The sequence below is a fragment of the Salvelinus sp. IW2-2015 genome, linkage group LG10 (genome assembly GCF_002910315.2).
Source record: "Salvelinus sp. IW2-2015 linkage group LG10, ASM291031v2, whole genome shotgun sequence".
Lineage (NCBI taxonomy): Eukaryota > Metazoa > Chordata > Actinopteri > Salmoniformes > Salmonidae > Salvelinus > Salvelinus sp. IW2-2015.
Genome location: NC_036850.1, coordinates 11,675,200 through 11,736,147, shown reverse-complemented (window position 1 = coordinate 11,736,147; position 60,948 = coordinate 11,675,200). Strand labels below are relative to the sequence as shown.

The 60,948-nt window shown below is 43.4% G+C and overlaps 2 protein-coding genes across 4 annotated transcripts; both read right to left on the bottom strand.

The window, feature by feature from the left end:
* Positions 1-252: 252 nt before the first annotated feature.
* On the bottom strand, positions 253-11,066 carry LOC111969277 (receptor-interacting serine/threonine-protein kinase 2-like). Of its 3 annotated transcripts, none has more exons than XM_023995308.1 (11): positions 10,905-11,066; positions 6,040-6,193; positions 4,771-4,920; positions 4,318-4,460; positions 4,122-4,171; positions 3,823-3,972; positions 3,303-3,388; positions 3,015-3,083; positions 2,778-2,919; positions 2,439-2,624; positions 253-1,778 (listed from the first exon to the last, which is right to left on the bottom strand). In XM_023995308.1, the coding sequence occupies exons 2-11, from the start codon at positions 6,175-6,177 to the stop codon at positions 1,465-1,467; spliced, it is 1,428 nt and encodes a 475-aa protein (XP_023851076.1). In that variant the 5' UTR covers positions 6,178-6,193; positions 10,905-11,066; the 3' UTR covers positions 253-1,464. The 3 variants fall into 3 exon arrangements, with proteins under 3 accessions (XP_023851076.1, XP_023851074.1, XP_023851075.1); XM_023995306.2 differs by lacking the exon at positions 10,905-11,066 and adding an exon at positions 9,589-10,422; XM_023995307.2 differs by lacking the exon at positions 10,905-11,066 and adding an exon at positions 9,589-10,422 and having other exon boundaries at positions 253-1,775.
* A 2,412-nt stretch (positions 11,067-13,478) lies between these two features.
* On the bottom strand, positions 13,479-35,963 carry LOC111969276 (adhesion G-protein coupled receptor G5). Its single transcript, XM_023995305.2, has 14 exons — positions 35,525-35,963; positions 24,273-24,367; positions 23,697-24,143; positions 23,494-23,545; positions 19,322-19,436; positions 19,114-19,236; positions 18,721-18,849; positions 18,024-18,066; positions 17,479-17,585; positions 17,239-17,354; positions 16,708-16,967; positions 16,486-16,585; positions 16,085-16,365; positions 13,479-14,010 (listed from the first exon to the last, which is right to left on the bottom strand). Exons 2-14 carry the CDS (start codon positions 24,337-24,339, stop codon positions 13,892-13,894), a joined length of 1,959 nt encoding a protein of 652 aa, XP_023851073.1. The 5' UTR covers positions 24,340-24,367; positions 35,525-35,963; the 3' UTR covers positions 13,479-13,891.
* Positions 35,964-60,948: the final 24,985 nt, after the last annotated feature.

The following is a 60,948-nucleotide window of genomic DNA, read 5'->3' as shown; positions in this document are numbered from 1 at the left end:
CGTCTATTCCACATTGGTTCAACGTAATTTCATTGAAATGACMAGGAAACATTGATAKAACAAGTGTGTGCRCAGTGGGCAATATATTTGAGCGCAACAGTAATAGGCAACAATTATAGAAGTAGACGTACTTTACGCCACTGGATGAAAATTACATCCTCMATTAAACATCTTCCTTTGTTTCTGAGTGCATGAACTCAAAAACCAACAAGAAGAGCTGCTTGAGTGTCAAGGACGAGTCTTGATCTAATGTTGTCGTTATAGATTKATTTACTTTATTATACAACTCCAAATATTCCAATCATTAGGCTATTCACACAGACAGTGCTTGGGGAAATTACTGTCTTCTGTTCTCAGCATGACATTAAACAGACCAACAACAACAAAAATATGTACACTATAGCCAATACTTCACTGGGCCTCTCATTTGACAAGACCCCTTTTTACCCTTTTAGTACATAAACGTCTTTAGACTCTACTTGTGTGACAATTGGTACTGTGTGAAGCCGGTGGTACAGTGTGAAGACCAGACATGCAATTAGACATGTACTGTTAAAAGGAGTGTTGCGTGAGATGGGCAACCAAATCAAAGGGTACCCTGAGGGGAATGTGACAATGACSTATAGGTTCAAGGATTTAACAGGTTTACAAACACAAATAACCAACAAAAGTGGCATAAAATTAGACTCAAGTTCAGTTATTTTATCTGATAAAATAATCATCTTGTTACAAGATACCAAGTCAGACACTGCTGAACAGGACAATCCWAACTATTTTGAACATCTGGTTTTGTACAATATGTACTTTACAAACAGTCTGTCAAAAGACGAGCAACATTGTGGCACCACACAATAACCCACAGAGCAGAGAGAGGGTCACAAGTCATGACACAACACAGAAAATGTAGCATCTAATATAGAACAAACTGTTTTTTGTGTGCTAGTTCAGTAGTCCCTCAACACATAGTTAACACTCATTATCGCTAGTGATGGGTCATAAACATGATCAAAGCAGATTAATCATCCACACAGCTATTCACTTTCATTGGTTTCTCTCCAACACGATTGTTTCTATCATTTGACTGTCACAGAAGCTTACTCTAATCAAACATTTGATTGACATCAACTTCAGAGGTAGCACCACTGATTGAATACTCAAGACTTATCAAAGGCATGGACAGGTGTGTCCCCAACACCGATCTCTGTGGATATAGATGAGTCATTGCAGCTGTTCTGATGAAATCAGGTTCTCCAATTGATATTCACTCTGAGTGACTGTGGTCTGTATTAGACCTGAGTGAGTATAGAATAGATTTGGTTAGGGTTCCTCAGCTCTTCATTRCAAGGCTCCAGTCTCAATTGACACTCTCTGAGACACAGTATGACATGATAAACCGTGAACAGATACATTTGGTTAGGGGCCCTTCACTACACAACCCCCACTCTAATAACCATCCATCCACCTTCAGTGAGACATCTGTGGAGGGCCACGATTGGTGGCAATGGACATCAGACCGAGGGTGGTAGCTACCAGGGAAGCTGCATGTTCCCCCTGACAGGCACAGGTGTCCAGTAGGGAGCGTGTGCGAGCGGTCAGTGTCAGAGAGGCAGAGATGACCTCACAGGCCTCCGGGGGAAGGGCTCGCCGTGAGATGAGCACATCCAGCAGGTTGTTGAGTCGTCCCTCCGTCATGCCTCGAATGATGCCCTCACGTCTCTCGCGCAGGATACGACAATAGCTCACCGCCATCGGAGTCGTAGAAACACACCGTGCAGCTGCTGACAAAGAAGGGAGGGTGAAGTTTCAGGGATGACACAAGAACTATAATATCACATRTCTCTCAAACACTCATAAAACACAAATCATGTAAAGAGGACTTTGAGAAAAATACTGAGACAACTCCGAGAAAGAGGACAAGAGACAAGTAGTAGCTATCTGATATGAAAGACAGTAATACGCACAGTAGATTATTTCACTGAAGACTGAAATTCATAGCCCTACTAGACAAGTTACCCTCTTATTCAACACACTGGTCACAATCATACATGTTTAGTAGCCATGTATTGTTTTTAAAAAAGAACATGTTTTTGACTCAGAGCATTTACTGGGACAACAGACAACTTATAGAGAGAAACAAAGATCCTCAAGGGAGGAAACGCATTGGATACTGATAAGACTGTGAAAGGATGGCCATGCAGGAAACCAGCAATCCCCAAAACTGCTTACTGTGCACATACAAACACACAGAGGGAGGCACTGTTTGTAACATCTACTAATTTTCATATTGCTTTACTTTGTCTTCACCTTTTTCAGCAACATTTTAGACACGCTAGAGAAAGATAAGTCAATTCTAGATAGCTACAGTCTGGCACTGTACATAAGTTTGCAGACAAAACTGGGTAATAGGTGGGAGGTCTAAGCTTAAACACATTTTCTACCATGGGAGCTGGCAGTGGGCTGGTTGAGAGGGCTCTGTCTGAGTGCTTTGGAGGGGCTGGAGGAGAGTGGGGGTGGTGGGCTCTGTCTCTGGGAGACGCCTCCTGTCCCTCTGGAATGCTCAGGACCCGGTCCACTGCTGGGACATCTGGGACTGGTGGAAGACACCACAGAGCCAGTCACACAGTCTGGGGAGAGAAACGTTGRTGTTAGACTGTTCAAGAATACATATCAATTAATTATTATTTAATAAAGAAGATAAACAACAGGGTAGTTTCACTGACAACAAACTGAGCATATTCACAAACTGCTCTAATTATCAATCAGTTTGAAGTTCTTACCCTGACAGTGCTTCCTCTGGGGTGCTTCCCCTGTATATATGGCTGTAGTGGGACTAGGGAGTGTTTCACTAGGGCAGGAAGTCTGTGGAAAGAGCAGTGTCTTGTTGCCCACATATTTAGTGTCTCCGGAACCAGCGCAGGCCTAGMAATGAGATATGTAAATATTGTTTTCAATGTAAGACATCACAAGCATTAAGTACAATCAMAATATCACAAAAAAATGTGAACCAAGCTCACTTCTAGGTTGTTTATCTCAATGGGAATGTCCTTCACYGGATGTATTTTAGAGTCATGTAGCGCCCTCTCCTGGTAAAGGGACAGAAAACACATACACATGTTTTCTCATGATTAGTGACTGGTCTATTTACCGTTTTCAGTAATAACTGTTGAGAGATTAAAAGCACACGAAACATATCCTGATTTCCTCAGTCAAAACAAACCGATAGCAGATCAGGGTTGTGGAAATAGAGAATATCGGACTTCGGAGTGTAATATTAGAACTTATTAAATGAGGATGATCCGTACCTTGCTTTCCCTCATCCTGAGGGTAGCCCTTGTCATGGCATCGGGATCATAGGTTGCTATGGCGCTCCTCAGTTCCAGTGCACAGTCTATGGACAGAGAGCCAGAGAAAGAAGAAGACATGAGAAAGATGTATGCCAAGTAAACATCACATTGACCATAATGCACCAAAAGTTACCGTTTTTTTTTATACCCACATGGCAGTCATAGGCAAGGAAATACATGGATATGAACTAACACCAGAAAATAAACAATTGAACACAATTTAGATGAGAAGACTCAAAGAGTCTTATTGATTAAGTGGCAGAAGTAGGGTATGGAATTGTATCTCTCAGTCATGGCGTGTGGAACAGATAGGAGGTGGGTGCTGCAAGTGGTTCTGCCTGTCACTTGTCCTCACCAGGCAGGTAGGTAAGCAGTCAAGGACGGGGGTCTTGTAGGGAGAGATCACAAAGACCAGGCACAGCTGCTCTCTTCACCATTGTCTATCTATACTCTGATTCACCCTCACAGACAGACTTACCCTCTGCTGTTGGACGGCTGTGTGGGTTAGTGCTCCAGCAGTTGGTCATCAGCTGAGAGAGGGTATGGCAGTGGGGTACGTGCTTGGGTAGCATCTCATCCTTCAGGCCTGAACCAATCCCATCATCACCTGAAAGCAGCTGGAGCAAATCTGCTTGGGCATAAACAATGACAACGATGTGTTACAAATGACAAATGTAATAAAATATTGAGACTGTATGATATACGGCCAGGTATAATCTAGTCTCTGCTGATAGAAACAGAGTTGTGCTTTGAATAGACAGAAATAAATAGAAACACCTTCACATGGTTTTCTTCTGTTCAACGTCTCCCACAGCAGCACACCAAAGCTAAAGAGAGAAGATGTTAATTGGGTAGCTGCATGTTCATTAGTAAAGGCATCTGTAGAAGTGGTAAACCCCTCCTTCCCCACCTGGTACATTTAATTGGTGAGTATGACTGTTTGAAGTGGCAGGATCATGAAAGGTGACCTCACCTGTACATGTCTGCCTCCACAGAGGGTGTGGTGCCAGTCAGGGCCTCAGGAGACAGGTACACCAAGTCCCTGAAGCAGGGCCCTCCTCCAGCAGAGAGAGAGGAGCCAACCCTCCACTTTCTGGGCAGGCCCCAGTCACTCACCTGGAGGTAGGAACATGAACACCCACACACATGAACATAAACGACAACACACACAAACATAAACACCCCCACAGATTAACATAAACACCCACACACAAACCGACAAAAAACACCTGCTCTAACACAGACTCAAACCCACATACGTACACTGTAAAGCTTACACCTGTAACTGTTCACAATACACCATATCCCATGGAAAATATACCATCAATCAAAGGGAGTTCTTTCTCACATTAGTTTCACCACTCAGAGAGAGGACTTTTGTCTCTGTAGTACAGGACTGGGTCAGTTATCAGTCACTGTTCTCTACCTTGGCCCGGTACTGCTGGTCCAGGAGAACATTGGTGGGTTTCAGGGCCTGGTGGGGGAGTGGTATGCAGTGGAGGTGGCACAACCCCTCTGCCACATCTAATAGGATGCCTAGCCTGAAACTCATGGGTAGACCTGGATACAGCTGGGTCTGACAGGGATAACAAGGATTACAATCATTCAAAAGATGCAGTATCAAATCTATTCACTTCATTATAATGGATAATAAATAAAAGGGAACTGAAAGAAAAGCACATGACAACACAAAGTTGAAATTGTGAACTGAAAATACTAAAGAATTCAACATGACCACAACACAACTTACTGTATGTAAATACAGTTTAACCACAGATAGACTAAATCATGTGCAGTGTCARGTCTACTGTCTGAACTTTCTCCTGAAACAGGAAGAGCTCTTTGTGTAAATAAGGCAGTGACAGTGCTGATGACAGATAGATCTCTTTTTGCATCAGCCAGGGGCTTTCCAGATACAGCATGTGGGCGACAAGCACAGCATTGTTCTCCATGAAGAATTGGAATTGTAAATAAAGCAATCAAAAGAAGGACATTATTTGACTAACTTTGTGTCTATCGACCACCAGTTTGTCCACCAGTTTGTTGATACACTGAGTGTCCAAAAACTTTAGGAACACCTGCTCTTTCCATGAGTTAGACTGACCAGGTGAATCCAGGTGAAAGACWTGATCCCTTATTGATGTCACTTGTTAAATCCACTTCAATCAGTGTAGATGAGGAAACAGGTTAAAGAAGGATTTTTAAGCCTTGATGCAATTTATACATGGATTGTGTGTGTGCCATTCAGAGGGTGAATTGGCAAGAGAAAATATTTCAGTGCCTTTGAACGGGGTATGGTAGTAGGTGCCAGGCGCATCGGTTTGTGTCAAGAACTGTAACGCTGCTAGGTTTTTCATGCTCAACAGTTTCCCGTGTTCATCAAGAATGGTCCACCACCCAAAGGACATCCAGCCAACTTGACACAACTGTGAGAAGCATTGAAGTCAACATGAGCCAGCATCCCTGTGGAACATTTGTAGAGTCCATGCCCTGACAAATTGAGGCTGTTCTGAGGGCAAAGAGCGACTCAATATTAGGAAGGTGTTTTTAATGTTTGGTGTACTCTGTGTCTACTGTATGCTGCAACCAAGGGAAGTTGCAGAACCAACTTAGATTAATCAATTAGCCTACTGCCACACACTATACATGCATATTCATATTTGAGTTAGACTGAGTGCGCATATATAACACTGACCTGGTATAGTAGAGAATGTAGAGAGCCCTCTGGCATCCAGTCATACAGCAGGCCCATCAGACACCAGGCCTTGTACACACCCAGAGGAACCAAAACCCGCTCTGAATGGACTTGTCTGACCACAGCCACATCTCTCATCCACTCAGTCCACTCACTGGGGAAGAAGAGAACACACAGTAAACACACCACATAGAAACATATGCAGTAAACACATAAAAACACACAAACCCTCAAACAGACACGCACCTGCTGAAGTGGTCTTGGTTCACAAGGCTTTTGTTTACACTAAACAAGTAACCGCAATAATGTGTCAGATTTTTATTTTATTTTGGAAAGTGGTGTGTGTATGTGTGTGTGAGAGAGAGAGAGAAAGAGGGAGAGCGCAGCACCCGACCTCACCCTCCTAGAATCTGAAGTAAAATGTTAACTGTTTGCTCATGATCTGGTGCTTCTGTTCCCAACAAGGGCCTACAGCAGCACCTATAATACAAATAATGGGGTTTCAAAAAAGGTTCAATTGCCAGGACCACAAATACAAATTCCATCTAGACACCGTTGACCTAGAGCACACAAAACAACACACCTACCTCGGCCTAAACATCAGCACCACAGGTAACTTCCACAAAGCGGTGAATGATCTGAGAGACAAAGTAAGGGCATTCTAAGCCATCAAAATTAACATAAAATTCAACATCCCAATTAGGATCTGGCTAAAAGAGCCTTTATATTCTACAACCACCTAAAAGGAAGTGATTCCCAAACCTTCCATAACAAAGCCATCACCTACAGAGAGATTAACCTAGAGAAGTGTCCCCTCAGCAAGCTGGTCCTGGGGCTATGATTCACAAATACACGACAGAGCCCCAGGACAGCAGCACAATTAGACCCAACCAAATCATGAGAAAACAAACAGATAATTACTTGACACATTGGAAAGAACTAACAAAAAAACGAAACAAACGGGAATGCTCTTTGGCCTTAATGATATTTGGCCTTCTCCCTGCAGGCAGTCACTGAGTCCGAGGTGCTAAAGGAGCTCCTTAAACTTGACCCTTTCTTCTTTAAGGTTGCTGACCCTATCATCGCCAAGCCTATATCGAACCTTTGTAACCTGTCTCTCCTTTATGGTGAGGTTTCCATTGCTTGGAAGCGAGCCATGGTTCGTCCTTTATTTAAAGGGGGAGATCAAGCTGATCCTAACTGTTATAGACCTATTTCTATTTTGCCCTGTTTATCAAAAGTGTTGGAAAAACTTGTCAATAATCAACTGACAGGCTTTCTTGATGTCTATAGTATTCTCTTGGGTATGCAATAAGGTTTCCGCTCAGGTTATGGATGTCTCACTGCAACCTTAAAAGTCCTCAATGATGTCGCCATTGCCCTTGATTCTAAGCAATATTGTGCTGCTATTTTTATTGACTTGGCCAAAGATTTTAATACAGTAGACCATTCCATTCTTGTGGGCCGGCTAAGGYGTATTGGTGTCTCTGAGGGGTCTTTGGGCTGGTTTGCTAACTACCTCTCTCAAAGAGTGCAGTGWWTAAAGTCAGAAAATCTGCTGTCTCAGCCACTGCCTGTCACCAAGGGAGTACCCCAAGGCTCGATCCTAGGCCCCACGCTCTTCTCAATTTACATCAACAACATAGCTCAGGCAGTAGGAAGCTCTCTCATCCATTTATATGCAGKTGATACAGTCTTATACTCAGCTGGCCCCTCCCCGGATTTTATGTTAAATGCTCTACAACAAAGCTTTCTTAATGTCCAACAAGCTTTCTCTACCCTTAACCTTGTTCTGAACACCTACAAAAGAAAGGTAATGTGGTAATCATTTGGTAAGAAGAATGCCCCTCCTCTCACAGGTGTCATTACTACCTCTGAGGGTTTAGAGCTTGAAGTAGTCACCTCATACAAGTACTTGGGAGTATGGCTAGACGGTGCACTGTCCTTCTCTCAGCACATATCAAAGCTGCAGGCTAAAGTTAAATCTAGACTTAGTTTCCTCTATCGTAATCGCTCCTCTTTCACCCCAGCTGCCAAACTAACCCTGATTCAAATGACCATCCTACCCATGCTAGATTACGGAGACATAATTTGTAGATCGGCAGGTAAGGGTGCTCTCGAGCGGCTAGATGTTCTTTACCATTCGGCCATCAGATTTGCCACCAATGCTCCTTGTAGGACACATCACTGCACTCTATACTCCTCTGTAAACTGGTCATCTCTGTATAACCGTCGCAAGACCCACTGGTTGATGTTTATTTATAAAACCCTCTTAGGCTTCACTCCCCCCTATCTGAGATATCTACTGCAGCCCTCATCCTCCACATACAACACCCGTTCTGCCAGTCACATTCTGTTAAAGGTTTCTGGGTCGCTCCTCTTTTCAGTTCGRTGCAGCTAGCGACTGGAATGAGCTGCAACAATACTCAAACTGGACAGTTTTATCTCAATCCCTTCATTCAAAGACTCAATCATGGACACTCTTACTGACAGTTGTGGCTGCTTTGTGTGATGTATTGTTGTCTCTATCTTCTTGCCCTTTGTGCTGTTGTCTGTGCCCAATAATGTTTGTACCATGTTTTGTGTTGCTCTCATGTTGTTGTTATGTTGTGTTGCTACCATGCTCTGTTGTCATGTGTTGCTGCCTTGCTATGTTATTGTCTTAGGTCTCTCTTTGTGTAGTGTTGTGTTGTCTCTCTTGTTGTGATGTGTGTTTTGTCCTATATTTATATTGTATTATTTTTTAAATGTTAAATCCCAGGCCCCCGTCCCCYCGGGAGGCCTTTTGCTTTTTGGTAGGCCATCATTGTAAATAAGAATTTGTTCTTAACTGACTTGCCTAGTTAAATAAAAGGTTAAATAAAATAAAATAAATAAAATGAAACAGAGAGTAGTACACAGTGGCAGAATACCTGACCACTGTGACTGACCCAAAATTAAGGAACACTTTGACTATGTACAGACTCAGTGAGCATAGCTCTTGTTATTGAGAGAGGCCGCCATAGGCAGACCTGGCTCTCGAGAGAAAATGAGGTGGAAACTGAGATGCACTTCCTAACCTCCTGCCAAATGTATGACCATATTAGACACATATTTCTCTCAGATTACACAGACCCACAAAGAATTTGAAAACAAATCACATTTTAAACTCCCATATCTATTATGTGAAATACCAGTGTGCCATCACAGCAGCAAGATTTGTGACCTGTTGCCACAAGAAAAGAGCAACCAGTGAAGCACAAACACCATTGTAAATACATACTATATTCATCTGTCTACTTATTTTCCCTTTCGTAGCCTACTTCAACTACTTGCATATTGTTGCAACACTGTACATGGCTAGTAATACAACTTTTAAAATMGCTCTATTATTTAGAAACTTTTGAGAGTGTAATGTTACTGTTAATTTCTGATTGTTTATTTCACTTTGTTTATTATCTACTACACTTGCTTTGACAATGTCAACATGTTTCCCATGCCTATAAAGCCATTTGACTTGTAGAGATAGATTTTGTCATTGCATTTGAGCTTGAGATTTGCCATCTTTACCTTCCACCTGCAGTGRGAGACGAGAGGACCTTGATTGAAACCTGTAGCTCTGTTCTCCGGTAAGTACCCCGAAGACACCCGCCTGCGCTGGTTCCGCACAATATCACATTTAGCACGTCCTCTTGATGAACAGTTTCCACCGCCATCTGATAGTAGGAACAGAAACCAGTCGACTCTATAATAATAACACTTTTTTTTATTTTATCTTGCTTGTTGCTTTGCCATGGATTAATGTATTTGTCTTTCACTGCACTGACAAATTGAACAGCAAGCATCGAGTTGCCGCGTGTGCTATGAAGACAGTGTATGTATATCGACACGATTGGCTGCTTTGTTCACGGAAATCTCCTGGCTAGCTACAGAAGGCTATAAAATGAGGGATGAAGTAATTTTTTTGGCAATGACGTAACAACAGATAAAGGCAGCGGCATAACTTGGCTTGAACAACTCCTGATCCAACTACCACTGGTCAAAAACAGGTTGAACCAACGTAGTTTCCACGTGATTTCAACCCGCAAAATCTACATGACAATGTTTAATCAACGTGGAAAACTGAGSGCATTTCGTCTTTTTTCACCCAACGTTTAACCTAAATGACAATGACATAGTGAATGTTTCAACCAAAAGTGAAAGGGCTGAAGAGGATTTCCCCATGCCTCCTGTAGAGAGGGCTGTTAGGGGACAGAGTTGGGAAATTAATTTWAAAAAAGTTTACATAATGTACTTCCAAGCAGAAGGGCTGCAACCAACTGACTTTAAATACCATCTGTGTCAGGAAGCCTGCACTAGTGAAATATACTGTAGCGACCCGCACAGACAGCTGTGTGTTATGTGTCAGGCTAGGAGGTGGTTGTGTTGTACTGACCAGTACCCGGTGTTCGCGGGGTCCGACATGTCAATCAACCTGCTATCTGCCAATCACGGGAATGCCTAGAATGTCTGATGCCGGGCATCCTGGCGGTTGGCGGAGTGGCGTGGAGGGGGTTGGGCAGGGGGATGGAGCATTGGAGGTTAAGACCCGGTTTGGCCTTTGTTCTCTCTCTTTTTACGTCTGGGCTTCACAAGAGAAGGTCACGATTGGCTTGTGGGTTATCTGTCATTTATTTGGCGTGGGCTACGGCCAAACAGTAGCCTGTGTAAAGTTGGTTTAATAAACCGTCGATTCGCAAACTCAAWCCTATGTCTGGACAATTGTTCATTTATGATCTAGTCAGGTCATTACATTGGTGTCAGAAGCAAATTCACAAAATGTGACTAGCTGCTGAAGATTTTCATAGAACAAAACGTATAAGATCTCCTAAACTTGTCAACCTCACCTTATTTTCGGCGTACATCACAAAATCCTACAAAAACGGCATCAATTTCCACTTAGACTTTGTCCAATGAACCATGGCGGAGTTAGTGCCTACAAAAAGACGCCATTGCTATTTCTCTCTGGATTGGCTCATTCTCAAACCCGCGATCAGTGGCACGCGAGCTGCCGCCTAGCCAATCTCCTTCTTCTTCCATGAGGTTTAACGGTAGTTTGTATCCAATACATGTTGTGTTACCGCCACCTACTAGACTGGAGTACAACTCCCTTATACTTTGCTTGAATTTTTTTTTTWAATAAAATAAACAAATAGCATACCATCTAACACAACACTCACAAAAAAATGATCTAATAACCCAACACACCTCCATGCTTTGTAAGGGCTATATGACCAAGAACGAGAGTGATGGAGTGCTGCATCAGATGACATGGCCTCCACAATCACCTGACCTCAACCCAATTGAGATGGTTTGGGATGAGTTGGACTGCAGAGTGAAGGAAAAGCAACCAACAAGTGCTCAGCATATGTGGGAACTCCTTCAAGATTGTTGAAAAAGCATTCCAGGTGAAGTTGGTTCAGAGTTCATCAAGGCAAAGGGTGGCTACTTTGAAGGAGGTTAAATATAAAATGTATTTTTATTTGTTTAACACTTTTTTTGGTTACTACATGATTCCATACGTGTTATTTCATAGTTTTGATATCTTCACTATTATTCTACAATGTAGAAAATAGTAAAAATGAAGAAAAACCCTTGAATGAGTAGGTGTGTCAACTTTTGACTGGTACTGTATCTGACCTGGATCATCATTTTGTCCATGTGATGATTTTATGACTGGCCTTGATGACTCAGACAGAGGAAGTGATATTTGTTGAGACTGATGAGGTAGACACAGGTGATGGAGGTATAAAACAGAAATAGAGAAGAGCATGGCCTATGTGTCTATCTTTATTCCTGTTTCCATTTACTTTAAGATGTGGTTAGAGCGTTACGCTATTTAACAATAGGCTACAATGTATGAGTGCATAATGAGTAGGTTGAATTGTTTGTGGGTATGAAAAGACTGTGTCTTATTAAACACTATGTTTTACTCACACCTGCCTTTGGGCATTAAAAGCTCAGGGAGATAGTGTGGACGCAATCGGTTTGCTGTATCTAAGTCTGGTAACAGTAAATTCTAATGTATGCTAAATATAGTCAATCCTCTTCTTAAGAATGGACATCTCATTGACAGCCTAAAAGAGACATAAGTATCAGTTTGATGGTTTACTTCCTCATTCTCCCCCACTCTTTTCCATCATGTGTTTTTACAGTGCATTTACCCTGCTCCCTGTCACTCTGAAGTAACCCAGTGTGTGGGCCACGTAAAAACCCTGTTGTGCAAGTTTACACACAGTCACTGTAATCATCCTGCAATCATGAAACACTCTGTTTTCCTTTCGAACCTCTGCAATTTACTGTAAACCAGAGCTACAGCGTCATACACTGAGTGTACCAAATATTAGAACACCTTCCTAATATTGAGTTGCACCCCCTTTGGCCCTCAGAACAGCCTCAATTTGTCGGGGCACGGGCTACAAGGCGTCGAAAATGTTCCACAGGGATGTTGGCCCATGTTGACTCCAATGCTTCCCCCCGTTGTGTCAAGTTGGCTGGATGTTCTGTGGGTGGTGGACCATCATTGATACACACAGGAAACTGTTGAGTGCGAAAAACCCAGCAGCATTGCAGTACTTAACACACTCAAACCGGTGCGCTTGGCACCTACTACCATACCATGTTCAAAGGCACTTAAGTCTTTTGTCTTGCCCATTCACAATCCATGTCTCAAAGCTTAAAAATCCTTCTTTAACCTGTCTCCTCCCCTTCATCTACATTGATTTGAAGTGGATTTAATGAGGGATAAGGGATCATAGCTTTCACCTGGCTTCAACTGGTCAGTCTATGTCATGGAAAGAGCAGGTGTTTAATGTTTTGTACACACATTGTAGTTGTATACAGTGCAGGTATTTCGCTTATGAATTGTTAAGATCAATTATTACATATTTTTGGAGTTGTGCATTCAAGCTAAGGTCCTGGTGTTCTTTTCTTATACAGTAAACTTTTATTGAAGCAATATACATTTACAGCCACACAAATACAATATTACAATACGTTTTCAAAAGTTGCAAAATATATACACACAATAATGGCAGTGGCACAACCAGTCATGTTTTCTAAAAAATAAATCTTTGTCCAATAAAGTGCAAAACATAGTCCAGTAACTATGATCTGAAAATACAGTGTTTGTCACAGAATAGAGCAAGTTGKCAAKTTCAGCCAAATGTCATTGTACAATGCCTGCTGTCTTTCAGATGATGGCCTGAGTGACACTTCTATGAGTCCTTTTCTGAGTAAAGTAACTACCATTCTCTGGAAAACTATGTATGAAAGTTTTCTACATATGTGATTCTACAACATGATGAATGGGTAAATGACAAGACTAAGAKGCTAAAGTGCTACTTCAAAAGTTTGAAATGAGCGATGACAGATATCTATGAAATGATAAGTTTACACAGAATAAAACAAGCTTATCAAGGTTCGCCCTGGGCTTAAAGCTGAAATCTGTAGGGGTGAAACTGCCACATCCGTTTGCAATATTACAACAAAGACGTTACTTCAAATAACGAACACACATTTTTTTCATTGCACATGCGATAGATGAGCAGAGTACTATGATATTTTTTTTACCAGGATGCATCTCTGCCCCATAATAAAAGAATAACAAATGTGCCTGGAGTGACCAGTGGCGCTGTTTCACCTTATGTGAATTATAGCTTTAAGCTTTCATTTTGACAGTATTTTTTTTACAGTCACTCAGATATGTGTATGGAAATGGCTTGTATAGTGCAATATTCTGAATCTCAACCCCAGAGTTGGAATGTTCTGAGTGACAGAGGTACATTGCTCCTCCTTTAGCCTACAAAAAAAATGGTATCCCATGTACCCCAGCTCAGCTCTTCTCCTGCAGCATGTGTTGCCTGGTGGAAGATGCTGTGCTACCATCCAAACTAGACCTCGATTGTTTCCGAATCCGATCAAGAATGTAGAATCGGAGCATCAGGAAGAAACCTATGGGACAGACCACACAATGTTTCAGATTAGTTCTGTGATGGACCAATAATACATTACAGAAGCTAGAATCTATGCTCCAGAATTAGATTCCAGATTCTGAATTCAAAACAGCCTATAATCAACATCATTCTAAGCTATCTGTAACAGCTAAATGCTTAATGAATGTCACTTATTATCAACAGTAGTGAAACAAATGACATGGGAAGAAATCCATATACACTACCGGTCAAAAGTATTCTCATTCAAGTTTTTTTTATTTTTTTTATTTTTTTATTTTTTACATTGTATAATAGTGAAGACATCAAAACTATGAAATAACACATATGGAATCATATAGTAACCAAAAACATGTTCAACAAATCCAAATATATTTGAGATTCTTCAAATAGCCACCCTTTGCCTTGATGACAGCTTTGCACACTCTTGGCATTCTCTCAACCAGCTTCATGAGGTAGTCACCTGGAATGCATTTCAATTAACAGGTGTGCCTTCTTAAAAGTTAATTTGTGTAATTTCTTTCCTTGTTAATGRGTTTGAGCCAATCAATTGTGTTGTGACCCAGTAGGGGGGGTGTACAGATGATAGCCCTATTTGGTAAAAGACCAAGTCCATATTATGGCAAGAACAGCTCAAATAAGCAAAGAGAAACGACAGTCCATCATTACTTTAAGACATGAAGGTCAGTCAATAAGGAACATTTCAAGAACTTTGAATGTCTGAAGTGCAGAACTTTGAAGTGCAGTCGCATAAACCATCAAGCGATATGATGAAACTGGCACTCATGAGGAATGGAAGACCCAGAGTTACCTCTGCTGCAGAGGATAAGTTCATTAGAGTTACTAGCCTCAGAAATTGCAGCCCAAATAAATGCTTCACAAAGTTCAAGTAACAGACACATCTCAACATCAGCTGTTCAGAGGAGACTGCCTGAATCAGGCCTTCATGCTCAAATTGCTGCAAAGAAACCACTACTAAAGGAKACCAATAAGAAGAGGAGACTTGCTTGGGCCAAGAAACACGAGCAATGGACATTAGACCAGTGGGAATTTGTCCTTTGGGTCGGAGTCCAAATTGGAGATTTTTGGTTCCAACCGCCATGTCTTTGTGAGACGCGGTGTGGGTGAACGGATGATCTCCGCATGTGTATTTCCCACCGTAAAGCATGGAGGAGGAGGTGTTATGGTGTGAGGGTGCTTTGTTGGTGACACTGTCTGTGATTTATTTAGAATTAAAAGCATACTTAACCAGCATGGCTACCACAGCATTCTGCAGCGATACGCCATCCCTACTGGTTTTGGCTTAGTGGGACTATCATTTGTTTTTCAATAGGACAATGACCCAACACACCTCCAGGCTGTGTAAAGGCTATTTGACCAAGAAGGAGAGTGATGGCGTGCGGCATCAGATGACCTGGRCTCCACAATCCCGACCTCAACCAAATTGAGATGGTTTGGGATGAGTTGGACTGCAAAGTGAAGGAAAAGCAGCCGACAAGTGCTCAGCACATGTGGGAACTCCTTCAAGACTGTTGGAAAAGCATTCTAGGTGAAGTTGGTTGAGAGAATGCGAAGAGTGTACAAAGCTGTCAAGGCAAAGGGTGGCTYTTTGAAGAATCTAATATAAAATATATTTTGATTTGTTTAACATTTCTTTTGGTTACTACATGATTCCATATGTGTTACTTCATAGTTTTGATGTCTTCACTATTATTCTACAATGTAGAAAATAGTCAAAATAAAGAAAAACCTTTGAATGAGTGGGTGTTATAAAACCTTTGACTGGTGGTGTAGGTATTTTAAAAAGGTCACACCAGCAATAAAGAGCAGCTTTTTTTGTGAACTTCTAGCAGACAGAGCTATACACTAGCTTCTAATCTAAGCATGTAGCTAATAGCTAGTGAATACAACCGGAAATCGGTTGCAGGGAGGTTTATTCCCTGATATGCGGTTGAACCAGAACACTTTTACAGGGCATTGTTTCAAAGCAACACAATAGACGGTTGGCTCTGACAYCCTCCTCTAGTCATGTGACCATATTAACCTTTTGATAGACTCAACAGAGGTGGACCTACCCTGTAGGGAGTTGAGGATGCAGAAAAGGAAGAGGATGAACTCAGAGAGCTGTCCAAAGTCCAAGAATCCCAGGCCCCACGTGGTCCCGAACAGGCAGCTGAGACCCCAGATACTGAGGAACGCCACCTTGTTCTTCCGCCACTCGTCTCGGTTCTGGATATTTCTCAGGACCAGGAAGAGCATGATCAGACCAGAGAGGACCACTACAGCCAGGAAGGTCAGGTTGATGAAGTAATGGGCTAGTAGGCCTACAGAGCGTGGAGACACATCCATCCAGCACCTAGAAGACCATYGTGAAAAAGCATGAATCACTGGGCTAACTTACTCATCACCTCAGTCAAATGTCAAAACTTMAACTACTGTTCATCTTACAGGTACAGTAGATCCAAAGTGCACTCACATCAAGTAGGGGTTGTTGACATCTTCACTGGACACAACCTCTATCACACCATAGACTTTTCCAATGGCAAGCAGTACAATGACCGGAACAGCTGGGAGACCTGGACAGAGGATSAAAATGATGGTAACAGTCAATGGTTTAAAGGTGTATTCAAGTCCATTGTATTCATCTACCAATTGGCAGTGGAATATAAACCAATTKTTTGTGTATGTTTCCACTCACCAAAGCCAACCAGGTGCCAAACATAAGGATTGGGGGAGGGGCTGAACACCATGTAGACCAACCAAAAAGTGTGAAACACTTCAATAAACATCCAGGAGAAGGAACTGAGCAGAGCATAGTGGAGAGCCGCTCCAAAAACCCAGCATGCCTTGTTACCTCCCACGTTGGCCACAGTTCCTGTCAGGAAGAAGAGGAGGCTAAGAAGGAACAGTGCCATGGCCAGACCCCGATGGACCGCATTGGACTGGTCCTTCGCTCTCCTGCCACAGTGCAAGAAGAGGAGAGAAAGTTAGTGAGAGAGATGGAGGGAGGGAGGGAGGAAGGGGAGGGGGGATGGAGGGAGGGAGAGAGAGTGGGTAACTGCTATGAAACGAATATCACTCATATTTTTCAAGCATTTAGGATTTCCCATGATCTCAGATATTTGCACAACATGATTAGGAAGTATTGTCACATGTTGAGGCCTGGTAGTAGATATTATGCATAGGACAGGCTGCAGGGAGACAGATCATTGCATGTGAGGAGAAGTACCTCTGTGTGTTAAGGAAGTAGATGAGGACAACACAGCTCAACGTAGAGGCAGCACAGCCCATTGATGTAATGACAGTTAGYGCCACCAGATGGCGGACTGGTCCTGGTTCCAATTGCTGAGGTGAATAGAYGACAAAACCAAGMTTAGGCCTACTATTACCAATCTACTTGAGATGAGTTCTTATTTATTTATTCAAATGATTGCCCATGTAAATATTCTAGATAGAGGTTATAGCTCACCACTAGGATGGCAAAGTATGTGAGATGATTACAGTGGCACTCTGTGTCTTCCACACCTTTCTGTATGGTCTCACAACCTTCCTTTTTCCATGTGACCTCTGCTGGATCTGCAACAATTAAACCAATACCAATAGCCGTAGCAAGACCTGGAAATGCTAACACTGCATAATTAAGCGTTAAGGCCCAAGGTGGTGTGGTATATGGCCAATATACCACATGTAAGGGCTGTTCTTACACACGACGCAARGAGAAGTGCCTAGATACAGTCCTTAGCCGTGTTATATTGGCCATATACCACAAACCCCTGAGGTGCCTTATTGCTATTATAAACTGGTTACCAACATAATTAGAACAGTAAACATGTAATTTTGCGTCARACCTGTGGTATATTATCTGATATACCACGGCTTTCAGCCAATCAGCATCCAGGGCTCAAAAGACCCGGTTTATAATCATGAATAAACATCCTCTATATTCAATACAAATAATAATATAAATAAGTACGCTATTATTGCAACCAAGTTTAAACAGGCTTCTTTACAAACCTTTCTTTGTGTCCCAAGAAACACATGTTCTTGAGTGACTTGTCTGAAAAAGATAAGTTACAAAAGGGAGATAAGAGGCAAGTAGGGACWAACATATTRAATTCACCACTAGATGGCGACCTGGATACTGAACAACAACACATACCAAATAATGTATATCTGTCTGGCATGCAAGATTAGCTTCAATCATATTTTACAAGTGCTACTGTTGACCAACACACTGAGTCAGACCAGAAAGGATCAAGTGTGCAATTATGTGAACACAACATTTTCAATTTAATTGATACACCAGAATCAATCAAAAATATCTAAAAGTGATAACAATAAGACCATGCTGAGATAAAGTACAGAAACACTAAACACTACAACCAKACAACAGAAAGTTAACTTTACTCTAACTGTACAACTGTTTAAGGATACAAATCTACTGTACTCAGGGGCAACACCCCTGTGATGTACAGTATTGAATAAAAAGCTACTTGCTACAGTACAATTGTTAGAGTGACTATTTCTGAGATGAAGCAGACATCTTTTTCTACAAATCTTTCACATTGTTTCCTTTTGTTTCTGAAAGGGCTTTTGAAGTGGTTTGTGCTCGGAGGGTTTGAGACAGTAAAATACATCAAGGGAAGGAAATGGCGTGCTTCAAGTCAACTAAGACACACAGATGCATTCAGGCAAGCACGCACACACTTACTGGTATTGCAGAATGATGGAAACCAATCCTGATTGGCTCTGGAAGGTTGGTGATGATCTCATTCTCCACAGTGATTCCCACCACATCTTCTAGAATCCTGATGTCATTCTGGTCTGCCTTAGAACACCCCTGTGAACACAACAACCAGAATCACAACCTCACTTCATACTATACGGATCGGTTTCCCCGGACACAGATTCAACTTCGTCTTGGACTAAGAAGCATGTTCAATGGAGAATCTTCATTGTCTAATTCTTAGCTTAAATTATGTCCGGAAAACCGGTCCTGCTATAAGGAAGCATTACCAATGGTTTGGTGTTTTAGTGTAAACTGTAATGTACAGTTTACATAGARTAGGTTAGCAGCCAAGTGAAAAACCCAATTGGCTCTTACCTGGAATAAGATACTGTTTTTGAAGTAGGTGCAGACAACCTTGACCTTTTTCTTTTCTGGAGGTTTCAGACAAGAAGGCAGGTGAACTGATGGAATCATTTGAGGAGGAACTCCTTGAGGCGCCTGCACAACACCAACACACAAGTTAGTTATAATAATCATATAACATTACGTGTTTGTGTGTCTGTGTGTGCGTTTATGGTCTTACAGGCAGAGTGATGTTGTAGCCCTGAAAGTCTTCCTCCATCTCCACCACAGAGCTCAGGGCACAGGGCAGCACCACGTTCCCCAGCACCTTGGACCTCATCACTGTCTCCTCTATCCTACAGACCAATACAGACAGTATTTACAACCCACTCTATCTCATACAGGTCATTTCTATGCATTACATACAGTGCCTTTGGAAAGTATTCAGACCCCTTGACTTTTTCCACATTATGTTACGTTACAGCCTTATTCTAAAATGGATTAAATAGTTTTTCCCCGCCCTCATGAATCTACCCAGAACACCCCACAATGACTAAGCAAAAACAGGCTTAGAAATTGTAGCTCATTTATAATAAAGAAAACCCTGAAATATCACATTTACATAAGTATTCAGACCCTTTATTCAGTACTTTGTTGAAGCACCTTTTGGCAGAGACTACAGCCTTGAGTCTTCTTGGGTATGATGCTACAAGCTTGGCACACGTGTATTTGCAGAGTTTCTCCCATTCTTTTACCTTTATTTAACTAGGCAAGTCAGAACATATTAAGAACAAATTCTTACTTTCATTGACGGCCTAGGACCAGTGGGTTAACTGCCTTGTTCAAGGGCAGAACGACAGATTTGTACCTTGTCAGCTCAGGGATTCGAACTTGCAACCTTTCGGTTACTAGTCCAACGCTCTAACCACGRAGCCGGTCTTCTCTGCAGATCCTCTCAAACTCTGTCAGGTTGAATGGGGAGTGTTGCTGCACAGCTTTTTTCAGGTCTCTCCAGAGATGTTTGATCGGGTTCAAGTCCGGGCTCTGGCTGGGCCACTCAAGGACATTCAGAGACTTGTCCCGAAGCCACTCATGCGTTGTCTTGGCTGTGTGCTTAGGGTCCTTGTCCTGTTGGAAGGTTAACCTTCACCCCAGTCTGGGGTCCTGAGCTCTCTGGAGCAGGTTTTCATCAYGGATCTCTCTGTACTTTGCTCRGTTCATCTTTGCCTCGATCCTGACAAGTCTCCCAGTCCTTGCCGCTGAAAAACATCCCCACAGCATGATGSCACCACCACAKTTCACTGTAGGGATGCTGCCAGGTTTCCTCAAGACTTGACGCTTAGCATTCAGGTCAAAGAGTTCAATCTTGGTTTCATCAAACCAGAGAATCTTGTTTCTCAGAGTATTTAGGTGCCTTTTGGCAAACTCCAAGCGTGCTGTCATGTGCCTTTTACTGAGGAGTGGCTTCTGTCTGGCCACTCTACCATAAAGGCCTGATTGGTGGAGTGCTGCAGAGATGGTTGTCCTTCTGGAAGGTTCTCCCATCTCCACAGAGGAACTCTTGAGCTCTGTCAGAGTGACCATCGGTCAGGTCACCTCTAGGTCACCAGGCTGCTCGTTATGGCYCTCACCTGTCACCATCGTTACATGCACCTGCGCGTCATCAGACTCACCTGGACTCCATCACCTCCCTGATTACCTTCCCTCTCCCTTTGGTTCCTTCCCCAGGCGTTATTGTGTCTGTTCCTAGGTCATGTCTGTGCGTTGTTTGTGATACGTGTTGGTTTCATTTACTTATTAAAACACTCACTCCCTGACCTTGCTTCCCGACTCTTAGCACACATTGTTACAGAATAACGCCTCACCTAAGGGAAGCATCAGGGAGTCTTTTTTTTTGTGTCAGTGTAAATGACGTCAGGTCCGGGAGCCACTACAGGCTCTCATGCCTCAGCCGGATCGCCAGGCTCTCATGCCTCAGCCGGATCGCCAGGCTCCCCTGCCTCAGCCGGTCTGTCAGGTTCCCGCACCCCAGGCGGCGACAGGTTCCCGCGATCAGCAGGGGTGACCGGTCCGCTCCTGATCCCCGGAATCGTCCCTTTGGTTGGCGTCCTGCTGCTGGACCCGAACGRGCCAGGGAGGGGGTACCGTCACGTATGCTCTCTCTCCGGCGCTCTAGGTCACCATGCTCCTGCGTCTCAGCCGGATTGACAGGTTTCCTGCGCCTTAGCAGAGGTGACCGGTCCGCTCCTGATATCCGGGATCGTCATTTTGGTCGGCGTCCTGCGGCTGGAGACGTGCGTCTGGGAGGGGGTACTGTCAGGTGTGCTCCCTCTCCGGKCTCTAGGTCACCAGGCTGCTCATAATGGTGCACACCTGCCACCATCGTCACGTGCACCTGCGTGTCATRAGACTCACCTGGGCTCCATCACCCCCCTGATTACRTTCCCTATATATGTCACTCCTTTTGGTTCCTTCCCCAGGCGTTATTGTTTCTGTTCATGGGTCATGTCTGTGCGTTGTTTGTGTTACGTGTTTCATTTATTTATTAAAACACTCACTCCCTGAACTTGTTTCCTGACTCTCAGCACACATCATTACAGCTATTGTGTGTACAGTCGTGGCCAAAAGTTTGCATATACTCCAGAATGTGAAGAGTGATCAGATGAATTGCAATTAATTGCAAAGTCCCTCTTTGCCATGCTAATGAACTGAATCCCCCAAAAACATTTCCACTGCATTTCAGCCCAGCCACAAAAGGACCAGCTGACATCATGTCAGTGATTCTCTCGTTAACACAGGTGTGAGTGTTGACGAGGACAAGGCTGGCGATCACTCTGTCATGCTGATTGAGTTCGAATAACAGACTGGAAGCTTCAAAAGGAGGGTGGTGCTTGGAATCGTTGTTCTTCCTCTGTCATCCATGGTTACCTGCAAGGAAACACGTGCCGTCATATCATTGCTTTGCACAAAAAGGGCTTCACAGGCAAGGATATTGCTGCCAGTAAGATTGCACCTAAATCAACCATTTATCGGATCATCAAGAACTTCAAGGAGAGCGGTTCAATTGTTATGAAGAAAGCTTCAAGGCGAGCAAGAAAGTCCAGCAAGCGCCACGACCGTCTCCTAAAGTTGATTCAGCTGCGGGATCGGGGCACCACCAGTACAGAGCTTGCTCAGGAATGGCAGCAGGCAGGTGTGAGTGCATCTGCATGCACAGTGAGGCGAAGACTTTTGGAGGATGGCCTGGTGTCAAGAAGGGCAGCAAAGAAGCCACTTCTCTCCAGGAAAAACATCAGGGACAGACTGATATTCTGCAAAAGGTACAGGGATTGGACTGCTGAGGACTGGGGTAAAGTCATTTTCTCTGATGAATCCCCTTTCCGATTGTTTGGGGCATCCGGAAAAAAGCTTGTCCGGAGAAGACAAGGTGAGCGCTACCATCAGTTCTGTGTCATGCCAACAGTAAAGCATCCTGAGACCATTCATGTGTGGGGTTGCTTCTCAGCCAAGGGAGTGGGCTCACTCACAATTTTGCCTAAGAACACAGCCATGAATAAAGAATGGTACCAACACATCCTCCGAGAGCAACCTCTCCCAACCATCCAGGAACAGTTTGGTGATGAACAATGCCTTTTCCCGCATGATGGAGAACCTTGCCATCAAGCAAAAGTGATAACTAAGTGGCTCGGGGAACAAAACATCGATATTTTGGGTCCATGGCCAGGAAACTCCCCAGACCTTAATCCCATTGAGAACTTGTGGTCAATCCTCAAGAGGCGGGTGGACAAACAAAAACCCACAAATTCTGACAAACTCCAAGCATTGATTATGCAAGAATGGGCTGTCATCAGTCAGGATGTGGCCCWGAAGTTAATTGACAGCATGCCAGGGCGGATTGCAGAGGTCTTGAAAAAGAAGGGTCAACACTGCAAATATTGACTCTTTGCATCAACTTCATGTAATTGTCAATGAAAGCCTTTGACACTGAAATGCTTGTAATTATACTTCAGTATTCAATAGTAACATCTGACAAAAATATCTAAAGACACTGAAGCAGCAAACTTTGTGGAAATTAATATCTGTGTCATTCTCAAAACTTTTGGCCACGACTGTACATTGCTTTTGGGCATGTGATAGTGATATAGAAACTGCTGTACAATAGATGGACGTTTTGTGTACAAACCAGCCACCACCCACTAATCACAATGAGCTCAATTTTCTGTTTGTGGTCCTAAGCTCTGCAGCTCACTCATAATAGATGACATCATACTTCACTACTGCCCGAGTATGTTTACAACCACATCTTGTCATGCTGGTTAGTCAACTCAGGAGGATAGGCATAGCCATAGAGGATAAAGGAGTTTGAGATGTGACATGGGGGGGTGTAATTCAAAACAAAGAGGTAAAACTTACATGTTCACCTTATCACCAGATCCCTGACTCGCCTCATCACAAAACTCGTTTTCTGAAAGGCAAAGAATCCATTCAGAAACAGTGTAGTATTTATATTTTCAAGACTGTATAACACAACCAAAATGTACTTAGATGAACACAAAAATTATTAAAGTTGATTTCCTCATCAGACAATTTAACTGACAACCTAAAGGCTTGCTTACTGCAGTTGATAYTTTCGCCAAAAAACTCATAGGCTGGGTGTGTTTTGTAACTTATGATATCATCCCGTTGTGTCGCGTTGAGTATCCCGTACGTCGAAATCCCTTTGTTTTCGCCTTGGGACAGGTCAGTGCAGCAGTTCCCCTGTAGACCAGACGGCCAGCACAGAGTGTGGTTCTGTCCTTTCACCTCTACCCAGAGCTGGTCCAGAAGGGGCTCCCAGTACACACAGAAGGGTCTCTCTCTTGCCTCTGGGCTCGGATCCAGCTTGATGACAGAGGAGTTCTCACATTGGGCCGTTATCTCACCTCGGATGGACAGGSAGCTCTCATTGGCTGAGATGGTGATGGTGCCACAGCCCCTTTTCAAATCGTGAGCCAGAGTTAAGAGCCCGTTGCCATGGCGCCAGGTTCCACACATTTTGAAGTCCCTGTCATTTTCCCCTGATCCTGTTTGGACAATAGTTTTTGAGAATTATTTATGTTTTACTTTTAAACTTTTTAAGAAACAGAATCCCTCTCAGTTCATACAYTATTTTGCTTTATTTGTAGGACATTACAAATAAAATGTTCACTTACCTGATGCAAAGAGGGCAAAGAGAAAGATCATCCACAGGGTCCCTCCAAACCCCTGGTTGGGCTCCATTGTTACTGTATGGTTTCACCTTTGACCTCTATAGAACGGCAAGAAGAATAACACATTTGTAAAACATGAATACTGCTCAACTTTAATTAGTGTTCTGTGAAAAGCAGGATAGATCTGTCCCAGAGTGATTGCAGTCAGTCTTTCAAACACATATCTGTACCATTCCTTCCAGGGGCGATTCTCTAATTATTTACCCTGTCTTCTCTAAACAACACATTTCCTAGACACCATTCCTCTTCTTAGATACACTTATTCTTATTTWTTTTTTWWWAATAATTAACTATTTCCTTATCAATAAAAACATTTGTTCTAAAAATACATTCAGTGTCCTTTATTGAGTTTGTATCAATGAGAACACTCTTTCCTTCCAACGATCACACMGACACCAGTCACTGTGTCTTGTATTCACTGAGTCTTCAATGACAAGTATGTGTTCTGAGGTCTCACAGATGCAGACTTACCAATGAATGAAATGCTAATTCACTGTATTCACACTAATTCCCTTTTTGAGAAAATATCTATATCGTATTAGCTATTCTGCAGAAGACATGTAAAACCCATGTGGCTGCTGCCATGGAGATCGACATATCTTCCCACAGACACACGCCACAGTCTTTTATTTCAAATCCAACTGAGTTGTAGTAGCAGACAAGTGACCTACATGTGCACAATTTAAAATGTTGGGGAAGCTACTCTGAAAATATAGTTTACCAAGCTACACTCTTACAAAAAAAGGGTTCCAAACAGGTTCTTCAGCTGTACCCATTGGAGAACACTTTTTGGTTCCAGGTAGAACCCTCTGTATGAAGGGTTCTACKTGGAACCCAGGACGGTTCTACCTGCAACCAAAAAGGGTTCGTCAAAGGGTTAGAGAGCACCTTTCTTTCCTAAGAGTGAATAGAGATGACGTCACACTGGAAGAAATTAAGCTACGCTAAAGCTACCCTGAAGAAAATGTAGTTTACTTAACTAAAGTTACTTGGGAAAAGTAGTTCACTACACCCAAACTACTTTGTGAAAAATMATCATATGTAAWTCTGAAATGTCATAGACTACAAATTGCAAGAACAGATCACTTGGGTAAAATGTTACAGAATGTTTAATTTAGCCTATTAAACACAAAAATTGTGTTTCAAGTAAGAATTATGCAGGTCTAATGCCGAAAAATAAAGGAAATTCTTGCCTACTTCACCCATATTTTATTTTTGTTAAAAAAGTAGTGTGTAGTTCCAGTAGTTAGCTACACCACTACATGGAAGCTAGCTAAGGGTAAATTTCGCTACATTAGTAAAATATGTTTAGTGAGARCTAGCTCTAATTTGGCTAACAGAGCAAAAATCCCATCTACTGGTATTAAGGTAATTCTTGCAGGGAAATGGTCTTCACGCTGTACGACTCAGAGGGCGGTATATGGTGTAGATGTCTCCCACATTACCTCAGGAGGAAAGATTTGAATCTTTATTTATTATTTTTATTTCTTTTTTATTTCACCTTTATTTAACCAGGTAGGCTAGTTGAGAACAAGTTCTCATTTACAACTGCAACCTGGCCAAGATAAAGCAAAGCAGTGTGACACAGACAACAACACAGAGTTACACATGGAGTAAACAATAAACAAGCCAATAACACAATAAACAAGTCAATGACACAGTAGAAAAGTCTATATACAGTGTGTGCCAAAAGGCATGAGGTAGGTAGGTAGGTAGGCAATAAATAGGCCATAGGAGCGAATATTACAATTTAGCAGATTAACACTGGAGTGATAAATGAGCAGATGATGATGTGCAAGTAGAGATACTGGTGTGCAAAAGAGCAGAAAAGTAAATAAATAAAAACAGTATGGGATGAGGTAGGTAGATTGGGTGGGCTATATACCGATGGACTATGTACAGCTGCAGCGATCGGTTAGCTGCTCAGATAGCTGATGTTTAAAGTTGGTGAGGGAAATAAAAGTCTCCAACTCAGCGATTTTTGCAATTCGTTCCAGTCACTGGCAGCAGAAGACTGGAAGAAAGGCGAGATATACCTTCTGGAATGTGTGCTACGGGTGGGTGTTGTTATCGTGACCAGTGAACTGAGATAAGGCGGAGCTTTACCTAGCATAGACTATAGATGACTGGAGCCAGTGGGTCTGGCGACGAATATGTAGCGAGGGCCAGCCGATTAGAGCATACTGGTCGCAGTGGTGGGGTGGTATAAGGTGATTTGGTAACAAAACAAATGGCACTGTGATAGACTGCATCAGTGTGCTGAGTAGAGTATTGGAAGCTATTTTGTAGATGACATCGCTGAAGTCGAGGATCGGTAGGATAGTCAGTTTTACTAGGGTAAGTTTGGCGGCGTGAGTGAAGGAGGCTTTGTTGCGAAATAGAGAAGCCGATTCTAGATTTGATTTTGGATTGGAGATGTTTAATATGAGTCTGGAAGGAGAGTTTACAGTCTACCAGACACCTAGGTATTTATAGTTGTCCACATATTCTAGGTCGGACCGTCCAGGGGTTGATGCTAGTCGGGCGGGCGGGTGCGGGCAGCGAACAGTTGAAATGCATGCATTTGGTTTTACTAGCGTTTAAGAGCAGTTGGAGGCCACGGAAGGAGTGTTGTATGGCATTGAAGCTCGTTTGGAGGTTAGTTAGCACAAGTGTCCAAGGAAGGGCCAGAAGTATACAGAATGGTGTTCGTCTGCGTAGATCAGGGAATCGCCAGCAGCAAGAGCGACATCATTGATATATACAGAGAAAAGAGTCGGCCCGAGAATTGAACCTGTGGTACCCCCATAGAGACTGCCAGAGGTCCGGACAACATGCCCTCCGATTTTGACACACTGAACTCTCTGCAAAGTAGTTGGTGAACCAGGCGAGGCAGTCATTAGAGAAAACCAAGGCTATTGAGTCTGCCGATAAGAATTCGGTGATTGACAGAGTCAAAAGCCTTGGCCAGGTCGATGAAGACGGCTGCACAGTATTGTCCTTTGTCGATGGCGAGTATGATATCGTTTAGTATCTTGAGCGTGGCTGAGGTGCACCCGTGACCGGCTCGGAAACCGGATTGCACAGCGGAGAAGGTACGGTGGATTCGAAATGGTCAGTGATCTGTTTATTAACTTGGCTTTCGAAGACTTTAGATAGGCAGGCAGGATGGATATAGTCTTAACAGTTTGGGTCTAGGTGTGCACCCCCTTTTAATAGGGGGATGACTGCGGCAGCTTTCCAATCTTTAGGGATCTCGGACGATACGAAAGAGAGGTTGAACAGGCTGGTAATAGGGGTTGCAACAATGGCGGCGGATAGTTTTAGAAGAGAGGGTCCAGATTGTCTAGCCCAGCTGATTTGTACGGTTCCAGGTTTTGCAGCTCTTTCAGAACATCTGCTATCTGGATTTGGATAAAGGGAAGCTGGGGAGGCTTGGGCGAGTAGGCTGCGGGGGGGGGGCGGAGCTGTTGGCCGGGTAAGAGTAGCCAGGAGGAAGGCATGGCCAGCCATTGAGAAATGCTTATTGAAATTTTAGATTATCATGGATTTATCGATGGTGACCGTGTTACCTAGCCTCAGTACAGTGGGCAGCTGGGGAGGAGGTGCTCTTGTTCTCCATGGACTTTACAGTGTCCCAAAACTTTTTGGAGTTAGAGCTACAGGATGCAAATTTCTGCTAGCCTGTTTTCCTGACTGGCTGCGTGTATTGGTTCCTACTTCCCTGAACAGTTGCGTTGTGGGACTATTCGATGCTATTGCAGTCCACCACAGGATGTTTTTGTGCTGGTCAAGGGCAGTCGGGTCTGGAGTGAACCAAAGGGCTATATCTGTTCTTAGTTCTTATTTTTTGAACGGGCATGCTTATCTAAGATGGTGAGGAAATTACTTTTAAGAATGACAGGCATCCTCGACTGACGGGATGAGGTCAATATCCTTCAGGATAACCGGGCCAGGTCGATTAGAAAGGCCTGCTCGCAGAAGTGTTTTAGGGAGCGTTTGACAGTGTTGAGGGGTGGTCGTTTGACGCGGACCCATAGCGGATACAGGCAATGAGGCAGTGATCGCTGAGATCCTGATTGAAAACAGCGGAGGTGTATTTGGAGGGCAAGTTGGTCAGGATAATGTCTATGAGGTGCCCATGTTTTACGGATTTAGGGTTGTACCTGGGTGGTTCCTTGATGATTGGTGTGAGATTGAGGGCATCTAGCTTAGATTGTAGAACTGCCAGGTGGTTAAGGATATCCCAGTTTAGGTCACCTGACAGAATGAACTCTGAAGCTAGATGGGGGGCGATCAATTCACAAATGGTGTCCAGGGCACAGCTGGGAGCGGAGGGGGGTCGATAGCAGGCGGCAACAGTGAGAGACTTATTTCTGGAGAGATTAATTTTTAATCTCTTTACACTACAAAAGTATATTTCCTGGGACTAGTTTGTGTCGTCAAAGTAGTGTAGTGTAAAGAGGCCCTACGATTGAGGCGACAGGACGGGATTTTAGCTAGCTAACGTTAACAATGCTAGCTATTTTTGACAAACTTTGCTAGCTAATGGCAACATTAGAGAGATGGCAAAGTAAATTTGACGACATGATAATGATGGCAAAGTTGTGTCCTACTAATTATTTGCCTACTTTAGCAATGCCATCGTAATTTAGACTAAATAGTCATTAGTCCCCTTTCAGAATGACTYGACATCAGTCAACTTTTCGGCAGCAATATAGTGGACAGCGGCTTTAGAACAMTTATTACAATGGCATTACACAAAGGAATGATGGCAGTGCAAGCTATTGGCGACATGCTTTGGTTTCTGTGGGAAAACTGTACTCCTCCATAACAGAAGACAGACAAAAACTGCACACAGCCATTGAACCACAATCTAGTGGGGTTTGCGAAGGAGACAGTTTACGTACAACATACCTAAGAAACCTGTCACCTGCAAATGATACACACGTACAAGCACTGAGCTAAATGTTGACACAGAAAGGTTTCCTATAGGTGAAGGCCTATTCTCATCTATGCAAAAATGTATTTATTATGTAATGAGTGTGAGCACCAACACAAGTGAGATATCGATCKATCCCACAATAGGCCTACTGTAAAAACAGCATCATATGACAGATGTCACAAACAGAACAGTGAATGCCGTTTTCTATAAAGTATGTCTGGATTGTGGTGTCTGTACTTCCCTTTATGGTAAGGTGTGACTTCCCGGTGGTTTCAGGTGTTGAGAAACTTCTCCATTTCCACAAACTTTTCTCCTTTGACTGTTTAATTTTTTTTTTTTTAACCATGTCTTTACCTATCCTGCTTCCCTACACAATATTTGTACTTTGCTCAGAACTTATCTCACATAATCTAACACAATGGGGTCAGGTCACACACGTCTGCAATACTACTCTTCTCCATGTTCAACCACTCTTTKTTCCTTTCTAAGCATGGCCCCCTTGGCAAAAGACCATACTACTAATAAACTATACACGGTTTTGTACTTCGAAGTATTGCATTGTGTAATTCCAGTTAGGAATTCGTTGTACACTTCAGGAATAAGGATGGGCATTCGTTTTAGTTTTAGCAGCAGTAGCAGTTTGTCTTCTTGCACTGGGGCATGAGGGGGACTGCAGTAAAATGCTCTAACTCAGTGGTATTCAAACTTTTTCAACAACAAAAACATTTGTTCATAAGCACTTCTCGGGACCCCACCCAAAATATAATGAAACAACCTTAAAATAGTTACATCAACATTTTTACATCAACAAATAACCTTCAATTCCTTACATTTCCATCTCTTATCAAAATTAAAAGAAACAAAAATAGAAATAAATACATTTACTCAAAATATACAGTACCAGTCCAAAGTTTTGACACACCTACTCATTTCAGGGTTGTTAAAAAAAAAAAAAACGATTTTCTAAATTGTAGAATAATATTGAAGACATCAAAACTATGAAATAACACATATGGAATCATGTAGTAACCAAAAACGTGTTAAACAAATCAAAATATATTTTATATTTGAAATTCTTCAAAGTAACGACCCTTTGCCTTGATGACAGRTTTGCACACTCTTGGCATTCGCTCAACCAGCTTCATGAGGTAGTCACCTGAAATGCATTTCAATTAACAGMTGTGCCAGTTAAAAGTTAATTTGTGGAATTTCTTTCCTTTGAGCCAATCAGTTGTTTTGTGACATGGTAGGAGTCGTATACAGAAGACAGCCCTATTTGGTAAAAGACCAAGTCCATATTATGGTAAGAACAGCTCAAATAAGAAAAGAGAAACGACAGTCCATCAATATTTTAAGACACTGAAGGTCAGTCATTGCGGAACATTTCAACTTTTAAAGTTTATTCAAGTACAGTCGCAAAAACCATCAGAGCGCTATGATGAAACTGGCTCTCACAAGGACCGCCACAGGAAAGGAAGACCCAGAGTTACCTCTGCTGCAAGAGGATAAGTTCATTAGGAGTTACCAGCCTCAGAAGTTGCAGCCCAAATAAATGCTTCACAGTTCAAGTTCAAGTAACAGACACAATCTCAACATCAACTGAATTCAGAGAAAGACTGCCTGAATCAGGCCTTTCATGGTCAAAATTGCTGCAAAGAAACCACTACTAAAGGACACCATATAGGAAGGAGGAGAATTGCTTGGGCCAAGAAACACAAGCAATGGGTATTAGACCAGTGGAAATCTGTCCTTTGGTCTGATGAGTCCAAATTTGGATTTTTGATTCCTACCGCCTGTCTTTGTGAGACGCAGAAGTAGGTGAACGGATGATCTCCGCATGTGTGGTTCCCACCGTCAAGCATGGAGGAGGAGGTTGTGATGGTGTGGGGCTGCTTTTCTGGCGACACTGTCAGTGATTTATTTAGAATACAAGGCACACCGTCCCATCTGGTTGGCACTTAGTGGGACTATCATTTGTTTTTCAACAGGACAATGACCAACACACCTCCAGGCTGTGTAAACAGTTATATGACCAAGAAGGAGAGTGATGGAGACGACATTCGCTCACTCACCCGACCTCAACCCAATTGAGATGGTTTGGGATGGAGTTGGACCGCAGAGTGAAGGAAAAGCAGCCAACAAGTGCTCAGCATATCTAGGAACTCCTTCAATCAAGACTGTTTGAAAAAGCATTACAGGTGAAGCTGGTTGAGAGAATGACAGAGTGTGCAAACTGTCATCAAGGCAAAGGGTGGTTACTTTGAAGAATCTCAAATATAAAATATATTTTGATTTGTTTAACACTTTTTTGGTTACTAGATGATTCCATATGTGTTATTTCATAGTTTTGATGTCTTCACTATTATTCCACATACAATACAGCAAAAATAAAGAAAAACCCTGGAATGAGTAGGTGTGTCCAAACTTTTGACTGGTACTGTATATATGTTTTTAGTGTCTTTCTCAAACGTTTTTATATTGTCCAACACATCAATCTGTATTCTTAKTTTTTTGTTCCTAAAAAATGTAGAAATACTAAATAATAATAATTTGGCGACCCCGACTTTGAATACCACTGCGAGTCTATGTGAAGCTCTGCTGAACATACCAGTAAGATCTACGCATCAACCCACCAGGCAGGTCTAAACTTTATGCTTTTTATCGCCTTTGCATGACCTACTCCCTTGTAGCCAAGTCAACAAGCAGTGTTGCACACCTTCCCTATCTGTCAAACTACAACTAAAGTGGGCATCAGATAATTTGCCAAKAAGTTGAAGTACAAAAACAGTGTAACAGTAGTGTTATTATCATGCAAAAAGTGAGCACAATAAGAGAGGTCTTGGTTATTTGTCCATGAGTAAATGCAATACAGCACATTTATGAAAGTATGAAGACAACGTCAAATATCAGACAATCGTCAACAGCATGGTCTTTATGGATTATACAGTGGACTATACCTTAACCATACTTATAAGAAATGCACAGTCTCCCCCACCACATAATCAGACTTCACATAATCAACAAGTGCACACACGGTGCTCAGTTCTCTTCTGTTTGAGAAGGGCGAACCCGACCTCCACCCAGTCTCTGCCCCCACCCCCTCTCCATTGTTCAAGCCGAGGGCCTAAATGCAGTGAAAGAATGTCACTTTTCACTTCTCAACTTTGTATGTGTGTGTGTGTGTGTGTGTGTGTGTGTGTGTGTGTGTGTGTGTGTGTGTGTGTGTGTGTGTGTGTGTGTGTGTGTGTGTGTGTGTTGACACGGTTCAGACAGTTATAAATGCTCAAGGCCACAAAGCATATTGTATAGTAGCTAGCCAAATAACGCATGAGCTTGGTGTCAAATATGAGTCATTGTCATTGTGTAAGCAACTTAAGTTTACATTTTGATACTTCTGATGTGACAGAGGTAAATTCACACACACAAAATCAGAAAATATATTTGAACTACTTACTGTAATATTTTTTCACACTTCCCCCACCCGTTTCACCCTTTCTTTTCAAAGATGCTGCATGTGTGAAATTGTGGCCTCAATTGAAACTTCCGCTATCCCTTGAACTCTTGTTCAAACATTTTTTTCTTTAATAAGCTGCAGTATTTTAAGCTGCAACCCTTTTTTCTTTAAGCTGCAGTATTWTGATGTATTCAACAACAGTGATTSWRKCGATCTGTCACGGACAGCATCTGTATATCACTTCAGAGTAGTATAGCTCTGAGTGGCAAAGCAGTCAAAGCAAGTGTGAGTCAGACAGACATGCAACAAGCTTTACTCCACCACCTTTTGCCTGAGAAGAGCAAACAGAGAATAAACGCCCCGCTATGGCAGAGAAATGCGACCTGGTCCGTGACATCAGAGCTAAACAAAAAAGCTCTGTTGTGGCCCTAAGCTAAACAAAGAGCGTGAATAAAGTTCAAGGGTCAAACGATGGTCCAGCATCTGCTTTAGCTATGTTGACCAGTGTCCCCTCAAAGACCTGATTTCAGCCATTTAGATGAACAGGTGGGCAGAGTAGTTGGTTCAGATCAGAGATGAAAGCAAAGCTAGGAAACTCAGCTGTTTCAAGAGGGCCAAAACAAAGATGAAGGTACCAAAAATATTCACATTTACTACATTTTAATTTAGGGGTAAACAGTTCATCCAGTAATTTAATATGACTTTAATATTYCTTCCTTCTGTGAGGAAGCTATGGCCCAGTAAGCATCAACATTGCCAATGGGGTGGGAGGTAGCTTAGCGAAAAAAAGAAAAAAAACTAGAGTCGATTTTATTTTACCTTTATTTAACTAGGCAAGTCAGTTAAGAACAAATTCTTATTTTCAATGACGGCCTAGGAACAGTGGGWTAACTGCCTTGTTCAGGGGCAGAACGACAGATTTATACCTTGCCAGCTCGGGGATTCGATCTTGCAACCTTCCGGTTACTAGTCCAACGCTCTAATCGATGTCCGTTCCCCTGCGGGAATCTAATTAGCATAAGAAAAAAATCCCCATAAAAATCTATCAGTTTAACCTAGAGATACAGTGCATACGGAAAGTATTCAGACCCCTTGACTTTTGTTACGTTACAGCCTTATTCTAAAATTGATGAAATCGCTTTTTTCCRTTATCAATCTACACATAATCTACCATAATGACAAAAACAAAAAACTGAAATATCACATTTACATAAGTATTCAGACCCTTTACTTAGTACTTTGTTGAAGCACCTTTGGCAGTGACTACAGCCTCGAGTCTTCTTGGGTATGAGGCTACAATCTTGGCACACCTGTATTTGGSCAGTTTTTCCCATTCTTCTTTGRAGATCCTRTCAAGCGCTGCCAGGTTGGATGGAGAGCGTCGCTGCACAGCTATTTTCAGGTCTCTAGAGATGTTCGATCGGGTTCAAGTCCGGGCTCTGGCTGGGCCACTCAAGGACATTAAGAGACTTGTCCCGAAGGCACTCATGCGTTGTCTTGGCTGTGTGCTTAGGGTCCTTGTCCTGTTGGAAGGTGAACCTTCGCCCCAGTTTGAGGCCCTGAGCGCTCTGGAGTAGGTTTTCATTAAGGATCTCTCTGTACAGTATTTTGCTCCGTTCATCTTTCCCTCCATCCTGACTAGTCTCCCATACCATTCTGCTGAAAAACATCCTCACAGCATGATGCCGTAACCAACATGCTTCACCGTAGGGATGGTTGTCCTTTTCCCCCCGATTGCTCCGTTTGGCAGGGCGACCAGCTCTAGGAAGAGTGCTGGTGGTTCCAAACTTCTTCCATTTAAGAATGATGGAGGCCACCGTGTTCTTGGAGACCTTCAATGCTGCAGACATTTTTTGGTGCCCTTCCCCAGATCTGTGCCTCTACACAATCCTGTCTCGGAGCTCTACGGACAATTCCTTCGACATCATGGCTTGGTTTTTGCTCTGACATGCACTGTCAACTGTTAACCCCCAACAACAACTGCTACCTGGGCGCCTATGATGATTAAGGCAGACCCCCGCACCTCTCTGGTTCAGAGGGTTTGGGTTGGGTTTGGGTTTAATATGGGAGACATATTTCGGTTGAATGCATTCAGTTGTGCAGCTGACTAGGTTTCCCCATTTCCTAAGGTGCATTTAGTTAATGCCAGTAGTTATTGAACTTTGCAGTCTTTTGCATGCATTTTGTCCCAATGTTTATAGCAACAATTGTAATCTGCTGGTTAAAAGGCTTATACTGATACAGGAACTGTATTATTTTGCCAACCTGGCAAGCAAGCAGACAAACATTAAACGGCACCAAAACCATCACCCATCACCCAAGCATTGGTATAAATACTAGCAGCACCTCATTCTTCGATTCTGCATTTCACAATAGTAATARCATTAAATTATGCCTACTAAAAGTAAGAACAGATAGAATTTTGACGAAATTAAGCCAAAATCAACTGTCACATACTTCAGAGCAAGTTKTTTATGTGTTGGTCAACCTGACAAAGAAAGTTATCTAGTTAACGGAACATATTCCTGTCAACAACAGAAAGAAAGAAGAAATGAAAGAAAACACAAATGTAAGAACTGGTTTGTAACGGGTTGTAGACTAATTTAGCGCAATGTGAAGCAGGCCAAATCTGAGGTTCACTATTAGARCCTAAAATACAGAAACACCTGCCTCTACTTTGTCAATAAATGAATTGACTACACACTGCATTTATTAACCGGTAGGCTACACATGTGTTCTGGTGAAATTAGGAAAACAATTAAATATCACAGATGAATGTAGTAAAAAACGGGTTTACATTTGTTTTGTTTTTGTTACCTTTTACACAGTCGGACCCCGTCTGCGCCTCTGCTGAACGTGGTGGTTATGGTTTTCCGTCGATTGTTTTCCGTCGATGTCTGAAGATGTGTGTCAGAGGTCCTCCTATAAGCGATGCTCTTCACAACTCCACACGCGGACTCTACGCTATTGACAGAAACATAAACTGACCGTGTGAAGTGGAAGGCGAAAAAATCCGGATACTTCCCCAAAGCTCAGACACACACTCACACTCACAGCAGCGTGTGAAAATGAGCTCAGTCATACATGACTGAAAGTTACTCTTTCAAAGACTCGGGTATTTTTAAATGTCATTAGGCAACTTTCAGACACTTCAGACCATCCGTCACTGCACTGGCACCCGTACTACACAGTACAGCCACAAAGAAAAGGTCCAGTATTGTTTGAGCTGCCTAACCCTGTACAGAAAGCCACTCCTTAGGGAATAGCTGTCAGCACGGACAACGTGTGAGCGCCAGACTGCCTGCGGGTGGTTGGTAAGAGGAGGGCCACTGTTTGGTGAGCTTTCTCTCTACAAGAAGAATAGAAAGTAATAGGCTATTCACTATACAATCTATTGTAGGCTATAACGTGTTCCTAGCTCTCACTTTCTGTATGTTTTCTTAGAGAACGTCATTATCTATAAGTGAAGTCTACATACTACTGTATGTCTTAATGTTATGCTCTGTTATTTCCCCAAGGTTATCAGCAGTAGGCTCGCCAACTGTGATATTGTGCCACGTTAATGTTTAACCATGGGTAACAATTACCTGTAGACTTTGACAATTGACATTTTGTCAAGTCACATTTTCCATGAAAAACCTTCTCACAGGAAGGAGAGAGAGAAGGAGGTAGAGGCTCCTCTTCTGTCTTCAGCTGTCTGTGTTTGTGTGTCTGTACAGGAGGGTGTGCACGTGAGTGCATGTGAAGTAAGCAGGCTAACAAAGGGATACTTGTCTGTGGAGTGGAAGTAATTTCCTGTTTTATTTTATTATATGGCTGTTGCCCTCAACGAGATAAGGATAAGTCCCACTTCACTGGTGATGAAAGGTGTCTGCTGATTCTCTGTGGCTTGTTTTTGTGTTCGGTATCGGGAATAGGACAATACAGAATTCATATAGGCATAGGGGGCTACAGTTGAGTCACAACTGGCCGTCCGTCCAGCAATGCATGCACCCGGACACCCCAATCCAGCCTACCCCAGGATTTAAAAAGGGAAGCAGAAATTTGTCAAGCCTCCATATAAGAGACAAAGAGGAATATTTAACAACGTCACTATCTCTTTGTCAATCTCCAGACAGTGGTTATAATGGTTGATGATTGGGCTTTTTAAGAACATAAGAGTGTTTTTGTGGTGAAGGTAGTAGGCTATTAACTGTGGCAGTCAGTTAAGTAACAACTTCACAATGGTTCCTCAGCACTCACACACACACACATGCCTATCATCTGTTCTAGAAGGTCTGTCATTTGTTAAAGATTTGTAAAACAGTGATGGTCTTTGATAAAATTGCARGTTGGTGTAGTTTTCACTGGGAGACCAYTAGGTAGTGATGAGTCAGCTCAGCTGCATGCCTTTATGGGTTCGGTGGCCTCTGTCTGGACTCCAACATCCTGCAATTATGGTTTTCACCTTCAACCTTTCATAAACAAATATCAAACACAAATGTGCTTTGCTTTTAACCACTTGTGGAAAAAAAATCAATTTTTCGTTTTGCAGAGAAGTCATCATAAAAATGTAGAAATAAGATGTGAACTTGGTGTMAAAGGAAGCTGCACTTCCTCAAACCTTTCTTTGAACATCATGTCATTTGTAGGAGGTTTCATTCACTTGTTAATGCTCTGAAGCTCAAAGCTTAAAACATTACGTATCACCTCAGACAGTATCAGGTAGATTTACCTCATACACTTGCACACTCACAGTTATGGCTCAAATACAGCAGGTGCCTTGTGCTCCGAGATACTTTTGTTACACTCCACACATCTTTTCTCCCCCCTCACCCCTGGAATTCCGTGGCGCCCCAAGGTAATAACACTATGTATTGTGGCTAGGGACACACACACACACACACACACACACACACACACACACACACACACACACACACACACACACACACACAACACACCACACACACACACACACACACACACACACACACACACACACACACACACACACACATACACACACACGTCTTAGGTCTTACCCTATTAAATATTTGATGGATGCAAACCAAGACACTTGGACTCACATTCTCTGAGGCCTCCTCTTGTTATTGTCCAAGTCAATGGTTTCATAGCGATTTGGGGCCTCACCACTAACTCCAGTCAATGGTTATAGCACCTAAAGCCACACCAAAGAGTATAATACCACATTCACAGCAAACACAAAGATGTAATAGTATTTTGGACCTGTAATGCTGAGTTCACTACACTTTGGTATCACAGCTCTTTGGCATCTCTGAGTTTATGTGCCCTCATTGTCACCACAGGCCCAATCATGATTACTCATGTATGTATTGTAGTTGTTATTCCAGGGTGGTGAACATTGAGACTGGCTACCTGCCAATGAGGTGCCAGCAGACTTCTTAAAACCACCGCCCGTATCTCTACTCCCACACCTGTTTTGTCTAACTCCTACTACCAACGGTGATAGAATGTGGGGAAATCCAGGTGGTGGCCTCACAGGAYAGATAATATCTGTTTATGTGAGAGACTCCACACACTTAAAGCTGATATTGTAGGGTTTCCCAGACTATAGCCTATGTTCTTCAAAATTTAGTTGAGTGTGTACTGATGATCAGTGGTGTAAAGTATTTATACAAAATACTTTAAAGTACTACTTAAGTAGTTTTTTGGGGTATCTGTACTCTACTTTACTATTTATATTTTTGACTACTTTTACTTCACTACATTCCTAAAGAAAATAATGTACTTTTTACTCCATACATTTTCCATGACACCCAAACGTATTTGGACAGGAAAATGGTCCAATTATCACACGTATCAAGAGAACACGTGGTCATCCCTACTCCCTCTGATCTGGCAGACTCACTAAACACAAATGCATTGTTTATGTTAGCAGTTGATGGTATTCTTCAAAAACACAGACCCCAAAGCAAATTGGGGAGAAAAATATGTTATTCAAAGAGAACAAATTAAAGTAGTTATGCTGGGAAGTAGATGGTAGATGTTCATTCTTCCCTGTCCTCATTGATTCTTCACAGAACAAAGTGACAGGATGTAATTTATAACCCCCAACCCTAGCCTGTGGTTGACCAATGGCCAAATAACAAGTATCCTGTTTCAGGCTCAATGTATAGATCATTTCGAACCAATGAAAACTTGACACATGTAGCTATGAGTCCAGGACTGAAACCTCTACACAGATTCTAACCAGATGTTGAACTGAAAAACAACTATTTCTATTGATTGTTAATTCCCTATTGACCTCTAGTCCTCTGCGTTGTGTATTATCTTAAAATATTCTTACATTTGTAAATTATTTCTGAGTGTTGGGAAACAAGAAAATGGTGCCATCTGATTTGCTTAATATAAGGAATTTGAAATGATTTATACTTTTACTTTTGGAACTTGAGTATATTTGAGCAATTYCATTTACTTTTGATACTTAAGTATATTTAGAACCAAATACTTTTACTCAAGTAGTATTTTATTGGGTGACTTTCACTTTTACTTGAGTAACTTTCTATTAACGTATCTATACTTTTGCTCAAGTATGACAATTGGGTACTTTTTCCACCACTGCTGATGATTGGGTGCTATTTGTATAGTTCCTGGCAGGTGGAGTTAATCTAACAGTTAAACGCTGATAAAAATCTCTTATTTTAGATAGAATGCAAACACTTCCCCTCTAGTCTACATGACCTGTGTGCAATCAAACAAGCAAAATGTGAGTATAGAGACAAAGTGGAGTCGCAATTCAACGTCTTAAACACGAGACACATGTGGCAGGGTCTACAGACAATCACAGACTACAAAAGGAAAACCAGCCACGTCACGGACACCGACGTCTTGCTCCCAGYCAAACTTAACACCTTKTTTGCCCGCTTTGAGGATAATACAATGCCACTGACGCGGCCCTCTACCAAGGACTTGGGCTCTCCTTCTCCGTGGCCGACGTGAGTAAGACATTTAAACGTGTTAACCCTTGCAAAGCTGCCGGCCCAGACGTCTTCCCGAGCCGCGTCCTCAGAGCATGAGCAGACCAGCTGGCTGGTGTGTTTACAGACATATTAAATCTCTCCCTATCCCAGTCTGTTGTCCCCACATGCTTCAAGATGGCCACCATTGTTCCTGTACCCAAGAATGCAAAGATAACTGAACTAAATGACTATCACTCCGTAGCACTCATTTCTGTCATCATGAAGTGCTGTGAGAGACTAGTCAAGGATCATATCACCTCCACCTTACCTGTCACCCTASACCCACTTCAATTTGCTTACCGCCCCAATAGGTCCACAGACGATGCAATTGCCATCACACGGCACACTGCCCTATCCCATCTGGACAAGAGGAACACCTATGTAAGAATGCTGTTCATTGACTACAGCTCAGCATTCAACACCATAGTATCCTCCAAGATCATCATTAAGTTTGAGTCCCTGGGTCTCATCCACGCCCTGTGCAATTGTGTCCTGGACTTCCTGACGGGCCGTTCCCAGGTGGTGAAGGTAGGAAACGTCTCCACTTCGCTGATCCTCAACACTGGGGCACCACAAGGGTGCGTGCTCAGCCCCCTCCTGTACTCCATGTTCACCCATGACCGCGTGGCCATGCACGCCTCCAACTCAATCATCAAGTTTTCAGATGACACAACAGTAGTAGGCTTGATTACCAACAACGACGAGACAGCCTACAGGGAGGAGGTGATGGCTCTCAGAGTGTGGAGTCAGGAACATAACCTCTCACTCAACGTCAACAAAACAAAGGAGATGATCGTGGACTTCAGGAAACAGCAGAGGGAGCACCCCACTATCCACATCGACGGGACAGTAGTGGAGAAGGTGGAAAGTTTTAAGTTCCTCGGCGTACACATCACGGACAAACTGAAATGGTCCACCCACACAGACAGTGTGGTGAAGGCGCAACAGCGCTTCTTCAACCTCAGGAGGCTGAAGAAATTTGGCTTGTCACTTAAAACCCTCACAAATTTTTACAGATGCACAATTGAGAGCATCCTGTCGGGCTGAATCACTGCCTGGTACAGCAACTGCACCGCCCACAACCACAGYGCTCTACAYAGGGTGGTGCGGTCTGCACAAAGCATCACTGGGGGCAAACTACCTGCCCTCCAGGATACCTACAGCACTCGWTGTCAGGAAGGCCAAAAAGATCATCAAGGACAACAACCACCCGAGCTACTGCCTGTTCACCCCYCTACCATCCAGAACGCGAGATCAGTACAGGTGCATCAAAGACTGAAAAACAGCTTCTATCTCAAGGCCATAAAACCATTAAACAGCCATCACCAGCACAGAAAGGCTGCTGCCTACATAAAGACTTGAAATCATTGGCCACTTTAATAAATAGAACACTAGTCACTTTAATATTGCCACTTAAATAATATTTACATATCTTGCATTACTCGTCTCATTTGTATATACTGTATTCTATACTATCAATTGCATTTTAGCCTATGCCGCTCTGTCACTGCTCATCCATATATTTACACTACCATTCAAAAGTTTGGGGTCTGTCAGAGTCGTGTGTATAGGTGGCAGGGAAGTCAGGCGCAGGAGAGTCAAACGGAGTGTAAATGGAGTCTTTTAATAAATGTCCACTTAACATGCTCCAAACACTAATATGTACATACATAAAATAAACATGGTTACGAGGACCCGTCGCGCACCTATACAACCAGAAACAACACTGACATAAAACAATCTCTGACAAAGACATGAGGGGAAAGAGGGTTAAATACACAACAGGTAATGAATGGGATTGAAACCAGGTGTGTGGGAAGACAAGACAAAACCAATGGAAAATGAAAAATGGATCAATGATGGCTAGACGACCCAGAGGGCGAGGTGCAGGGCGATCCGGATGGAGACGGTGGAATTCTTTTAACATGGAAGGATCTAACACGTCCTCCACCGGAACCCAGCATCTCTCCTCCGGCCATACCTCCCAGTCCGCCCGTACCCCTCCCAGAGATACTGAAGGCCCCTCGCCCGACGTCTCGAATCCAAAATGGATCGAACAGAGTACGCCGGGACCCCCTCGATGTCTAGAGGAGGCAGAGGAACATACGCACTTCAGCCTCCTGGAGCGGGCCAGCCACCACCGGCCTGAGGAGAGACACATGGAACGAGGGTTAATACGGTAATTAGTGGGCAGTTGTAACCTATAACATACCTCGTTCACTCTCCTCAGGACTTTAAACGGCCCCACAAACCGCGGACCCAGCTTCCGGCAGAGCAGGCGGGGGGCAGGTTTCGGGTCGAGAGCCAGACCCTGTCCCCTGGTGCGAACACCGGGGCTCACTGCGGCGACGGTCTGCGCCAATTTTCTGGGCGCTTATGGCGCGCTGAAGGTGGACGTGGGCTGCCTCCCAGGTTTCCTCAGCGCGCGAAACCAATTGTCCACCGCAGGAGCTCGGTCTGACTCTGATGCCAAGGAGCCAGACCCGGCTGATACCCTAATACACATTGAAAGGGGTAAGGTTAGTGGAGGAGTGACGTAGCGAGTTCTGGGCATCTCTGCCCAGGAGCGAACTTCGCCCACTCCTCCGGCCGGTCCTGGAAAAGACCACAGAAACCTACCACATCCTGGTTAACTCTCTCCACCTGCCATTACTTCGGGGTGAAAACTGAGGTAAGACTAACCAAGACCCCAGACGTTCATGAACGCCTTCCAGACCCTTGATTGAAGTGGGGACCCCGATCAGACACTATATCTCAGGCACCCAATAGTGCGGAAAACGTGTGTAAACAGGGCCTCTGCAGTTTGTAAGCCGTAGGGAGACCGGGCAAAGGAGGAGACGACAGGACTTCGAAAACCGATCACAACGACAGGATCGTGGTTACCCTGTGAAGGTGGAAGATCAGTCAAAGAATCCACCGACAGGTGCGACCACGGCCGTTGTGGAACGGGTAAAAGGTTTTAGCTTACCTCTGGGCAGGTGTCTAGGAGCCTTCACTGGGCGACACCGAGCAGGAGGAACCATAAATCCTCACGTCCTTAGCTAAAGTGGGCCACCAGTACCTCCCATCAAGACAGCGCACGTCCGACCTCCATCCCAGGTGACGTGGAGCCCAATAAATCAATCGGTCGCGGACAGCAGACGGAACGTACAGACGACCAGCTGGACACTCAGGGGGAGAGGTCTGCACGTGACGCCCGCTCAATGTCCGCGTCCAGCTCCCACACTACTGGCGCCCCAAAACGAAGCTGGGAGTATGGGAGTGGATCCATGGACCGCTCCTCTGTGTCATACAGCCGAGAAATGCGTCTGCCTTAACGTCTGGGAGCCTGTCTGTAAGAAGAGTAAACACAAAACGAGTGAAAAACATGCCCACCTTGCCTGGCAAGATTCAGTCTCTTCGCCTCCCGGATGTACTCCAGATTGCGTGGTCAGTCCAGATGAGAAAAGGGTGTTTAGCCCCTCAAGCAATGCCTCCACACCTTCAAGGCTTTTACGACAGCTAACAGCTCCCGGTCCCACACATCATAGTTTCGCTCCGCCGGCTGAGCTTCTTCGAAAAGAAAGCACAGAGGCAAGCTTCAGTGGAGCACCGAACGCTGAGAGAGCACTGCCTCCTATCCCAGCTTCGATTGCGTCACCCTCACTTGAATGGCAAAGAGGGATCCGGATGAGCCAAACACGGGTACGAGGTAAACAGAGTCTTCAGGTGCCCAAAAGCCCTGTTCGCCTCACCAACCACTGCAAGCGCACCGGCCCCCCTTTAGCAGTGAGGTATGGGAGCAGCAACCTGACCAAAACCCCGATAAACCTCCGGTAGTAATTGGCAAATCCTAAAAAACGCTGCACCTCCTTTACCTGGTTGGAGTCGGCAATTACGCACGGCTGCAATGCGGTCGCTCTCCATTTCCACTCCTGATGTGGAAATCCGATGCCCTAGGAAGGAGATGGATTGTTGGAAGAACAAGCATTTCTCAGCCTTGACATATAGATCATGCTCCAACAGGCGACCAAGCACCCTGCGCACCAGGGACACATGCTCGGCGCGTGCAGCGGAGTATATCAGGATATCATCGATATACACCACTACACCCTGCCCGTGCAGGTCCCTGAAGATCTCATCTACAAATGATTGGAAGACTGATMGAGCATTCATCAACCCATATGGCATGACAAGGTACTCATAATGACCTGAGGTGGTGCTAAATGCCGTCTTCCACTCATCACCCTTCCGAATACGCACCAGATTGTACGCACTCCTGAGATCCAATTTTGTGAAGAAGCGTGCCCTGTGCATTGACTCAATAACTGTATTTATCAGAGGTAGCGGGTAACTATATTTCACCATGATTTTATTGAGACCTCGATAATAAATGCACGGGCGTAAACCGCCATCCTTCTTCACAAAAAAGAAACTCGAAGAGACGGGTGAAATGGATGGCTGAATGAACCCCTGACGCAGGGATTCAGAGACATACGTCTCCATAGCCACCGTCTCCGCTTGCGACAGGGGATACACGTGACTCCTGGGATATGCAGCGTCTACCAGGAGATCTATCGCACAATCCCCCCGTCGATGGGGTGGTAATTGAGTCGCCTTSWTTTTACAGAAGGCGAGAGCCAAATCGGCATATTCTGGGGGAATGCGCACGGTGGAGACCTGGTCTGGACTTTCCACCATAGTAGCACCAACGGAAACCCCTAAACACCTACCTGAGCACTGTCGCTCCATCCAGCGCCGGCAGCCAGGGTCCTAAACTCCAAAGCAAACTCCTGTGCACTCCTCATCTCCTGCCTCAGATGATGGTCCAACGCCGCATCCTCCTCGCATCCTCCTCTCTACACACAGCGCTGGCCCACTCCAGGGCTTTCCCGGTGAGGCATGAGACGAGGGCGCAACTCTTCTCACGGTCCGATGGTACTGGGGAGACCGTGGCCAGATACAAGTTCAGTTTAAGGAGAAAACCCTGGCAGCTGGCAGTATCTCCGTTGTATCCCGTGGGTAGGGATAAATGGATCTTGTTAGGTTCAGGAGGAGAAAAAGCGTTCAAAGGAAATCCCGGTTGTGGAGGCGCTGGAGAAACTCCCTGTCTCTCTCAGCAGTCCATATTTTGGACATTGCGATCCATGGCGGCGCTCAGACTGTCAATCTCCTCCGCTTGTTCTATGACGCGTTCCTCTACCTCCATGAGCGAAGTGTCTCCTGCTGACTTCATATTTTTGGTCAGAGATTCTGTCAGAGTCATGTGTATAGGTGGCAGGGAAGTCAGGCGCAGGAGAGTCAAACGCAGGAGTGTAAATGGAGTCTTTTAATAAATGTCCACTTAACATGCTCCAAACACTAATATGTACAGTGGGGAGAACAAGTATTTGATACACTGCCGATTTTGCAGGTTTTCCTACTTACAAAGCATGTAGAGGTCTGTAATTTTTATCATAGGTACACTTCTTTTTAATTTTTTAAATATTTTTTTAAAATAAAATTTCTCCCCTTTTCTGCCCCAATTTTCGTGTATCCAATCGCTAGTAATTACTATCTTGTCTCTCACGCTACACTCCCCGTACGGGAGCTCGGGAGAGAACGAAGGTCGAAAGCCACGCGTCTCCGAAGCACAACCCAACAAGCCGCACTGCTTCTTAACACAGCGCGCGCCTCCAACCCGGAAGCCAATGTGTCGGAGGAAACACAGTGCACCTGGCCCCCCTTGGTTAGCGCGCACTGCGCCCGGCCCACAGGAGTCGCTGGAGCGCGATGAGACAAGGATATCCCTACGGGCCAAACCCTCCCTACCGGCGACGCTAGCCAATTGTGCGTCGCCCCGGACCTCCCGTCGCCGGGCGCTGCGACAGAGCCTGGGCGCGACCCAGAGACTCTGGTGGCGTATGCACTGCGTTGCAGTGTTCCTCTGCCCACACCCCGACCGGGGGCACTATCATAGGTACACTTCAACTGTGAGAGACGGAATTTAAAACAGAAATCCAGAAAATCACATTGTAGATTTTAAGTAATTGATTTGCATTTTATTGCATGAATATAGTATTTGATCAACTATCCAACCAGTAAGAATTCCGGCTCTCACAGACCTGTAGTGTTTTTGTCTTGTACAGACACTCTTCCTGTTCTTCCCCGTATTACCTGTATTAACTACCTGTTTGAACTCGTTACCTGTAATAAAGACAGACCGCTTGGTTCTTTCCACACACTCAATCACAGACTGCCAACCCATCCCAAGCAAGCACCAGAGAGCTGTGCTAAGGACATCAGGGGATAAAATATGTGACGCTGCACAAGGCTGGATGGGCTACAGGACAATAGGTAAGCAGGCTTGGTGAGAAGGCAACAAACTGTTGGCGCACATTATTAGAAAATGGAAGAAGTTCAAGAATGACGGTCACATCACCCTCGTCTGGGGCTCCATGCAAGATCTCACCCTCGTGGGCATCAATGCATCAATGATCATGAGGAAGGTGAGGGATCAGTCCAGAACTACACGGCAGGACCTGGTCAATGCCCTGAAGAGAGCTGGGCACCCGATCTCAAAGAAAACCATTAGTAACACACTACGCCGTCATGGATTAAAATCCTGCAGCGCACGCAAGGTCCCCTGCTCAAGCCAGCGCAATGTCCAGGCCCGTTCTGAAGTTTGCCAATGACCATCTGTGGTGATCCAGAGGAGGAATTGGAGAAGGTCATGTGGTCTGTGAGACAAAATAGAGCTTTTTGGTCTAAACTCCACTCGCCGTGTTTGGAGGAAGAAGAAGGATTAGTACAAACCCCAAGAACACCATCCTAACCGTGAAGCTTGGAGGTGGAAACATAATTCATTTGGGATGCTTTTCTGCAAAGGGGACAGGACGACTGCACACCGTTATTCGAGAGGAGGGGAGTGGATGGGGGCCATGCATCGCGAGATTTTGGCCAACAACCCTCCTTCCCTCAGTAAGAGCGTTGAAGATAGGTCGTGGCTGGGTCTTCCAGCATGACAACGACCCGAAACACACAGCCAGGGCAACTAAGGAGTGCCTCCGTAGAAAGCATCTCAAGGTCCTGGATGGGCCTAGCCAGTCTAACCCAATAGAAAATCTTTGGAGGGAGCTGAAAGTCCGTATTGCCCAACGAAGCCCCCGAAAACCTGAAGGATCTGGAGAAGGTCTGTATGGAGGAGTGGGCCAATCCCTGCTGCCGTGTGTGCCAACCTGGCTCAGAACTACAGGAACGTATGATCTCTGTAATTGCAAACAAAGGTTCTGTACCAATATTAAGTTCTGCTTGTTTTCTGATGTATCAATACTTATGTCATGCAATAAAATGCAAATAAATTACTTAAAAAATCATACATGTGATTTTTCTGGATTTTTGTTTTAGATTCCGTCTCTCACAGTTGAAGTGTACCTGTGATAAAAATTAATGCTTTTTCTTCAATACAAGGACATTTCTAAGTGACCACCATTCTCTGGAACAGTGAGCATATATTTATATATCCTTATTCCATTCCTTTACTTAGATTTGTGTGTATTAGGTATCTGTGTAATTGTAAGATATTACTTCTTAGATATTGCTGCACTGTCGGAACTAGAAGCACAAGCATTTTTGCTACACTCACTAACATCTGCTTAACACACATTGTGTGTGTGACCAATATACATTTTATTTGAGTTAGAGTTGAATGTATGAAGTTTACATACACCTTAGCCAAATACATTTAAAATCAGTTTTCACAATTCCTGACATTTAATACTAGTAAACATTCCTGTCTTAGGTCAAGTTAGGATCACCACTTTTATTTTAAGAATGTGAATATTCAGAATATACAGTAGGCAATGATTTATTTTAGCTTAATTTCTTTCATCACATTCCCCGTGGGTCAGAAGTTTACATACCTCAATTAGTATTGGTAGCATTGTTCTTTACATTGTTTAACTTGGTCAAATGTTTCGGGTAGCCTTCCATAAGCTTCCCACAATAAATTGGGTGAATTGGCCTTTTCCTCCCTGACAGAGCTGGTGCACTGACTCAGGTTGTAGGCCTACCCTCTTGCTCGCACACGCTTTTTCAGTTCTGCCCACAAATGTTCTGTTAGGATTGAGTCAGGTCTTTGTGATGGTCACTCCCAATACCTTGGACTTGTTGTCCTTAACCATTTTGCCACATCAAGTTGGAAGTATGCTTGGGGTCATTGTCCATTTGAAAGACCCATTTGCGACCAAGCTTTAAGTACTGACTGATGTCTTGAGATGTTGCTTTAATGTATCCACATAATGTTTCCATCCTCATGAGCGCTATCTATTTGTTGAAATGCACCAGTCCTCCTGCAGCAAAGACCCCCACAGCATGATGCTGCCACCCCCGTGCTTCACGGTTGGGATGGTGTTCTTCAGCTTGCAAGCGTCCCCTTTTTCCTCCAAACATAACAATGGTCATTATTTTTGTTTCATCAGACCAGWGGAGATTTCTTCAAAAAGTACGATCTTTGTGCCCATGTGCAGATGCGAACCGTAGTCTGGCTTTTTTATAGCGGTTTTGGAGCAGTGGCTTCTTCCTTGCTGAGCGGCCTTTCAGGTTATGTTGATGTAGGACTCATTTTACTGTGGATAAAGATACGTTTGTATCTGTTTCCTCCAGCATCTTCACAAGGTCCTTTGCTGTTGTTTTTGATTTTCTCATGATGTCAAGCAAAGAGGCACTGAGTTTGAAGGTAGGCCTTGAAATACATACACAGYTACACCTCCAATTGACTCAAATGATGTCAATTAGCCTATCTGAAGCTTCTAAAGCCATGATATAATTTTCTGGAATTTTTCAAGCTGTTTAAAGGCACAGTCAACTTAGTGTATGTAAACTTCTGACCCACTGGAATTGTGATACAGTGAAATAATCTGTCTGTAAACAATTGTTTGAAAAATTACTCGTGTCATGCACAAGTACTATAGTTTCTAACCGACTTGCCAAAACTATAGTTTGTTAACAAGAAATTTGTGGAGTGGTTGAAAATGAATTTTAATGACTCCAACCTAAGTGTATGTAAACTTCAACTTCAACTGTATTTGTCTGGTATGATATAACATTTGAATAAGGAAAGACAATCCTAATTTCTGCTCCAACATGCTCCCAAGCACCGGTTTAATAATTTGGAATGTGCATATCACCCACACAATTTTCAAAGATAGGTAGTTTGATGTTTTCAGTGGGTAGCCTACTTTTTTTTATCTCCCATTCTTCCGCTGCTGTTATCTTATTTAAAAAGCAGAATAACAAATGTTCTTCCCCCTTCCCCACCATCTCCTGTTGAGAAGTTCTGTCCTGAGGCAGTAGCCAGCATATAATCTTRTTTCTGTGTCTGCCCACAAGCAACATTGTAGCTGACTGACTGTGTGGTCAGTGGCATCTCTCACAATACTGTAGACAGATGGCAGGGGTTTGGCTTGGGCTGACAAAGACAACCACAGATGGACCTTGTCCCCTGCATTATTAAAACGATTTTAACTGAACATAGGGACTCACTAGGACACTGAACGACCCTGCGATTACATAAGGTCCTCATCTGCTGTGTCCTGTCACCAAGGCGACAAGTGTGCCCAGGGACCAGCTAGTCAGCATTGCTCCTCCCCCAGACTCTCTCTCTGCAGTCAGTAAGCCACTGAGCTGCCTCTTTACAGCCATTGCCATATAGATAGAGCTTGTTTAGKCATTGAATGACTGTATCACTTTTACTGGAGTACTGTATCATAAAAAAACAAATCTCACAAAATAGCCATATTGATAGGATTGTACTTTGGTCATTTTGATAAAGGAGTAATACATCCCAATGCTATGGTTTATGGCTACTGAGTAGTGTGTATATTTCAGAACCATCGAACCCGGGGAAGTTGTAAGAACGTGTGGAGASCAGCTCTGTTGCTTGTAAGAGAGTCTACATGATTACAGAGTAAACATGCAAAGGTTTCCATTATATCACTCCATACRTACTCACTCACTCATTTCCAGCTGCTTCACTCTAGTGTGCTCTTTAGTTAGGTTATATGAAAAACATTCAATTCTGTGCTTAACTGTTCAATTATCTGCTGTTTTTCCCTGGCCTTACTTGATATGGATCCTGACACCCCTTACAAAAAAACATGTGAGCTGTATTCAAATACCCATACTACATACGTAATGAGTATATACTACATACTATATATTATTAGTTCATTTTAGTATACTGTCAACGAACAGTATGCTTTCAGTTGTGCGTACTAGCTCTTAGGCTGTCTACCGGAAGTTGATGCTGTTGCTATGCAACCTCTTGTTAGCTAGTTAGCATAACAAATTACTAGTTAGACATTTTCAATCTGGATTGCCAGAGTGTGCTCGTAAATTCAGAGCTTTGTTAGATTGTTAGTTTGTAAATTCAGAGTGTTTTGCTCTCGGAGCGCACACTGGAAGCTCGGGACGAGGAGTAGGGTTGATTTGAGCGTTCTGACCTTACAACAGCAGTCAAGCACCCAAGCTTGCTAGCTCCTTCCAGACACAAATGAGACCACTCTGACAATTTTAATCGCCCTAGCAGAGCTGGTTAGGCAGTTTTCATGTTATCCAGAGCGTTGGTGACCGTAACTGTGCTGTTAATTACGCTTTTTAGCCGGGTGTTGAGCGCTCGTCAATTCATTATTCTGCTCTCTGGTACACTCAGACAAGAGTGCTCTGAAATCGAAGTAGATAGCAAGAGCGAATTTACGAAAGCACCCGAATGTCCATTGAGAACGCACAACGACTATACCATTTAGCTAAGCTAAGAATGACGTGAATAATCAAGTCAATAAACGTTGGGAAGTTAATTAGATAGTCTATAGTTAATATACTGGCAAGTTTGATGTATAAGTAGCCAACTAAAGTTAGGTAGCGAGCTAACAATATATCGGCACATACTGTTGTAATGATACACTATGTAGTTTGTAAGGACAGCATAGCTAACAAATTGTCAGCCAACATAACACGTAAGGTAACTTATTTGAAAAGTCATTACTTTATTACATTGCTCAACCTTTTCTTAACATTCGTCAGAATTAGTTAAAGCAATGAATTTGTATCCGCCCTCGTTGTACTTCGACTGCATATTTTCCGCCATTTTCTGAAGAATTGCATTATGGACCCTAAAGTACGGAAATGGTGTCCTCTGCGTGTATACTTCATATTTTGGCGAATTTAGTATGACATAAGCATACTATATTCTCAATTCACGTCACAAATAGTATGTTTAGTGCGGTTAGTATGAGTATTCGAACACAGCTGTGGTTTAAGACACGTGTGAAGTTTCACATGTTAATTTTTCCTCATGTGAAAAAGAAATTCCCACGATTTTCCCACGATAAAACGATTTGTTTTATTATTGTTATTATTTTTGACCACTTCCAACTACAGCTGGTGTGCCATCCAGGGACGACCCTGCTTAGCTTCAGAGGCAAACCAGCAGTGGGATGCAGGGTGCTATGTTGATGGAATGAATATCCCAGAACTTACACCTGGACAAAAGGCAGCAAAAGCAAAGGCCAGGGTAACATAACCAAAGATAGGGAAAATTGCAGGAAAGAGGAACGTGTTTTATTTAATTGCGTTGAACCCTGACATTTTTTTTTTTTGAGCTACAATGAATTTGCTCTGGCATTTKAAAATGAAATCCTTGCAATTTTTTTGTTGTTGCTATCAATACTTTAGGGTTTATGTTTCTTTCAATATCATAATTTTTGTTTGCAATACTAATAATTTTGTGTTCGACTACTGAGGTTTTGCTTGATATTAATGGCACAAAAGTAACTCAATCACTAGAGTAAAACATCTGTCGATGTGCCCTTGAGCAAGGCACTAAACCCTAACTTTCTCCAGGCTGCCATACTTCTATGGCTTACCCTGTAAAACAACACATGCACCTATCTGGTGTATGTGACAATAAATACAGATTTTTTTCTTCAGGAAGCTGAAAAGATTTGGCATGGGCCTTCAGAGTTGTACAGCTGCACCATTGAGAGCATCTTGACTGGCTGCATGACTTCTTGGTATGGCAACTGCTTGGCATCTGACCATAAGGCGCTACAGAGGGTAGTGCGCATGGCCCAGTATGTCACTGGGGCTCATCCAGGACCTGTATACCAGGCGTCAGAGGAAGGCCCTAAGAATTGCCATAGACTCCAGCTACCCAAGTCATAAACTGTTTTCTCTACTACTTCACAGCAAGTGGTACCGACACACCAAATCTGCAACCAACAGGACCCTGAACAGCTTCTACCCCCAAGCCATATGACTGCTAAATAYTTTGTTAAGTAGTTAACAAAATAGCTACTCAGACTATCTGCAATGACACTTTTTGACTCATCACATACTGTACACTGCTGCTACTGTTTATTATCTATCCTGTTGCCTAGTCACTTTATTCCTAGTTATATGTACATACTGTATCTTCCTCAATTACCTCGTACCCCTGCACTTCGACTCGGTACTGGTACCCTGTGTATATAGCAAAGTTATTGTTACTCATTGTGTATTATTACTTTTATTACTATGTGTTATTACTTTTCCGTTATTTCTCCATTTTCTTTCTGTCTGCATTGTTGGGAAGGGCCCGTAAGTAAGCATTTCACTGTTAGTCTACAACCTGTTGTTTACAAAGCATTTAACGATTACCATTTTTTTAAGTTATTCTCCTCACGTGACAAATGTAATGCATATGAAAATATGGTTTCACACGTAAAAATTTAAGCTCAACATTTGAAAACAGATATTTCACTTGTGAAAATGCAAATTTGACAAAAATGCAAAAAAAAATTCGTAAGGGACGTCTGTTTTACATGAAGTCACATGGGGAAGAGGGGGATGGGGAGGCAGAATCATTTATCAGTCTTTGTGCCTTAATAAAAATATTATTTCTGACTCAGCTGGGATTGACCTCCTCCTCTTGCATCCCCTCAGAATTTCCTCCCAATCATATCGGTGTGATCAGGCATGTATCTGATTTGATTATTTCCGTTCTCATATGACAGTGAAATGTGTAGAAATGTGTTTAAGTCATCCTTAACAGTCAGATAAAAATTTATGTTTCAAGTTGAATTTTAACCCTGAATATGTAATTGGAGTATTGTTCCTCATTACATACGAATCCTTGTGACTCAGATGCTACTGGTTATCCCTCATCATACTAGATAGGGGCACTGAGTAATTTCATGGTTTTCTAATGTGAACACAGCACCATTGAGAATGTTTCAGTACCAGATATGGTGTATTCTTGGCTGGTTTTCATACCCTCATACCCTCATACTTTATAGACTTTAAAAGATATTGCCTCAGATTAACCTCGGCCCCTAGAAACAGTATTGTGTTGTCGACTGTATGTCTGTCTACACAGTGAATGAAGCAATTGCACTGAGGCTACAGTGAACTTTCTAAAAAGTTAATATATAGCGCCACGTTTGGACAAAATTTATATTGCATGCAATTAACTAGGAAAAGCACAGAGATCAACATTCCATATAACGCAGGTCTACTGTTATTTGATTTACATGTTTATAGTCCTCCCCWGCTGTGTGTTTGTAGGTAAAGCACAGCTGACAGTTGTGGTGTCCAGTGATGCAGAGGAAGAGAGCAAAATTCCAGGTCCCACAGGATGGGAAAGAGTTGATTGTGCAGAAAGTGATTATCTTATTCTCAGCAAAACCATATTCCTCCAGTTTCTCACATACCAAACATGGCTGACATAAGAGAGCTCAGTTTCTCTGCACATTCACCATCCTCTTTGAAGTTAAAGCTGAGAGAGAGAGAGACTTCATTCACAGRTTTTTCCCTGCAAGACAGAAGAAAGAGGGATGGTGTGGAAAATAGAGTAATTGTTGTGACAGCATATGCACTCTGATACACGGATTCACAGTCATGCTGTATAATGCTGGGCCAATTGTGCGCCACCCTATGGGACTCCCAGTTATGGCCAGATGTGACACAGCCTGGYATCGAACTCAGTGCCTTAGACTGCTGCGCCACTCGGGAGGCCCAGTCACTTCCTTTTTTATGCCCCAATTCTGCAATACTTGTATTTTTATTTTATTTCACCTTTATTTTACCAGGTAGGCCAGTTAAGAACAAGTTCTCATCTACAACTGCAATCTGGCCAAGATAAAGCAAAGCAGTGCGACAAAAACAACAACACAGAGTTACACATAAATAAACGTACAGTCAATAACACAACAGAAAACTATGTACAGTGTGTGCAAATGTAGAAGAGTAGGGAGGTAAGGCATTAAATAGGCCATAGAGGCGAAATAATTACAATTTAGCATTAACACTGGAGTGATAGATGTGCAGATGATGATGTGCAAATAGAGATTCTGGGGTGCAAAAGAGCAAGAAGATAAATAACAATATGGGGATGAGGTAGTTGGGTGTGCAATTTACAGATTGGCTGTGTACAGGTACAGTGATCGGTAAGCTGCTCAGACAGCTGATGCTTAAAGTTAGAGAGGGAGAAATAAGTCTCCAGCTTCAGTGATTTTTGCAATTCGTTCCAGCCATTGGCAGCAGAGAACTGGAAGGAAAGGTGGCCAAAGGAAGTGTTGGCTTTGGGGATGACCAGTGAAATATACCTGCTGGAGCGCTTGCTACGGGTAGGTGTTGCTATGGTGACCAGTGAGCTGAGATAAGGCGGGGCTTTAACCCTAGGAAAGACTTATAGATGACCTGGAGCAGTGGGTTTGGCGACGAATATGTAGCGAGGGCTAGCCAACGAGAGCATACAGGTCGCAGTGGTGGGTAGTTATGGGGCTTTGGTGACAAAATGGATGGCACTGTGATAGACTGCATCCAGTTTTCTGAGTAGAGTGTTGGAGGCTATTTTGTAAATGACATCGCCGAAGTCAAGGATCGGTAGGTAATCCGTTTTAAGAGGTATGTTTGGCAGCATGAGTGGAGGCGGCTTTGTTGCGAAATAGGATTCCGATTCTAGATTTAATTTTGGATTGGAGATGCTTAATGTGAGTCTGGAAGGAGAGTTTACAGTCTAACCAGACACCTTGTATTTGTAGTTGTCCACATATCTAAGTCAGAACCGTCCAGAGTAGTGATGTTAGTTGGGCGGGCGGGTGCGGGCAGCAATCGGTTGAAGAGCATGCATTTAGTTTTACTAGCATTTTAAAAGCAGTTGGAGGCCACGAAAGGAGTGTTGTATGGTATTGGAGCTTGTTTGGAGGTTTGTTAACCAGTGTCCAAAGAAGGGATAGATTGTATACAGAATGGTGTCGTCTGCGTAGAGGTGGATCAGAGAATCACCAGCAGCAAGAGCGACATCATTGATGTATACAGAGAAAAGATTCGGCCCGAGAATTGAACCCTGTGTGCACCCCCATAGAGACTGCCAGAGGTCCGGACAACAGGCCCTCCGATTTGACACACTGAACTCTATCAGAGAAGTAGTTGATGATCCAGGTGAGGCAGTCATTTGAGAAACTTTGCAGCTCTTTCAGAACATCAACTGTCTGGAGTTGAGTGAAGGAGAAGCGCGGTGGGGCTTGGGCAAGTTGCTGCAGGGGGTGCAGAGCTTTTGGCCAAGGTAGTGGTAGCCAGGTGGAAAGCATGTCCAGCCGTAGAAAAATGAAATTKTCGATGTATTGTAGATTTATCGTAGATTTATTGGTGGTGACAGTGTTTCCTATCAATCAATCAATCAAATCAAATCAAGTTTATTTTATATAGCCCTTCGTACATCAGCTAATATCTCGAAGTGCTGTACAGACACCCAGCCTAAAACCCCAAACAGCAAGCAATGCAGGTGTAGAAGCACGGTGGCTAGGGAAAACTCCCTAGAAAGGCCAGAACCTAGGAAGAAACCTAGAGAGGAACCAGGCTATGAGGGGTGGCCAGTCCTCTTCTGGCTGTCCCGGGTGGAGATTATAACAGAACATGGCCAAGATGTTCAAATGTTCATAGATGACCAGCAGGGTCAAATAATAATAATCACAGTGGTTATRGAGGGTGCAACAGGTCAGCACCTCAGGAGTAAATGTCAGTTGGCTTTTCATAGCCGATCATTCACAGTATCTCTACCGCTCTTGCTGTCTCTAGAGAGTTGAAWACAGCAGGTCTMGGACAGGTAGCACGTCCGGTGAACAGGTCAGGGTTCCATAGCCTCAGGCAGAGCAGTTMAAACTGGAGTAGCAGCACGGCCAGGTGGACTGGGGACAGCAAGGAGTCATCAAGCCAGGTAGTCCTGAGGCATGATCCTAGTGCTCAGGTCCTCCGAGAGAGAAAAAGAAAGAAAGAGAGAAAGAGAGAGAATTAGAGAAAGCATACTTAAATTCACACAGGACACSGGATAAGACAGGAGAAATACTCCAGATATAACAGACTGACCCTAGCCCCCCGACACATAAACTACTGCAGCATGAATACTGGAGGCTGAGACAGGAGGAGTCGGGAAACACTGTGGCCGAGTCCGACGATACCCCTGGACAGGGCCAAACAGGCAGGATATAACCCCACCCACTTTGCCAAAGCACAGCCCCTGTCTCTTATACACATCTAGATGTGTATAAGAGACAGTCGTTGGTCCAGTGCCTTTCCATTCACCTTCACACCCCTGGGCCAGACTACACTCAATCATAGGACCTACTGAAAATATGAGTCTTCAATAAAGACTTAAAGGTTGAAACCGAGTCTGCGTCTCTCACATGGGTAGGCAGACCATTCCATAAAAATGGAGCTCTATAGGAGAAAGCCCTGCCTCCAGCTGCTTGCTTAGAAATTCTAGGGACAGTAAGGAGGCCTGCGTCTTGTGACCGTAGCGTACGTGTAGGTATGTACGGCAGGACCAAATCGGAAAGATAGGTAGGAGCAAGCCCATGTAATGCTTTGTAGGTTAGCAGTAAAACCTTAAAATTAGCCCTTGCCTTATCAGGAAGCCAGTGTAGAGAGGCTAGCACTGGAGTAATATTATCAAACTTTTTGGTTCTAGTCAAGATTCTAGCAGCCGTGTTTAGCACTAACTGAAGTTTATTTAGTGCTTTATCCGAGTAGTAGGAAAGTAGAGAATTGCAGTAGTCTAACCTAGAAGTGAAAAAAGCATGGATACCTTTTTCTGCATAATTTTTGGACAGAAAGTTTCTGATTGTTGCAATGTTARGTAGATGGAAAAAAGCTGTCCTTAAAACAGTGTTGATATGTTCATCAAAAGAGAGATCAGGGTCCAGAGTAACGCCGAGGTCCTTCACAGTTTTATTTGAGACGACTGTACAACCATCAAGATTAATTGTCAGAMTCAACAGAAGATCTCTTTGTCTCTTCGGACCAGAATAAGCATCTCTATTTTGTCCGAGTTTAAAAGTAGAACYTTTGCAGCCATCCACTTCCTTATGTCTGAAACACAGGCTTCCAGGGAGGGCAATTTTGGGGCTTCACCGTGTTTCATCGAAATGTACAGCTGTGTATTGTCCGCATAGCAGTTAACATTATGTTTCCGAATGACATCACCAAGAGGTAAAATATATAGTGAAAACAATAGTGGTTCTAAAACGGAGCCTTGAGGAACACCGAAATCTACAGTTGATTTGTCAGAGGACAAACCATCCACAGATTTCGTCAGATAAGATCTTAACCAGGCCAGAACTTGTCAGTGTAGACCAATTTGGGTTTCCATTCTCTCCAAAATAATGTGGTGATCGATGGTATCAAAAGCAGCACTACGGTCTAGGAGCACGAGGACAGATGCAGAGCCACGTTCTGACTTAAATAAAAGGTAATTTACCAKCTTCAAAAATGCAGTCACAGTGCTATGATGGGGTCTAAAACCAGACTGAAGCGTTTCGTATACATTGTTTGTCTCCAGGAAGGCAGTGAGTTGCTGCACAACAGCTTTTTCATTTTTGTTTTAAAGGAATGGGAGATTCGATATAGGCCGATAGTTTAAAAAAAATATTTTCTGGGTCAAYGTTTGGCTTTTTCAAGAGAGGCTTTATTACTGCCACTTTTAGTGAGTTTGCTACACATCCGGTGGATAGAAAGCCATTTATTATGTTCAACATAGGAGGGRCAAGCACAGGAAGCAGCTCTTTCAGTAGTTTAGTTGGAATAGGGTCCAGTATGCAGCTTGAAGGTTTAGAGGCCATGATTATTTTCATCAATGTGTCAAGAGATGTCTCCCTTGATCCTAGGTCCTATCAGAGTTGTTCAGACTCAGGACAACTGAGCTTTGGAGGAATACGCAGATTTAAATAGGAATCCATAATTTGCTTRCTAATGATCATGATCTTTTCCTCAAAGAAGTTCCTGAATGTATCACTGCTGAAGTGAAAGCCATCCTCTCTTGGGGAATGCTGCTTTTTAGTGAGCTTTGTGACAGCATCAAAAATACATTTTGGATTTTCAGTTGGAAAAATAGGATGATGGAGCAGCAGTGAGGGGTCTTCGATACTGCACGGTACTGTCTTTCCAAGCTAGTCGCAAGACTTCCAGTTTGTTGTAGCACCATTTCCGTTCCAATTTTCTGGAAGCTTGCTTCAGAGCTCGYGTATTTTCTGTATACCAGGGAACTAGTTTCTTATGACAAATGTTTTTTGTGTTTAGGGGTGTGACTGCATCTAGGGTATTGCGCAAGGTTAAATTGAGTTCCTCAGTTTGGTGGTTAACTGATTTTTGTACTTTGACGTCCTTGTGTAGGCGGAGGTAGTCTGGAAGGGCATCTAGGAATCTTTGGGTTGTCCGAGAATTTATAATATGACTTTTGATGKTCCTTGMTTGGYGTCTGAGCAGATTATTTGTTGCGATTCCAAACGTAATAAAATGGTGGTCCGATAGTCCAGGATTATGAGGAAAAACATTAAGATCCACAACATTTATTCCATGGGACAAAACTAGATCCAGAGTATGACTGTGGCAGTGAGTAGGTCCGGAGACATGTTGGACAAAACCCACTGAGTCGATGATGGCTCCGAAAGCCTTTTGGAGATGGTCTGTGGACTTTTCCATGTGAATGTTAAAGTCACCAAAAATTTGAATATTATCRMCCATGACTACAAGGTCCGATAGGAATTCAGGGAACTCAGTGAGGAACGCTTTATATGGCCCAGGAGGTCTGTAAACAGTAGCTATAAKAAGTGATTGAGTGGGCTGCATAGATTTCATGACTAGATGCTCAAAAGATGAAAACGTCTGGGMTTTTTTGTAAATTGAAATTTGCTATCATAAATGTTAGCAAAACCTCCTTTGCGGGATGCACGGGGGATATGGTCACTAGTGTAACCAGGAGATGAGGCCTCATTTAACACAGTAAATTCATCAGGCTTAAGCCATGTTTCAGTCAGGCCAATCACATCAAGATTATGATCAGTGATTACTTCATTGACTATAACTGCCTTGGAAGTGAGGGATCTAACATTAAGTAGCCCTATTTTGAGATGTGAGGTATCACAATCTCTTTCAATAATGGCAGGAATGGAGGAGGTCTTTATTCCAGTGAGATTGCTAAGGCGAACACCGCCATGTTTAGTTTTGCCCAACCTYGGTCGAGGCACAGACACGGCCTCAATGGGGATAGCTGAGCTGACTACACTGACTGTGGTAGTGACAGYCTCRWSTAAGCTGTCAGGCTGGCTAACAGCCTGCTGTCTGGCCTGCACTCTATCTCATTGTGGAGCTAGGGGACTTAGAGCCCTGTCTATATTCGTAGATAAGATGAGAGCACCCCTCCAGATAGGATGAAGTCCATCACTCCTCAACAGGCCAGGCTTGGTCCTGTTTATGGGTGAGTCCCAGAAAGAGGGCCAATTATCTACAAATTCTATKTTTTGGGAGGGGCAGAAAACAGTTTTCAACCAGCGATTGAGTTGTGAGACTCTGCTGTAGAGCTCATCACTCCCTCTAACTCCCTCTAACTGGGAGGGAGGCAGAGACAATTACTCGATGCTGACACATCTTCCTAGTTGATTTACACGCTGAGCCCTATGTTGCGCTCGGCGTCTCAGACCCCGTAACGGGACGAGTAGAGACCAGAGAAGGCCTCTGATTCCGACTCGCTGCTTAATGGGCAGAACCTGTTGAAAGTTTCTGTCGGCAGAATGAGCGACACCGGTTGAGCATTCCTACAGCATTTCCTTCCAGAAGCCATGAGAAAGTTGTTCGGCTGCGGGGACTGTGCGAGGGGATACTTACTGGTGGCACAGACTCTGTTTCATCCTTTCCTACACTTAAATTACCCTTGCCTAACGATTGCGTCTGAAGCTGGGCTTGCAGCACAGCCATCCTCGCCGTAAGGTGATCGTTCTCCTGTATATTTTGAGTACAGCGACTGCAATTAGAAYGCATCATGTTAATGTTACTACTTAGCTTCGGCTGGTGGAGGTCCTGACGAACCACGTCCAGATAAAGCATCCGGAGTGAAAAAGTTGAATGAAAAAAGTTGAGCGAGGGAAAAACTAAAAATATAAACGGTAATTAAAAAGTAAAAACCCTCAAGTTGGCAGGAAGCAAAGTAAGGTTAGCAACAAWACGCACAGCAGCACGTAAACCCATTCCTAGCCTCAGTGCAGTTAGCAGCTGGGAGGAGGTGCTCTTATTCTCCATGGACTTCACAGTGTCGCAAAACTTTTGGGAATTAGTACTACAGGATGCAAATTTCTGTTTGAAAAAGCTAGCCTTAGCTTTCCTAACTGACTGTGTATATTGATTCCTGACTTTCCCTGAATAGTTGCATATTGCCGTGGCTATTCGATGCTAATGCAGAACACCACAGGATGTTTTTGTGCTGGTCAATGGCAGTCAAGTCTGGGGTGAACCAAGGGCTATATCTGTTATTAGTTCTYCATTTTTTGAATGGGGCATGCTTATTTAAGATGGTGAGGAAATCATTTTTAAAGAMCAACCAGGCATCCTCTACTGACGGGATGAGGTCAATATCCTTCCAGGATACCCGGGCCAGGTCGATTAGAAAGGTCTGCTCGCTGAAGTGTTTTAGGGAGCATTTGACAGTGATGAGAGGTSGTCGTTTGACCGCGGACCCATAGCGGATACAGGCAATGAGGCAGTGATCGCTGAGATCCTGGTTGACGACAGCAGAGGTGTATTTYGAGGGKAAGTTGGTCAGGATGATATCTAAGAGGGTGCCCATGGTTACGGATTTAGGGTTGTACCTGGTAGGTTCCTTGATAATTTGTGTGAGATTAAGGGCATCTAGCTTAGATTGTAAAACGGCCYGGGTGTTAATCATATCCCAGTTTAGGTCACCTAACAGTACGAACTCTGAAGATAGATGGGGGC